Source organism: Diprion similis, chromosome 5, assembly GCF_021155765.1.
Source record: "Diprion similis isolate iyDipSimi1 chromosome 5, iyDipSimi1.1, whole genome shotgun sequence".
In the NCBI taxonomy this organism is placed as follows: Eukaryota; Metazoa; Arthropoda; class Insecta; order Hymenoptera; family Diprionidae; genus Diprion; species Diprion similis.
Genome location: NC_060109.1, coordinates 1,108,860 through 1,166,285, shown reverse-complemented (window position 1 = coordinate 1,166,285; position 57,426 = coordinate 1,108,860). Strand labels below are relative to the sequence as shown.

Sequence of the window (57,426 nt, the reverse complement as noted above, 5' to 3'; positions counted from 1 at the left end):
TCAAGTGATTTTAAGCGATTGCATTCGATTTAAAGTGATTCCAAGCGACTCTAAAGTGACTGCTTTCCAAAGTGGTTTGCAATTTCAATGAGCGAATAGATGCACTCGTGATTTTGTACGATTTCATTGAATTTTACAGGATTTCAAGCAATGACACGTAATTTTAAGCCATTGCACCTGATTTCACGTGATTCCAAGCAACTCTAAATCAATTCCACGTCAATTACACCCAATTTCAAGTGATTTTAAGCGATTGCATTCGATTTAAAGTGATTCCAAGTGACTCTAAACGGACTACTTCACAAAGTGGTTTTCGATTTTAACATGTGAATACCCTTTTAATTCCCGCATTAATACTGGAATTAAATCGAAAATACATTTTGTTTCGATTCCCGCACTAGTGCGATAATCTACAACTACACGCACTCGTTGTAAGTTGTGAAAAATAATATGCGTAAAACTTATTGTCTATTAGTTATGAAATTTTGTTATTACAACTACAAAAGAAATCATCATTTTGTGCCCAAAACAGTATCTCCATCACTTCTGATTAAAAAACGAAAACAGTTTAGAGATGGTTAGTAACCGCAACTAGAAATTTCGCTTATATTACCTTAGTACTCACGACTCAAGTAACGCCCTGTACATACGGATGAAAATCCGCTGCATGAATCTTGTTGCGGGTTGCAGGAGTTTGTGCTGCAGTCTTGACTAAGTTATCTCCGAGTAGTGCAGGGCTGCACCCTCCTCGCATTGTTCGAATATTACACAGTGTTAAAGTCGCTTCTGGAACGACGTTCACGTCACTCACGTGACTAAGCAAACGTCAGGCTTGTTCAGTTCCACAGGAATTTCTATCCTGGGTCACGTCGCTCCTTCTTCCTCTCTGCTTCCATAAAATCAACTTCAGTCTCGGTGTTTGATAAACAAAATCGTAATTTTTCTTCTACCATTACGCAGGGGGGTGAAAAAAATTTAATAACAACGGTGGAAATCGATCAAAAGAAAACAGGCTTGCGGTGAAGAAAATTTTTCACTATTTTTTCGTAAAAGAAAAATTTCACTGAAATGTTGATGACTAAATGATTAATTATCCTTCTGTTTTTGCTTAGTTTAATTAAATTAACGTAAAAATTATATTACTGATTAAGAATAAGTTCAGAAATAATTGGTTCATGTATCTGTTTTTTTTATTTTTGGTTAAATGATTAACAAAATTATAAAGTTTGTATCACTAATACATTCTCAACAAATGAATCTAATTTTTTTTTATCAATATTTCATACTTATAGACACCGCGATTCTCGCTATTATTATTATCATTATTAATTATCACTATCTGGAATCTGAAAATTTGATAAAAGTCAAAAAACTTATCAAATTACACTGAGGAAATAATTTTTGACACTTTTTTTTCCAATACCGTTTATTTTCACCGTCCGATGGATTCGCCAAAACGATATACACGGAAAACATATGCATCGTATAATATGCAGATCCAGATCTATGACTTTAAGTAGATTAAGTACCGTTGTTACGCCAGTGATTACGCCACAGGATAATCACTACTTTAATTACCTGACTTTATGACCGTGCAGGTACTCGAGTGTGATTCGTGATCTCGGTTAAAAGCAGAAACTCTTGCACGTACGCCTAGAGTAATTTATTCATTTAAACACCGCCAGTTTCGTTCGTCTGTTTTTTGTTCTGTTTTCGTTTTTTTTTTTTTTTCTCTTCTTTCATTTTTCATACAAAATTACCGCAAATTAAACTCTAATTGTATTCACCCCGCAGTAGTTAAGAGTCAAAGCGGGTATTCGTTGAAATCATAAAAATGCATTTTTTATGATTTCTTCTTATTTTACTTACAGAACGAGATATTAAACCGTTTTTTTTTTTTTTTTTTTTTTGATTAATTTCAGTGAAAATTTTTCATTAATGTTATTTAAGACCGTTGAAGTTATTTACACTGAACCGTCAAAATAAGGGGGTGGGGGGGGGGGATCTGCCTAATCGGAGGAAAGAATAATCGGATATCCAGTACAGTCGAGTCTTTTAAAGTTATTAAATATGTCGGCTGAAACGACAAGGCGCTTTTTTTTTCTTAGGGCAAGTCACGTCGCTGTGCCGAAAATAAAAGTATAAAGAAAGCGAGAAGAACCGAAAAGAGAGAAAGAGAGAGAGAGAGAGAGAGAGAGAGAGAGTTGCGTTGGATTTAAAAAGGGAGGAGGATGTTTTCAGCCAGCTTGAAATTCTCTTGCGTAAAAATACCTACCCCGTTTAAAATATTTTCGAAAGAATTTCGTGGCCAAGAATTCAGATCCTGTAGAAAAGAGAACTCGGTGAAACTGTGCAATTTTTATTTGAAAAATTTCGACTAAAGTTTTTGTTTTTAAAAGAAATAATTGTAGAAAAAATTATTCAAAATATTTCAGTCCGTTATATTAGTAGTAGTCAACATCAAGTCTGCAACTACAGCAATATGATGTTATAACGAAACTAGTAAAATTCAATCGTTGAAGAACAAGAACAAACACGATCTAAGTGTTTTGCTTATCGGTTTCTTGGGCAGGTTATTTCTGTCATAATCGTTATTGTGTGAATTACTTTTGTCATGCGTTATTGTTTTCTGGGCTATTTCTATCATAGTCATTATTGTGCGAATTACTTTTGTCATGGGTTATTTTTTTGCGTGAGTTATTTTTGCCATTGGTGATTTTTTTCTGGGTTATTTTTGTCATCGGTTACTTTTGTGCAGGTTTCTTGTGCAGGTTATTTCTATCATAGTAATTATTGTGTGGATTACTTTTGTCGAGGGTTTTTTTTTTTTTTTTTTTTGCGCGAGTTATTTTTGTCATCGGCGATTTTTTTCTGGGTTATTTTTGTCATCGGTTATTTTTGTGCGGGTTTCTTGCACGGGTTATTTCTATCATAATCACTATTGTGTGGATTACTTTTGTCATGGGTTATTGTTTTCTGGGTTATTTTTGTCATGAGTTATTTTTTTTTTTGTGTGAGTTATTTTTGTCATTTGTGATTTTTTCTTGGGTTATTTTTGTCATCGATTACTTTTGTGCAGGTTTCTAGTGCAGGTTATTTCTATCATAGTAATTATCGTGTGGATTACTTTTGTCGAGGTTTTTTTTTTTTTTTTTTTGTGCGCGAGTTATTTTTGTCATCGGTGATTTTTTTCTGGGTTATTTTTGTGCGGGTTTCTTGCACGGGTTATTTCTATCATAATCACTATTGTGTGGATTACTTTTGTCATGGGTTATTGTTTTCTTGGTTATTTTTGTCATGAGTTATTTTTTTTTTTTTTTTGTGTGAGTTATTTTTGTCATTTGTGATTTTTGTCATGAGTTATTTTTGTGCAAGTTATTTTCGTCGTTGGTAATTTTTTTGTTTGGGTTATTTTTGCGCGGGTTGAATTTCTTCTGGTTATTTTTGTTGCGGTTATTTTTTCTGGTCCATTCGATACTATTGCTATATAGGTACACGATATTCCCGCCGTTAATAATCCACCATATTGCCCGTGGCTCAAGTACCTATTGAAGTTAACCAAAACGGACCTTTCCGAGAACTTTTCCTCGTCGAACAAAATGGAAAGTGGAAACTTAATTTCTCCCTTCTGGGAGAAAGCTCGAGGAAAACCGGGAACGCCTCGTGCCTTACAGCACCTGACAGAATTACGACGAGGGGATTCCGCGGCTCGGAAACTTGTCTACGTACACCTTAGACCGTCGGTCAAACCCTTCTCCTTATCCTTATCCTTCTCTCCTTTAACGATGTCCGGATGATGTTGAGTAAATCGCCGACGGCGAACTTCCGAGACCTGCAAGTTCGGCTGATAAAACGCGACTTTGTCCTTATCCTAATCCTCGTTTCCTTATTTTTATCTCGCTCTCTTCAATCTCGTATTCGTCCAATCGTGCTGACGAGGAAAAAAATCAAACATTTTATTACTTCGATATCAAACCATTCGTCAATAACAATTTACTTGGCGTAAGCGAGAGAATTTTATTTATTTATTATTATTTATTTGTTTTATTTTTTTTATTCATTCTCGATCGGAATTTATTTCAAGCCTCGTTTAAATCCAATTCATTTTTCTTCAGAGATGAAAACTTTCTTATAGGATCGCGTTCAGATTGATTTTTTTTTTTTTTTTTTGTTTTGTTTTTCCTTTGCTCGCAGTTTTATTTTTCTCTTTTTAACAAACATTATCTAGTTATCCACAGATCAGTCGTTGAAATATTTTTACAGTACGTATTTTGGAGAAAAAAAAAAGTCTTCTCTGTAATTTACCAAAATTTTGCCTGTTATTATTATATCATCGCGAAATTGTGAAAAAGTTGGAAAAATCAACGGGCAACGAAATCAGACTCAGAGATCCAAAGTTGCAAGGTGAATTTTTTTTCATACCAATATATTATCTGTATCGAGTTTTAGCGACGGATATAAGCGACAAGTATTTGCAAAAAAGAGTTTAAGGGTCTGCCCTGAATTTTCGAAATTACTCACGTCAGTTACCAACCGGAGAATAATTCAAGTACCGGCTATAAGTCAAGTTGCTGACGACTCGAGGCGTAAAGATAGTTTAGTGCTTTTTCCTCATTTCATCGGCACTGTGACGAAAAACAGACGTTGCGTCTCGCTAATAAACGTTGTGTTTTAAGTGCTGCTGATACCGCACGTAACGTTCCGACTAGATTTATGCCGCCTATGCCTTAAGGGGTTTTATATACAGTCAGGAGGATAAAAAAAAAAACGATTTTTATTAAAGTAAAAATTTTTACACGTATTTGGGTAACTTTTAACTATATTTTAACATTATTCATTTGTAAAAATAATTATTTTAAAACCTGCTATAGCTGATCTTCGGTGGGTGAGCACGATATCTCTGGACTGAATAATGTAAAATGATGAAACGAAAAATTATTTCATAGAATAATTGCTTGCAAATATGAAGAATCAATCTTCTGTAAAAAATAAAAAAAAAATAATTCCACATAACGTGGTTGTAAAAATTGATTTTCACGATAGTGCTAAAAATTAAAAACTTTCTTTATTTCGGCGAGATGATAATTTTTTGTTTATTTCTTTTCTTTTTTTTTTTTTCTTTCTCGAAATACACAAGATAATTCTAAAATATCAGTCTCGATGTTGAACCTGACTTCAATAATACATGTGTCAGAAATTTTTGTTGACCAATAACTTTCGGGGGTGGAGAATTTCTTTAGCGAACTCATCTAAACTTATCCAATACAATTTTACGAGCATTCTGTATTTTTGCTCGCGATATTTTACGAACAAGCCCGAGTCAGCGGTAAACAATCAAACAAACAAGCAAACAAATCATCAAGAAAACTTGGAAAATCTTTCAGAATTCAAGGCGAGTGAACGGCACCCTTAAAAGCTCCGCTTTAAGTTCCTTCTTCCCCGAAAATACTTTCGCTGATTGCTAATTTTATCTGCAAAATACGTGCTAATTAATACAAATACCGGGAATACAGATTTGAAAAAGTAAAAAATTTATGCAATATATATCGCGTGTATTTTAAGTGTGAAATTGAAATCTGACGCTCTCTTTGAAAAGAGAGGATAAATTATTTTTTCTTTGTTTTTCTCTGTAAGTATTGAAAAAATGCAGTAAAAATTTTCCAACGTTATTAACTTCGATTTCAAATACTTTCACGGTTCAAATTGCTAAATGTTACAAAAACTTTTTCATTAAACTTCGATTCTCGCGAGGGTGGAGAAAAAAATTAATCTTTTTTGGTTTTTTTTTTTTTTTTAATTTCTCCCTAATGACTGTACGTGTTGCTATATAAATGTTTTTTGTTTTTATTGAATGATGAGTTACGTCTTTTGTTCGTTTTTTTTTTTTTTTTTTTTTTTTTTCCAAAAAGCACAAAAACGAAAGAAAACTACAAGCCTAAAGCACGATTAAATCGAAGGAACATCGATTACTGTTTACACAAGGCCGGAAGATGACTCGCGTTGTATATATAAAGCTTCTTGCATATATCTGGTACACTGTATACATACACTGGATAGGTGTGTGTGTATATATGGGGCATTCTACGTCAAATTCGCAGCCCATGGACCGTCTTCGATTTTCATCATTTTTAGTACGATATTCTTACCGATCCAAAAGGGTCTGGGATTTTTTTTTTTTTTTTTTTTTTTTTGAGATTTTTTTTGGCCGACCAATACACGAAATAGCATTTTTTTAAATCTGAAATAATTCACACAGATTCTATGATAAGAATCGCAACACAACACCATGATGGGATTTGAATGTTTACTATTTTTTTCGCGAGTTCTAATTTTTTTCTATGTCGGAATTGGAGTTTTTTTTTTATTTCTTGTTTTTATTTCTTGCAATTAAGCGTGCAAATAATGCGATTCTGCAATGTATTCAGATCGATCCGTACGGAAAAAAAAAAAAAAAATTATTCGGCTACAGGAAACTAAAAACTTGGAAAGTGGTTAAAAAAAAAAAAAAAGAAAGTAAAATGAAAAGAATAGTAAAAATTGAGGTCCCATTATCGTGCGGTGCTTAAAAATCACATTTCGAATCGTATAATCAGTGTGAATTTTTTTCAGACTTTGAAAAATAGCGTTTCCGGAATTAGTTTTGTGATTGTTTATGAATCTGATCAGTGGTTAAAAGAAAATGTGAAAGAATTTCTGAGACCCATTTGGTTCGGCACAAACATCGAATTACAAAATGATGAAAAACGAAGGCAGCGAGGTATACGGACTGCTAATTTGACGTGGAATTTCCCATATATATGCATGTGTGTACGCGTGTGTTTATGTGGGTTTAAGTAAATTTGCGATAAGTTGATAGAAAATTTATCGATAGCGTAGCGTGTATTTCAAGCTTCTGAAACTCGTTATCCTCAGTAAACAAGAGGCGGCTGCTGCCATCGCTTCCGGATCCTCCTCGAACTGCATCGGCATAGAATATATAGGAAAATACATAAGCCATTGTGAGGTATATACATGGTGTAGGTACCTGTTTTATGGAGAAACTTTAACGGCTTTTGGTGTACGTGGAGAGTATAACCTATAATGCAATATCGGTGTGTTGTAAGTGCTGCAAGTGTTTCATAAAAATTTCTGTGATCGTTATTAGTCCAGTTAATAAAATAGGTCTGAATTTAAAACATTCGGCTCGTGGTTGAATTTTGGAAGTCAGAAACTCAAATTTATAGTCAGTTTTGAGCTGCATATCCGGGGTTTCGAGAAACCGGTCAAATTTGAGGATTTTTACATTTTTCTCAAAAACTGTTGTCGAGAAACGAAAAATTATTTGACCATCGTGTAGAGGCGAAAATTCTACATCGAATTATGTCCTCATATGTCGGAAACTGAGTCTGATCGATTATTTAAGAAAAACGAAATTATTTCACCAAAATTTACGAGATACCTACCGTCGATAAGTAGAATTTCTTTTTTTTTTTCATTTGTTTATCCCACTCCGTTTCCGACGTATGAAGACACAATTCGATGCAGAATTTTCCGCTCTACACGATGGTAAACTCTTTTTTCATCTATCGATAGCAGTTTTTGCAGATCAAACCAATTTTGAAATCGAAAACAATCAAGGTTTCGCAAATTTTTTTTACCGCTTTCTCAGTTTATTATGCAAATTTAAGTGCTGGTCGTTAATTTCGAGAAATAATTTTGCGTGCGAAAATTCTCACCTAAGAGTGAGGAATTTAAAAATTTTTTGCGCCTCAAATCTCGTCTCGTGTTTAATATTTACCTTCTATAGAAGGAAATGCATTTTCAACGATCTGCAACTTGAAGCTTTGACGTCGAATTTAATCAGGGTACGATGTATTGATCTGTAAATATACATATTTGTATAAATTCATGTATTCCATGAATAGCATAAAATCCTTCCGCCACCTGTGGCGTCATGCAGCATCCGGCATGCTTGCAATCGTTTCGCTGCGTTATTACACGAATACATTTGAATCGAGAAAAATTTTATTTACCCCTTTTTTATCCTCGTGCATCCTCCTCCTCGTGTAGACAGAATGGAAAAATCTTGTCTTCACTTCGTCGAACATGTCGAGCGGAAAAGTATAATGTAAAAAGGAAACTGGAAAATAGTTCATCTGGAAGAATTTTATTTCTTTTTATTTTACTTTGAATCGATCGATTTATATATGAAACGTATGATATATAGGTATGAGAAAATTGCACAATTTTTAATATGGAGGGAAAAAAAAACAAAAAATAAAATTCCCTAATATGTAGCAAGAGATTATTATTATTATTAGTATTTATTGTATGACTTTTAAATTCTGGGTGGATATCTTAGATATTTTAAATTTTCTTTCATCTGAAAATTTATACAATTCAGAGAATTTTATTTCTTAATTTGTAGATGATAATTTGCAGAGAACTTTAGAGAAAGTTTTTGCAAGTTTTCGAGGGACGAAAAAACGGCTGCATAAATATTTGAGAATAGATATTCGGGTAATGGAAATGAGACGAACTGTTTATAAATAGTAAAATTTTTATTGTTTTATCCTGTTGATCGAATTATGCGATCGAAAAAAAAAACACATTTTTTATGCAGCGAGATGATCGGGGTCGAAAAAATTTAGAGGGTGGCGAAATGTATAACGATAAGCCAAGTTTGATGGATGGATACTAGGGTGTTTCGGAAAACAAATCGTGATTTTCCAGGGCGGGAACCCCTACAAGGTTTGTTTAGGCGACGAGAACGATTCGGGGTAAAGATTTGCGTTCTACGTCACGTGCAAGATTGCTCTCGTTTGATTTTTCACTTTTTTTTAAACATTTTCTTGGATTTATGGAGGGAACAAGTAAAGGAAAAACTTTTTTTCTCGATCACATCAATCAAAGTATCAATTTACATCGTCGTAAAAAAAGATTCGCTCTTGTAATATTTAGTCTCTAATCGATTGTCTGCAAGCTCTTTATTAAAATAAAGATAAGTAAATAAAAAGAGAGAAGTAAAATTACGAAATTCCGAAAGAACGAATAAATCATCATTTTATTTCTGAAATTCATATTCAATCCAAATATAAAAATATATTTAAAACGGAAATATTATTTTCCTATACTAAAAGACAATATTAAATTATGATTATTTTATGAGTTACTTAAATAAATACTTTCCGACGTAAAATGTTCTTTTGTTGATGTAATTAATTTTAAAAAAATCTTGTTTACCAGTGTGTTTCATGAATTCGGAAAAAACACGGACACAAACGAACTTTACAGTTGAAACCACGTTGGAAAATCGCGAATTTCTATTTCTGAAACACCTTAACCTGTACACGCATGCCAAAAATTTATATGCGCATGCGCTTCAATCCAAGAGCAGTTATTTGCCAGGATGACCAACCGTCGTGATCGTAACCTCAAAATTTTTGACAGCTGTCGCTGGCAGTTTTGTTCAACACTATCAGCTGTTAAAATTTTTGAGGTTACGATCACGACGGTTGGTCATCCTGACAAAAAAAAGTGCTCTCATATTAAAGTGCATGCGGTAATTAAAGACTACAAAAAAATACTCGACTTTCGTTAAAATCGATTAATTTTTCCCGATCAAACGAGTAAAATCGATTTTTCTCACGAAGGTTTTTTGTTGAAAAAAAAAAAAACATAAAAAATCAATATCATCTCACGTGATTAACGTTGTTTCGATTATTATTATTCAATACAACAAGTAAAAAGTAAATAAACATTATTGCCTAAGGGTTGAAAAAAAAAACTACTTATTCACTATTAAGATTAAGATTAATAAGTACATAAAAAAAATTTACAAAACAATCGATTAATCGATTAATTATCGCCGATGTAATCTCGATCTCGATCAATCGAGTGATCGATAATTATTTTTGTCACCCATTGGGCAGAACAAAATTTCATACATTCGTCGGAAACTCAAACTCACCCCGTACACATTCAACAGAGTTGTATTCACCCCCAGCTGTCTTGCTCGGGTATTCTTGGTTATACTGAAAAGCTGCAGTGCTCATTGTGTAGCAGCTCGTAAAGTTCACTGCCGTCGCGTCGTCCGGGTAACTTATTGTTCCTGTACAACGAGCTGTGGCCGCCTCCGAACCTCCGACCTACGCTTTTCCGTGTCTGTGTTATGTCAGTTATGTGTATGTAACTTCATCATAAAACTACCGGGGCTCCAGCCTTATGCACCGATGTCCCACTAAATCTGTGCTTTCGTTAGATTGCAAAACCCAAAAAACGTTCCCCCCCGCTCATTCTCAGCCGCGGGACAAATTTCACTCAAGCTTTTTTTTTCACTCGGTGGATTTTTTTTTTCTTTCGTTCTATCGACCCCCCCCCCCCCCCCCCCCGCGCCCCTCTTGTTTTCTTTCTTACCACGTGTAGATCGTTGCACGATATTCTAGAATACTGGCAAATCGTTCGGTGATTAGGAAGAGTAAAAAAAAAAATTTTCGATACAGTAACTATTCTGCATTATTAATCGATGAATGAGAATAAATGAATATAATGATAATAATCATTTTTGAATGAAAAAAAAAATTGCATTCCGCTATTTGATAAAAGTATAAAGATTATATTTATATGTATATTAGGGTGGCGCAAAAAAACCGTCTAATTGTTTTTTTTTTTTTTTTAGTTTCGCGTGACAAAATGTTAGTTTTTGATGTTTTGAGAGCCTGCTCCGAAGGACAGTTCAAAAAAAAATTTTAAGGGATCGCTCCACATTTTTTAAAACGTCAAAAATCGTCAAAAAATTAAATTAAAAAAATTATACTTTCAGTATTTTGTTTGATTTTTAATTCATGTCGTGGTGTATTGTTATCGATTCTTTCTTACTAAATTGAAGAGAAAAAATTTATGAAATTTTAATATAAATATTAAAAGGTCGCTCGAAAAGATCTAAAGAAATGCACCAAAAAATTGAAAAAAAATTATGAGCGACCTGTCAAAATTCAAGTTTTGAACTGAAACTTTCGGAAACATATTTTTTTTTTCTATAAAATTATACTGTAACGAGAAAATTAAAAAAAAAAAAAATTGATTTGTGACGATTTCTGACGTTTTAAAAAATCTGGAGCGACCTCTTAAATTTTTTTTCATGAGCAGTCCTTTGGAGTGAGCTCTTAAAACATCAAAAACTAACATTTTGTCACACGAGACTCAAAAAAAAAAAAAAACGGTCGGTTTTTTCGCGCCACCCTAATGCATATATTATACTTTTGATAGATTTTGACCTATTTTTTGATTGTTTGGTGGAGACAATTGTTTCTATTTTTATTTTGTTGATGATATAGTGTAAGTCGTGTATATTGCATATTTTGACATCTTTTTTTTTTGGTTTTTAATTTTTGAAAGATAATAGAGTCAGGAGTTGGCGATATTGTTTGTAAAATTTAAAACACAGAAAATGATATGATATTTGATGGAAAAGACGTTGGGAAACCGGAGGTGAAAAATTGTTGAGGCTGTTGAATTTTTTTACGCTGCAGTTTGGATCGATCGGTCGGAAGTTATGCTTTCTTTGCTAGAAACTGGTGCGTTTTTTTTTTTTTTTCTGCTCATTTTACCTTTGTTGGCACTGCGTATTAGCGCGAAATTTGATGTACGGAGAGCGTGTTTGCGGACGAACATACATGCGCTCAGTTTATTCAAGAATTTAACCCAACTAGTAGGCCATTAACATTCTTAAAAGGAAAATTGCCTCTGGTCATGTATGCTGTTGCTGCCATTCTTTGACCTAACGTAGCAAAATTGAAACTGCACAGTGGAGAAAAAATTCGCAATGCATGCATATTATAATTCTTCTCCCTTCGATATTTAAAATATTTTAAGCGGTTATATACAGTAAGGAGGGCAAAAAAATCGTTTATTTCAAGAATTTTTCTTTCGATAAGACCTTTTGATTTTAATAAAGTAAAAATTTGTACACATATTATGGTAATTTTTCACTGTATACCAACATTTTTTATTTGTTAGAATAATTATTTTAAAGGCTATGGACTGAATAATGTAAACTGAAACAAAAAAAACGTATAAAGTATCAGAAGCACTTTACATTTAGTAGAAAAATTAAAAAAAAAAACAATTTTTTCAATTTACATCAAGTTGTCAACATTTGACGGATCGACAAGAAATTTTCTGTGTGTGTCTACTTACGTATTACGTGTGTGAACGTTACGAAAATAAAATGAAAACGAAATCGATTTTTTTTCTTTAATTTCACTTTACATAACCCCGTAAATCACGATTTTCGGAATTACTTTCAAAATATTGATGAAAAAGTAAAAAACAAAAAACGACGAAGAACCGGGCAAAAAAAAAAAGAAGAAGAAGAGAACGAAAACTGAGAAAACTTCAGGCCGGAGTTAAATGAAATTCTGAGGAAATTGAAGCTTTTGAAAGTATACAGGGATTGAAAAGTTTTTATGAGACAAGTTGAATTGAGAATATAGAAATTATATTTCTGCGAAATATATTCGGAGATATTTTGAAAATGAACATTTTGACTTGATTTTTTCTTTTCTACTCCTGCACCCGAATGGAGAAGAATTTTTTTTTTTTTCCACTTTAATCCTTCGTGCGAATGAACTATAAATGTGGAATGTTGAAAAAAAAAGATTAAGCTTACGCTAGTGTCACTGATTATAGTTATTATATTTCTCTTTTACATATTTTCACCGTGTAACATAATTTTTCTACTCGTGTTTTGGCGCGACGCGTCGCGTCGTCAGAGTTTCTATTTCCCAGTTGTTTTTTTTTTTTCGTTTTTTTTTTTTCACCCAATTTTTTTTCTTTTTATTTTCAAGAGATTAGCCTTATCTCGGGTAAAGGGATTACTGAAAACAGCTTTTTTAGAGTAACCCCGAGTATCAAAGACGCTATTTTCGACTAAAAAGTGTCAGAGCGACACGCATGGAATAATCCATACCTCGAGCCCCGATAATCCCTGAATGGCTGCGCGCCCGCTTCTACAGCAGATATACCCGGTTAAATAATGTTTACCTCGTGTAATCACTAGCCAGCAGCAGTAGCATGCAGTGTGTCAGACGGAATCACGATATTTCACCGAAAGTCTCCAGGTGCACAAATAAACCTTTCATTTGCATCTGCGTTTTGTTTTTTTCTTCTTCCATTTTCTATTTCTCCTTGCTTTTTTAATTAGCGCGTTGGGAAAATTGCAAGATATCATGAAGAAAAATGAGATACAAAAGAAAAAAAAAAAAAAAAATCGCAGGGACAGAAGCCTTTCAACCTCGGGAAGAATGTGTTTTATTTTTTTTATTTTTCAGCAGGATATAAGTAGGAAGCGAGAAGCGTCAGAGTTTCAACAAAACTAAAAAAATTTAACCTGAAATTTGCGCTGAATTTGCAAGCTTTTTTTTTTTTTTTTTTTTCTAGTACTAATTCTTCAACACTTTTCTATCGTTCCGAAGTTACGAAGTTATCAAAGAATGCCGAAAACAATCACAAGAACATGACGAAAAACGTTTTGTGCTCGCATGACATGTTTCTCAGCGTTTTTTCTTCAGTTTTTATGAGCTTTTTTCTTAAGCACAAAATCTAGAGCACCTTTTTGTCTTTCCGAAGTTGTGGCTTATCAAAGAATGCCGAAAACCATCACAAAAACCATGACGAAAAACGTTTTGTGCTTGCATGACATGTTTCTCAGCGTTTTTTTTTCAGTTTTTATGAGCTTTTTTCTTAAGCACAAAATCTAAAGCACCTTTTTGTCTTTCCGAAGTTGTGGCTTATCAAAGAATGCCGAAAACGATCACAAAAACCATGACGAAAAACGTTTTGTGCTTGCATGACATGTTTCTCAGCGTTTTTTTTTTGGTTTTTTTTTTCCAGTTTTTATGAGCTTTTTTTTTTAAGCACAAATTCTGTAAAACCTTTCTATCGTTCCAAAGTTATGGATTATCAAGGAATGCCAAAAAACAATCACAAAAACATGACGAAAAATGTTTTGTGCTTTCATGAACATGTTTCTTAGGATTTTTATTTATTTTTTCTTGTATTCGTTATAACTCTGGAGCGGAGGGTGCTAGAGAGTTTGAAAAGAAATGAAAAATAAAGCTGAAAGTGATAGCTAAATTTTGACTTTCATTAAAAAAACTCCGTGACATCTGACTCTTGAATCACGGTCTGTTGAACAGCCGTTTTTGCAATTTTTTAAAACGATTAGCAGAACAAAAAATATCAAAATGACGAACTGGAGATTTTTTTTATTATTTTTTTTTTTTTCTTTTTTTCTTCTGGACAATTCTAACATCATGGCTGCTGCACATTGAATTTCGGTAGGAAATTCGGGTGTTTATAGCTTCCCCTGTATCGGATTCTGTTTCGAGTAGAAGCTGCCGGTGAATTCCTCCTCGCGGATGAAGTTTGTACGCTGGGCGTTTGAGATAAGTGGATTTGCGACATGGAGAGTTTAGTTTACTCCTGGTTTTGGGTGCAATAATATTAACGGGGACATATTACAGCCGGAAATTGGGGGGAGCGATTAAGCGCTGTCTAAGCATGTCACGTGACGCTGGAACCTTGGGTTTGAAAACCGTTCCTCAACCCGGCGCATCAAACCCTCTCCATTTTCCATTCAACACTTTCCATTCATGTGTCCGCACTTAGACGGCCGCAATTTGCGAAAATTGCTGTCAATGGCAGACCCCATCTTGTCTTTAATTTTCCATTTCCAACTCTCGCCACTCACTACTTTTCTTCACCCTCTTTCCTTCACTCCCATTTCTTTCTTCACTCACTTTCATGACCCCAAAACTGCGGGTCTCGTTCTTTTCTCGAAGGGAAAAAAGTCTATCGAAAGATGGGCAAATCAGTTTTCTTTTTCCTTTCGTTTTTTTTTTTTTTTTTTTTGTTTTTTTTTCTGTTTTTTGTTTTTCCGATTTCTACGTGGGTTGAGAAACACTTTTTTCCATGGCCTTGTAATTAGTTTGGTCTTGTGTAAAAGAAGAAAAAGAAATTTTACGAAAATTATAAATATTTCGTGAATACAAATTATTATCGGTTTACGGATTTTCCATCGTGTATTCGTATTATTTTTATAAAATTATCTTTGCTTAGCTGTATTATTAAGAGGGGAAATTAAAGTAAAGAGAAAAAAAAAAATTGTTACAATGCATCAGCGTTACTCTGATATTTCGTTGTTACGCAATTTATAAAACCTGAATAAATTTCCACCCCTGGCAAATACGTGTTAATAATAATAATAATAATAATAATAATAGTCATATGAATATCGATTATAACGAGACTCAAGAACTCGCAACCTCGTGTAACACGTATATGTAAAAAGAAAAAAAAGTTACACACTCGGGAGTGTAAGGAAAATGACTATAATTGGAAGTTGAAACCAGGTCTGAGTCTGTGATAAAATCCATTCAACTCGCCGCTTTGGATCGACTCTTTAATTTTAGTCTCCTGCTTATTATTATTCTGTACAAGAAATATTTCCATCTGTTAGGAAGTTCGTGATTCGTGAATTGTTATGCGAGGAAAAAGAATGGAAATGTTTTAAAAAGTAGGTTGACAAAAAAAAGAATTTAAAAATAAACAACACAAACAAAAAAAAAAACAAAAAAAACTAATAAAAAACACGTAGTAATAATGAGAAATTATAAACGAAGATCAAAAGTGCTCGCGTCAAAGAGAAATTGAAAATTGAAAATTGAAAATTCCTCGAAATGATAAAAATGTAATTTTACATTTCCGATAGAATATTGATAATCCGTTCTGTCAAATGTAGCGTTTGAAAATTTTCATGTTTTATTTTCATCCGGGGGATTATATTCATTTTGACCTACGTACGTTCCTTGACTGCTCGGATTTAGCCCGCAATTTTTTACATGTTTGTTCTCATTTTGAAAAGAAATGATTTTTTTTCTTTACATTTTTTTCGACACGGTTTGAATTTTCTACAATTTTTCATCTGAAAAAATTCTGATAAATGCGGATCTAGTTTGAAAATTTTCTTGGACTATCGGATTATTTTTTCGAATAAATTTTGAAAACCACATTTTTTACGGACCAGCTCAAAACCTTGAGCTCGAGGTTTTGGTTTACCTACTGACAATCGATAGCTCATAGAAAAATCCCGAAATCAATGATCAGCTTGCCTCAAATAATCAACATTTTTCGATAAACTTTAAATCGAAAACGTGTTTCGCTGGAAAGTTTATCGAATACTTAAAATGCGACGAGACGAGACTTTGCCTTTGAAAAAAACACTTTGCAATTATTTCGAAAGCTCTCAAACGTTACATATTCTTGCGTTTATGATTATAGTTAAGAAAAAAAGTCGAACAATAAAATCATGCTGACTAAATAACATAATTATTTCTATTACCCTGGATTTCCAACCGATATTCAATTTGACTAAAACAATTTCCAGAGTTTTCGTCTGAGATCGTTTTTAGTGAGCGGAAAAAAAAAAAAAGAAAATAAAAAATTGAAGAAAAAACAATTCCTGAAGCAACGGCTCTAGGCTGAAATATTAAATTCCACAATTTTTCGAAGGTTCATACACACGTTTCAACATGACTCTGTACACCATATTCGAATATTAAATAGATACGCTGTCGTATGTCTGAGCGTTCTTAGAATATAATAAACAAGGGATGAGGGGGGGCAGGGGGAGGGGAAGGGGGAGGGGGTCAAGGCACCTACATGAGTGGTTTTTCCATCCCTTGTATACCGCGCATTGAGTATTTGTTCACTCAGCTCATTCCTTCATTCATTCATTCATTCATTCATTCGTTCGCTCGTTCGCTCGTTCGTTCGTTCGTTCCCTTTTTGGATTTCAATTCGATATCAATTTATAACATATGATCCCGTATCTTTCCCGGAGTGCACCCTCCTTCCCTCTATCTATCTATTGTCATTCAAGCACTGCGGGGGTGACTCGGATTTCTAGTTTTCGAACCCTCGAACGAAACTCGCGTTTTCGAACTCTACCTGAATCGCTGTACCTTAAAAGTCCAGGGATTGATCTTGATTGGTGGGGGGGGGGGGGGGGGGGGGGGGGAGGCACGTCCTGGTTAGTGGCTAGAAAAGTAGGCAAATTTGGAGGATTTTTTTTTTATCTAAAACAATATTTATCACCGACACGGTTTTCGATGTATAGGATTTTGGACAGAAGGTTGATCTAGAATGAAGAAAAAAAAACCAGCGGGATCTTGAAATATAATATATTGAGCCGTTCGCTGCGTAGGGTTGATTTTTCTTCTTTTTTTTTTTTATTATTATTACCGAAACGGTGAGCGTTTCGACTTCAACGTTCGTTTTCGGGCATAAATTTAACACCTTTTTTTTTTTGGACCATAAGAAAATAAATAATTGAATGAAAAAAAAAAAAAAAATCCATACGCAGCGAACGAGACAAAGTGTAGTAAAAAAATTTGGTAAAAATTTGGACAGTCTAAGTACAGAGGAAAGAAAAAAATAGGAAAAGATAAGTCGTGTTTTTTTTTTTTTTTTTACCTTCATCCTATCGATTGAATTTTTGCTTCATCGAAAATTCAACGTTGCGCCTCATCTATTTTTCAATCTTTCTATACTTTTAGCCCCACTTCTTTTGAAATGACTAATAAAAATCACGGTCACGAATTATTCATTTAGTTTATCATTGATCCAGAGTTAGAATTTTTTTTTTTTTTCACTTCACCAATGTTGAAGAATTTTGTCATTTTTAGAATTTAGAATTTATTGTAATAAGATTTGTGATATTTTTTTTTATTATTCTTCACAGTTTTCGGATTAATTCAAAATTCTGAATAATTATATTCAAGTAATTAGAAAGTAAATTGTATAAAAGATAATAAATGTGAAATTTTAATCGCTTGTGCAATTTTTAGTCTCGCATCGTCAACCAGTCAATTTCACCTTCGCCGTTTGATTATTAGTTTACTTAAAATATTGGTCTTATTTTGAAAACTGTTTCCTTCTTTGTCATTGCAAAGAATTATAATTTTCACCAGCCTGTGACGACGGGATTCTCATCCGAAATTTACCTTTTAAAGTAGAAAAAATGAAACAAAAAAAAAAAAAAAAAAAAAAAAAAAAACGAAAAAACAAAAACCACTCAATGAATCTCAATTAACAAAGAGTTTTCATCGACTCTAAAGTTAATCAATTTCAGTTTTTTTTTTTTTTTTTTCATTCACAATGTTTTACGTGATATTGAATAGAAAATTTGCGTGTATGAAGTTTGAAAGCAGAAATGAAGTTAAATGGGGTAGCAAAAGTGCGAGGAAATTAAAAGCTTTTAGTGCTTCGCCGAAGTGAAAAAGCCAACCACCAGATGCTGAAAAAATCGATTTTCGCATCGCCAATTTCTCCCTGGTTCGAGGCTTCTGCGAGCTTCTGCGAGCTTTCGCGAGCTTCTGCCAGTGATAAATACATTTATAATGCTGGTTATTGATTGTCGAGATTCTTATCGCGCCTTGGCTACACGCCCGCGCTCGTCGCAACCATAAAGATAAGGGGTTGAGACTAATTTAACTCAATTCCAGGGAAAGCTCCATAACTCGTTCACCCCTCAACCTATTTTTACACACGTGTAATCTGCAGCAACGGAACCCGGCAAACCTGCGTCTATCGCTATGCGTCACTGTAGGTATGGGTCATTCCGTGTCAAATAGACAGATTTCACCTTTTCGATTCATTTATTTATTTATTTTTTTTAATTATTTTTCACCTCTATTAGTACGATATTCATAGTTCAGCCATTTTTAAGATTCCACAAATATTCGTCAATGTTTCATTTTTTCTTACAAACATTTTTCAAGTCTAGTTCCAGGATAGAATGATTTTGTTTTTTGTTTTACCGAGTATTCGAAATTTTTTTTTTTTTTTTGCTCTTATTCACAAAAACCGACGTTTCACGTGTTGAATATTTCGAAAAAAATCCAAAACTTTTCTCGCCCTATTTTTATATCACGTTTAAATTATGCAGAAAGTAAATTTTTTTTTCTTCTCTTTTTTTTTTTTTTTCACTGAATCTATTTAGGATTTTAAAGGGGTAAAAGCTGAACTGGATTTTCATCTTGAAAATGAAACAGAATAGACCAAAAAAAAAAAAAAAAACACGAGAACAAAGAATCTAGTCTATAACAAAGTTCGTTGGAAATTCACCAAAGTAAAGAATAACAATTTTTGTGAATACATTCCAAATTTTTGCAAGACGACAACGTAGTTTCTCAACATTCAAGTTTGGAAAGTTTATGAAAAATAGTAAAAACATTAATTAAATATTTTAAATGATTTCGAAAATCAGTTTATTTGGCACGGAATGCCCCATATCTATGCAATGCACGCTTTGCCTGAAGATCTTCTCTCTATTTCTCTCTCTCTCTCTACGTGTCGTGTAATAGATGTCTGACATGGTACCAAACGCGACGTATTAAAGGAAGAAAGGAAGGCGCACAAATTGTTACAATTTCAATACGCGCAGATCTGCTTCTCTGAATGAGAATATAGAATATATGAAAGCAAATCTTCTTTATCTGAGATGCAGGTTAATTCTAGAGAAAAATAATAAAAAAAGGTGCGTGCGGTTCTTCTTCTTTCTTTGGGATTCAATGAAAGTCTCTGTATGAATAGAAATATTTTATTTTCATTAACAATTGCTTAAGGAAGAGTTTTTAGTATTTCCTTTATTCTTCGGTAATCTGAATTTAGGGAAGATAAATGGCTGAATTTAAAAATCGTCTTCTTCTATGCAGAATTGCAATATCAAATTTGTTAACCATCCTCCGAATAACTATTTCAAAAATCTGGAATATCGCATCGAAATCTGAAAATATTTAGTAAAGACACGAGAAATATAATCTTGTGTTTTGTGCACCGTTGGAAAAACTGAAAGAAAAAAAATGTCCTCCAAACTGATGTACAAAAATTAATTAGGGGGAAAAAGAAAGTGACAGGATTATTCGAATTCAACGTTTATTTTCGATGCTAAAATTTATTTGGCAATTTATACCCTTAAGAACCGTTCGATTTTGTATAACATCTAATTATAAGAGACATTCGAACGAATAAGTTTTCATTTTTTGGGAATTTTTCTAAACATTTATTGCGCAGATGTTTGATAAAATTATTATTCGACTTGGAATGAAAACGGAATAAGTTAACGCTTCGTTTCGTTTCACTCGAGAAAACTCACTTGCTGTATTATTCTAATGAGGTTACCGCTGCTTTGGAGATCCGATACCAACCGCGTCGTCGTTTCATTCCCCAGACATACCGACGACTTTTAAAGAGGATAAAACCACGCAGTTTTTTTTCACTCAGCATCGTCAGCTTTTGTCTATAAATGAAAAAAAAAAAAAAAAAATCTTACACGCGTATTTAATCTTTGTGAGTTTTTAATTTCTAAAAAAAGAAAAAAAGAACAGAAATCGTGAAATCGTGAAATCATGAATATTAATTTTCCTGAGTTCATAAGAATAATAATAAACTCAGAAATACGGAAAAGAAATAAACGGTAAATTCAAAAATTGGGGGAAAAAATTAAGTTTTTAACAAGTTTTCTTCTTCTTCGTTCTTTTATGTTTTGAGAGGGGAATACTTGTAAAAGAAAAATTATGATTATAACACTAGATTATTTTAACACTATATTAATTTGACGTTTTACGACGGTTACGAAATGGAAGTACAGATTTTAAATCGCTTCAAAAATTGAATGCGAGTACATCCGGAAAGGGAAAAAAACATCTTAGCTAGAAAATTGGCAGTGTTTGAGAATTTACTCACCCAGAAAAAAACTGACGAAAATCAAAGAATACGAGGAAAATAAATCGCACGAATATTCCACGCACGATGAAATTTATCAGTACATAATAGCTGCTCGTGTATCGGTGAGAAAATCGTTCGTATAGTGGATATCAGTTGCGGCTTGACACGTGTGCTTCGTGCTTTCATTCTCGTCGATTTCGCCAAATGGAAGTTTGACAATAGAACCGGCGTGCGAATAATACATATCTAGACGAAAGTTTCTGCGACGTGAGGATTAATGACAATGAATAAAAGAATTCAGAAAACAGCTTCGATTCACGCAATTCTTACCTTCTTTCCCAATTTTATTTTATTTTTTTCTTTCGATTTCTTTCTATGAACAATCGATTTACATTGAAAATAATTTTTTTATTTAACCTGAATTCTTCAAGATATCTTCAAAATGTTGAATTTTCTAATACCTGGGTCAGCGATAAAAATTTTTAAAAGAAGATTAACAAGATATCTAAGAACCTTATTATTTATATCCTACAAATTACAGCAATCCTCGCAAGGTAAATATGGTACAAATATACAATCAAAAAAATAGTGTCGCGTAATAGATTTTCTGCTTACAATTACGTGACTAATTATCATTTTGCACCCAGACCTATAGTTTTCATATAGTTAAGGTCATGTATTATTTCTACCTTTACCGACCGAGAAAAAGTGTGAGCTCGCTCGATCGGTAAGACAGCGCAGAGTATGAATTTGCTCGATCGGTAAAGCTAAATGAATTACAAGACCTTAAGTACTGTAAAGTAACTTGCATAACTACAAATTTTCTCAGTAATTGACTCAATTTCTCGTTAGACCTTTCAATAACGTGCAGCCGGTCATGCAGTATTTCTACCCTTACCGACCGAGAAAACGTGTGAGTTTGCTCGATCGGTAAAACTGAGAGTGTTACATGACCTCGAGCACTACACAGTAACTTGCACAGTTACAAATTCTCTGAGTAATTGATTCGATTTCTCGTTAGACTTTTCAACAACGTGCAGCCAGGGGTAAACAGATAAGTAATCCAATAATGAAAAAAACAAATACAAGACGAGAAAATGAATCGTGAATAGAGTATTGCAGGCGGTGTATAAAGCTTGAAACTGTATCGAAGGATTTCTTCGCGATTTACCGAATTAAAGTTTGCGCACGTACGTCTGACTCGAGTTCCTCGCTTTCCTGGGAGTTTATCGTTCCTGTACCAGGTTCTTGTGTAACTACTCGACTTTAGCCGATGACCCAAGCTGCAGCGATCCTTATACTGTATATACCTATGTAGTATTTGTATAGAAAAAGAGAAGCAGTCGTTAGGATTGGTGGCCAATGTTATATATACAGTTCCCATCAGTGAATCAGCGGTTTTCCTCATTCCCGGATTAACCGAGTTTCACTACTGTAGGGTTTGTTTGCTGATACGTATAAATAAGTATATAGACAAGTTTCCGAAGGCAAATATCTTAGGGTAAACAGACAAACTCCAAGATTACAACACAAAAAAACACTTCACCGCTAAGTCGAAGATTTTTACAAACTTAAAGGGAATGAGCAATGAAAGAGAAAAAAACAATAAATTATAATCTTAAATATTTCTTCAAACATTCCTCTCAGAGTTATCAATGTTTTTCTAAATATGTATATATATATATATATTGTCATCGCAAAAATTATCTTGAATCTTATTTTGATTTTGAAATTTTGGAAAAAAAAAAAATACACAAAAGTGATACTCGGTGAGCCATTTTATTTTTTCTTTTTCTTTTTTTTAACAATTTTTCTCTTTTGTTTCAGATGTTTAATTTATGTTGTAAACAAAAAAATTTTATTGTCCTATCGTGGTAGCTTTGTGCACGTTCTGTGTTAGCCGCAACTTATTGTCAATCACATAAGTCAATACAATCTATGGGCTCTAGAGTGTGATGACGAACTAGTAACATGCAAAAAATGTAGCTTATATCGTTTCGAGTCGGCGAAAATTTTTAGCCATTTGGAATATTTTAAATTGCACGAATTAAGCTATCGAGACTAGAAAAGTTGTCCGATTTAGCTATGAATCGGAACTTTAATCGAACTGTTCATCGATGAACTTTATTTTGATAAATCAGTATTTGAAATTCTTTCAAAAAAACAATCAGAAGCAAAATCATAGCTTATATTGTGTCGAGTCTGTAAAAATTTCTAGCCATTTGGAATATTTTAAATTGCGTGAATTAAGGTATTGAGACTAGAAAAGTTGTCCGATTTATTGTTAGCTATGAATCGGAACTTTAGTCGACTGTTCATCAATGAATATTATTTCGACAAATCAGTATTTGAAATTGTGTGTCGAAAAAGCAATCAATCGAATAATAGCACAGCTCCGACTCATTTCAACACATTTTCACGCCGAACACACACCGATAGATTCCCACGTCGCTCTGCAATTTCTCGATCAATAAATTATCGTCGTTATTATTGTTTGAATAGATGATGGAATTTCCATTACGCTACAGTGCGAATTACATTCTCGATAAATTCTATCACGCGTATACGTACATTAATCGTGTAACGCGATGTGTAAACGCATTTTCGCGATTGACCTGCCACGTTTAATCCGGCGGAATATTTGCTGCAAGCATCCTACATCCAACCCTTGTAATCCTGCGGCCTCCGGGAAGTAATTATACGGACGAAATTCTGCACGTTTCAAGATCAAGATATATGTATTACATAGCTACTACGATATGATTTTTTTTTACATTTGAATTTTTTAGAACAGGGTTAACGCATGATAATTTATCTTGTTCTTAATTTTGTTTGATCCTGATGCTTTTGGGAAAATGTGCGATGATTTTTTACTCTTCATACTGAGAAATATATTTTCCTGCCGCGAAATCCCGTTCATTTTGCTCATGATGTCTCACAGATGACAGAAAAAAATATGGGAAATAGAAACGTCGTGTATTAAATTCGTGATTATTGAATTGGCATAGTATGCACCGTATGTACCGTATATATATGAGACATTTCATGCGGTTTCAAACGCAAATTATACCTATGGAGATTCGTGCAACTGTCGTAAAATGGAATTAGGAAAAACTTTCTTCTTCTTTTTTAGCCCTTGTTTTTCCTAGTTTTTTCTTTTTTTTTTTTATGCCTTTGCTTTTACCCCGCATCTCTGACGCGGAAAAACGTTCGCCTCATAGACCATAGCGCATACCGTATAATGATAAAAGTTTTCGTCCTAATTAGCAAAGTACGGTAAACTCTGTCCTGCGAGCTGAAGACCTGCGGAGTCCGCAAATGGCAAAATGCTTGGGCGGCTCTCTTCTCTTCGAATATTTCCCCAGAGATGTTCAACTTCTCGAATAAAGCTGAATCCGACTGTTTCTGTTTAACCGCTCTCCGTTAAACATTATGTAACCTGTTACGTACGTACGTGAGGTATATTGTACATACATGTATACATCATGCATTTAACGATTTCGAATTCGGGGAGTCAATTTTTAGGTTATTGCTTACTTGCGTGCCGGGAAGAAACAAAGACGAGAAAGCTGGGAAAAAAAGAAAAGAACGAAAAAGTGAAGGCCCTACTTTAAAAATGGTGGTAAAACCTCTGGTAAAAGGAAGAAAAGAGTCGAAACAATCTCCTTGATATGTTTTTAATGATCTCCGTGTAACTGGTTTACCATTTTTCACAACTTGGAGCAATTTCGAAGTGCTAATCGCACCAATGTGAGGAAATAATGTTTTTCGGAAGCGAAATGTTTCAATTATTTTCTACGATACGATCTCAAGTTTTCCACTTTCACCGGAATGAGTAGCTGGTTAAAAATAAATAATTTGTTTTTCACCGTGTTGTGGACAGGTATCGGTTCTTGACTGCCGGTAATTTAGTAAACTTAGTTTTTACCTACTGGAGGCACATAAAAAAAGATGCCCGACTGCTTTCCCGATTAAAAAGGCAACTGACGTACTGATTGTCGATTTAACGAAGTTACGATATTCAGACAGTCTTAAATCAAGCCCCAGAATTACCTTCAGAGTGGAACACCCATTCCTCAATCACCCCGTTTATGTATGAGTGCATTTTAGATAGTCTAAACGCGTTCATCATAGCTAAAAGACGCAGAATGTTTGCTTGTCGTTGGGATACCGAGGTTTGAGATTCGTATTTACGCCTGAGAGTGCGTGAAACGGCAACCAGAGGCACACAGTTCACGCATGCGCACCCCAAGCGGGAGGGGAACTGAAGCGAGCATCGACGTCATTCGCACATGGCGAGCGTCCAGCGAACGACGCGCTCGGACATCACGCGCAGTTTGATTGCGTTGTCGTACGTGTTGCGAGGCTCAAACAGTTAGAGAGTAGATCTAAAATTATCCAGTGAAACTTGTGCAGTGGTGTTTGTGCTATGAGATCGCGAAGTGGCGATATTGATGGAATTAAGGAAGTTTTTTTTATTTATTTTCTTTCTTTCTGGACAATATGGAAATACTATAAATACCCGGTATCGGTTAGTTAGCAAAAACTGTCTACGTTATAATATTATAACTTTCATTTAACACAAAACGTTATTTCTTAGATATACATAATAGGAAACAAAAGTAATCGACCGATCAGTGATATTCAAAGAATCATTTCACGTCTTGAGGGGTTTGATACACATTTTTCTAGTTCTGGTTTTTTTGTTTACAAATATTTAAAAGGTTTTGTATATCCAGCTCCTTCTGCTTTATAATGTCATTGTAACTGTTCTCCAGGTCTGCACGTTTTTTCTCCTCCAGCGTCGTTAGTTCGGTTAGTTCGTTGTCGCAACGTTCTTCCTCTGCCTTCAGGTTCGTATTGGAATTAGTGGTTAACCGATTCAGTTCTGCCGTTAATTTCGATGAGAATTGGTCTGCCGCCGTCAAGCTTGCCTTCAATGATTCTATTTCAGCGTCATGTTTTTCCTGCAGCGTCTTACGTTCCTGCTTTTCTCTTTCTTCGTTGTCCTTCAATGTCTTCTCGCACTTGTTGTCTGTTTCCACTACTATCGTAGTGAAATTCTTGGACTGTTCGTCTGACTTTTTTCTCAAATCACCTAATTCTTCCGTCAAGGCCTTGACCTTTGCATCATGTTTCTCCTGAAGCGTCTTACATTCTTCTTTTTTCCCTTCGTTCTCCTTCAATACCTTCTGCCAGTCATCTTTCAGTTTCTCTTTCTCCTTGTTGGATTCTTGGATTGCAAGTTCCTTGAGCGCAAGATTTTTTTCCGCCTCCTCCAACTTTTTCGTCAACGCTTCAACCTCTTTTTGAAGCTTTCCTACTGCTTCGCTATTCGCGTTACCGGCTCCAGCGTTATTGAAGAACGAACCATCCAGTATATTGGTATCGTTGGCATTTCCGAATATTACTCCTACCGCAGAGCTTCCATTCAAAATACCATCTGTTATTTTAATCCCCTGGAGGTCAGGAATATTCTCAATTTTTATTTGACCATCTAGAAGATCTTGTAAACCGAGCTTCGAAAGATCTGGTATCTGAATCCCGGATAAATCCGGTATCTGAATCCCGGATAAATTCGGTATCTGAATCTGATACGAATTTGGGATCTCAAAACCTTTCACATCACCCATCACAAGCTTTTCGAAATCGATATTACTAAGATCGGGTATGTTAATTCCCTGGAAATTCGGCAGATCGTCCATTGTTATAACTTTCACGTTGTCCATCGGAAAGTTTGTTATCTGATTCCAAGATAACTTTTCGGTATTTCTCTTCTGACGTGACGTAGCTTCATCAAGGGAATCGCAGGGTGCCTCATCCTCGGCGCATAACGTTTTTGCCTCTTCATTCTCCTGTTTGAAAAAAAAATTGGCAACTTTATTAAAATCTCTTCATTTTCTTGCGACGTTTTTTTCAACGATAATAATAACGCGCTTGCACATCAGAAGCTGACACTGAACGACGGTTTGAACTGAGATAAAAAAACATCTGTACCGAAACTTTTATCATTCGACAACGAAATAATGAATTAGTCTATCAATTGCGTTGGACTCTACTCAACAAGGCGTATCGAAAATTCATTCATCATATTCTTATTATGAGCTTACATATTTCGTTGGAAACTTCCGAAAAGAAATCGTATCAGCAATTTGAGACGAGCGATTGTTATGCAAATGCTTCACACACCGTGATAAGAAAAATTTGAATCTGAATTTCAATAATTATTGATGAAATTGCACCATTTTTTCAGGGCATAATGAATCACGTTTGAGGAACAACATTTCTCATCCAATTTGTATTTTCTCAACTGAATGTCTACGTATAGTAAACCAGAAAAATATTTCTCTCACCGAACAATATCGCGTTTTGAATTTCATATTTCATTTTTCGTAGAGTAATAGAATTAAAAAAAACTTTTACCTTTTAAATGCGTTACTTCCGTTAATTTATTGAAAATTTTTAAAGCTTTTGCGTCACGCGAACCAAATCATTACATTTCTGCAATTACCTAAACTATAGTGTACTTCTTGTTCAGTTCACGCGGATAAAAATTGGCATTGATTCGAATTTCGAAAATAGTCGATTTCGAGAACGGTCGAAATACTGAAAATTTTCATTTCTGAAAGTGTTCCCGAATTTTTCCATAATCGGTTAGGATCGTTCGATATTTAGATTATTATCGGCAATTTAAACTGCATATTCGAAACCTTGATGATTTGCGATCATTTTGACCATTCTCGAATTCAAACTATCGAAAATTCCGATTATTCAAAAGCACGGTAAATCAGAATTTCGCGTCGAAAATCGTCTGCAAATTTGGATACTGCACGCTACCAGCTCTGATTCGAAATTCGGTCTCACCTCGGTGCTTCGATCTGATGATGCTGGCGACGGCGTCTTGGTTCGCGAAATCGCGATGGTCGGGGTCAGGTCGTCGTCAGACTCCCGGGTGGCATCTTCCTTTTGAATTTCGACCTCCGATCCTTGCCACGGGACTTCCGGAGCCTTTTTATCGACGATATCCTCGGCTACCGATTCCCCCCAGATATTGTTGGGTGGAAACGCACACGCCGTTCCAGCCAGCAGCACGAGAATCACCGCAAATTTGTACATCGTACCACGACAAAATCCCTCGGATACTGAGACGCTCGCTCATTCCGCGGTTCAGATATAGAACCGAGTTATCAGGTCAGTGCCTGTGTGTTGATGATTATGCTTGGAATTCCCTATGTATGGGGAAAAAATTCTTCGGACAAGAAGACAGGGGTCATCATTTAATGATAACGAGCAATCTTTGTGAACCGCATGTCTACAGCTCGTTGGTAATTGATGTGTTATTTTTACATCCAATTTACGCAGAAAATATTTTCTGTAGCTTACGTAACTTGAAAAGAAGTATTGCTACGACATCAGTAATCCCCACTTGATATTTAATCTTTAATCTAATAAACACTGTTTGTGTAGAACTTTGACCATTTCAGTGTGAACGTATCATTTGTCTCGAATTTTTTTTTACAGATGAACAATTTGGGATTTTCTTTTACAAACCGAACACCGTTCTGACCGAGACATCTTTGATTTATATGATTTTTTTTACGGCTTTTGGATCGAAAATGCGGCACGTATTTAAGGATTTTTTTTCTGTATTTAAAAAAAAAACAGAGAGGATCAAAAATTTAGGAAACTGGTGATTTTCGGCTTGTAGACTCATTTTCAAAAATTCATAACTCCGGTTCTATTTGAACTGGAAGGTTTTTCTTCAGTATTTTTAATTCAGTATTTTTTAGAGGGGTGTAAACATAAAGCATGATTTGTTGCCATTTTTCCGTACCTTTTAGTACAATAAAAAATTCTATAAACAAACATATTACCAAGGATACGTGTTTTATAAATAAATTTTTGTCGTTTCTTTCTTGAAGATTATCGAGCATTGTTCCCACTTCGTTCGGAGAGATTGATTGTCGGAATATTTCGGATTGTAGAGTAACGTTCATTGCTGAATCCCCCTCCCGGATAACTTGTTTGCGATCCGAAACAAAATGAGACTTCGCTTCTGTACAGATTATGTGACAATGCGTCGCAGTAGATCTAAAGTTGCCGAGTGAAACTTGTGCAGTGCCGTTTGTACTCCGGGATCGTGAACTGGCGATGTTGGTGGAATTTGGGAAATTTTGTTCATAGAAATCCTATAAATACCGGGTATCGTTGAGTGAGAAAAAACTGTCTACTTTGCAATTTTTATATTACACAATACATTATCATTTATACATGTAATAAGAAACAAAAGTAGCCGATTGATCAGTGATATTCAAAGGATCATTTCACGTCTTGAGGGGTTTGACACACATATTTTTAGCTCCTATTTCTTTGTTTACAACTATTTAAAAGGTTTTGTATATCTATCTCCTTCTGCTTTATAATGTCATTGTAACTGTTTTCTAGTTGTGCGAGTCTTTTCTCCGCCTGCGTCGTTCGTCCAGTGTGTTGGTTCTTGCAGCGTTCCTTCTCTGCCTTCAGGTTCTTATCGCAATTAGTGGTTTGCTGATTCAGTTTTGCCGCTAAGTTCACTGAGAATTGGTTTGCCGTCGTCAAGCTTGCCTTCAATGATTCTATTTCAGCGTCATGTTTCTCCTGCAGCGTCTTACGTTCTTGATCTTCTTTCTCTCTGGTCTCCTCTAATACCTTCTTCCAGTTCTCCTCTACTCGATTTTTCTCCTCGTTGTACTTCTTTGTTTGCTGTGCCAGGTCTTCTTCCGCCTTCTCCAATTTCTTCTTCATCACTTCATTCTCTTCTTGAAGTTTTTTCACTTCATTGGCGCTCGTCTCACTGCCGGAATTATCCCCTGGCATGTCAATGGGAACCTTCACTTCTCCAAGCGATATTGCTATCCAGTCATCACTTCTTATCTCAACCGGTGAATCATTCGTTATTTTAATTTCTCCAATATGTGAGCCGTCGTTAACTATTATCCCATTCTCCAGAAGTTTGTTCATATCCAATTGCGAAAAATCTTGTAAGTTAATCTGTACATGATTTGATGCTTCCGCGTTATCGATCGAAAAATTTGGTATCTCAATGTTGGAGAAATCTATTATTCCCAAGCTTTCGATCGGAATATTCAGAGGCTGATCCAACGGAAGCGTTTCGATGGTTCTCTTTCGACGCGATGCAAGTTCACCGAGCAAATCACAGCCCGCCGCATCCTCCTCACACAACTTTTTTGGCTCTTCGCTCTCCTGTCGGGCATAATAAAACGATGTTAATAATGCAATGTTATCAATTACATATTACAAATGCGTAATGAACAAAGGCCAAATTTTGACCGTGAAACGTCTATTGCGAAACTCTCATCCTTCAATAATGAGAAAGCAAATGTTTTCGATTGGGGGTGAAAACTTTACGAATCGCCGATATATCGAAATTTCAAAAATGCGAAAATAAAATAACGAAAGATGAATTTTTCGAAATCTTGATTCTTGAAAGTGTCGCTGATCAGAATGACTACCAGCTGATGACTTAAGATTTCGAACAATTTACCTTTTATTATTTTATTTTCACATATGTGAAATTCCGATATATCGGCCATTCGCAATGATGACTCTTCCAAATTTTGATCTCCAACCAAGTTTTTGACAAATCGATTGCCGCTATTTGTTTTGGAGAATTATTTTTACAATGCCAGAAAAACGGAAATCTTGAAAAAAAATGTTTAGTTCCGAAATATGTCCAAAACATTCTAAGATCGTCCAAAAAGTGTTTCTTTACTCAAATAAAGGTATCTTGAGACGACATATTCATTTCATAAACAACGGATCAACAGAATAATCTTTAGTTTTGAAATTTCATTGTGTTTTTGGTAACTTGAAAAACGGGAAAAAAAATTTCACTTCCAATTACGGGGCCTTCGTTAATTGTTTGAAAATTGTTGCAGCTTTCGCCTCGTGCGGACAAAATAATTACATCTCTCCAATCAACGGGACTGTAATCCAAATCTTATTAAGTGCATGCGGATCAAAATTGGTATTGGTCAGCTTTCCCACTGAATCAAAATTCGAAAATGGTCAATTTCGAGAGCGGTTGAAATGCTGGCGATTTTTAATTTTCGAAAGTGTTCTCCAATCTTTCTATAATCGGTGAGGATCCTTCGACATTTAGGTTATTATCGCCGATTTGAACTGCATATTTGAAACCTTGATGATTCGCGATCATTTTGACCCTTTTCGAATTCAGACTATCGGGACTCCGACTATTCAAACGCACGGCGATTCAGAATTTCGCGTCGAAAATCGTCTGCAAATTTGGATACTGCACGCTACCAGCTCTGATTCGCAATTCGGTCTTACCTCGGTGCTTCGATCGGATGATGTTGGCGACTGCGTTTTGGTTCGTAAAAGCGCGATAATCGGGGTCAGTTCGTCGTCAGACTTCCGGGTGGCACCTTCCTTTTGACTTTCGACCTCCGATCCTTGCGGCGAGACTTCCGGAGCCTTTTCATCGACGGCATCCTCGGCTACCGATTCCTCCCAGATATTGTTGGGTGGAAACGCACACGCCGTTCCAGCCAGCAGCACGAGAATCACCGCAAATTTGTACATCGTACCACGACAAAATCCCTCGGATACTGAGACGATCGCTCATTCCGCGGTTCAGATATAGATACGAGTTATCAGCCCCGTGCCTGTGTGTTAATGATTTCCTTTGGAATTTCCTGTGTATGGGAAAAAAAATTCTTTGGACAAGAGGACAAAGGTCATCACTTAATATTTAACGGGCTATATTTGTAAAACGCATGTCTGCAGCTCGTTGGTAATTGATGTGTTATTTTTACATCCAATTTACGTGGAAAATATTTTCTGTAGTTCACATAACTTGGAAAGAAGTATTGCTGCGACATCGGTAATCATCCCCACTTGATATTCCATCTCCAGAAACACTGTTTGTGTAGAACTTTAACAATTTTAGAGTAAACGTAAAGTTTGTCAAGTTTTTTTTTTACAGATAAACAATTTGGGATTTTCTTTTGCAGGCCGAACACCTTTCTGAGCGAGACATCTTTGATTTGAATGTTTTTTTTTTTTTTACGACTTTTGTATCGAAAAAAAGAGGCACGTATGTGAGGATTTTTTTTTTCTTTATTTTTCGGAAAGCAGAGAGGATCGAAAATTTGAGAATTTGGTGATTTTCGGTTTGTGGATTCATTTTCAAAAATTCATAACTTCGGTTCTATTTGAACTAGAAGGTTTTTATTTTTTTTTATTCTAAAGCTACAAAAATGAATTTTAATAAAGAAAAATAGTTTCATTGAAAATTATTGACAAATTCATATGGATATATAGTTAAAACTCGATCTAAAAATTTAAATTGCTTGTGATAATGTGAATTTGTTTATGATTTTGAATAAAACTGTTTTTTTTTTTTTTTTCTATTAAGATTCATTCCTATAGCTATAAAATGAAAAAAAAACTTTGTAGCTCAAATAGAACCGGATTTATGAATTTTTGAAAATGAGTTTACATGCCGAAAATAACCAGATTGTCAATATTTCGATCCCCTCTGTTTCCCAAAATAAGTGCAGAAAAAATCCTCAAATACGTATCTCTTTTTTTGGTTATAGAACCCGTGAAAAATTCAGTCAAATTAAAAATGTGTCGGTCAATTTTTATCCAAATCAATCCGGCTTGGAAAAAAAAGTTCCATTTATATAATTAATTGATATCATGAGGACATTTTATACATATATTTGAGAATAACTTCTTGAAACTTTCGAAGATTTTCATCAAAAGTAACGGAAATACCAGCTGCAGCGCGTTGGAGGTCCCCATTCGACCGAACAGATTGCGTGACATCTTGGAGGCCGCAGTTTTTATCCGAAATAGAATGCACGAAGAATTATTTTTTTGTACGTGTCTCTTCTGTGTGAACCCTAATTCCCTCAAAAAAAAATTAAAAATTGGTATTTTTTAACGGGGTGTGAACATGAAGCATGATTTTTTGCCATTTTTTCGTACCTTTTATTAAAGTAAAAAAATGCTTCAAACAAAGATATTACCAAGAACCCAGGTTTAAACAGAGCGTATTTATTTAAAGAAATTATAAACCAAATTTCAATATGATCGGTTGAAAACCTTTCGTGCTAGAGTCTACGCAAATTCGAAAAAAGCCCTTTCGAAAAAAACGCGTTTGAAACTAAAGTAGCAGAAAAGGTAAATTAAAGGCAGTAATGAATCAATTCAACTAACTTACTGTTTACACAGCGATTCCAGCACCATATTACATAGTAATCCGTCTTCAGCTTCATATGCTTCGTTCTCAGCTTGCAACATATCTTTTTGAGCTACTCGAGCTTCCTTGTTGTCTAAGGAACCGCGTCGATTTTATCGGCTTACGTCTAATCGCTGGTAACTTTTTTGAACGAATCGGAATTTTGACTTGAAATTTGAAGACTACATTTTTGAATGGTTTAACAAGTGATTGATGAAAAAAAAATTGAATTCTTTGAAGCGTCTATACTTATTTGCCCCCATAAAGTCGGTTACCCTGATGGAGTATTTTGTGCCTTACGGGATTGCACGTTGAACGGCTCCCGCCGATAAAGAAAACACTGTATCGCGACACGGGTCATCACGGGTTCTCCAGACCCGAAGCCCATTTACCAGCCGAGTACTGGTCACGAAAATCCGTTCAGGGGTAACCGTCTTCAGATTCTCTCGTCAACGTGAAAGCTATGATGATTTTGGTAATGCGAGTAAAAATATAACGAATGAAAGAACATCAGTGAATAAAAGTACAGTTGTCGTATGAATTGCGGCAGCCGTAGTCTGCAAGTCGCTACGATTTACATGCGATCGTTGATGAATATAATCTGAAACAGTGATACCACTTTGGGCCAAGCCGCGCGGTTCAACAAGAGCAAAAGATAAATATAATTGGTGGACAATTGCCACGTTGCAAGTGACTTCCAAAGAGCAAGGACCTAACTACGGTTGTGACGTTCTACCGATAACGTCGGACTTGTGAATTACGAATATGCGAATCGACTTCAAGTTTTTCACAAAATTCAAACAGTTTGTGAAATTGTCACGAAGGTCCCGGAAGAAAATAAAAGCACAGTAGAATAAGTAGTTTTTTACGGCATGGGCATTGAAAATTACACTTTTTGTGGCAGTTTTCGTTCCGTAAAAGGTCGCTTTATACGGCAGCGAACAAAGTTGCGGAATAAAGTCTTTATTCCGCAGTTTTGATGCGCAGTTCGAAGTGCGCATCCCAAACTGCCGAATAAAGTAGCTTCGTCGAACAGATCGCGACATAACCTCACTCTTCGTTATGCTTTTCAATGCCCATACCGTAAAAAATATTATATCTGGCATGCCTGTAATTCGTTTTTTGGCTCGGATAATTTCGCAGTACTCGCTTTCGGCTCGCTTTCAGCTGGTCCTAAAACCTTTATCTTTGCCAAAAAAACAGGCGGTTGACGGGCATGCAACATAAATAGCTATTACGGTGCATCTATGCTGAAATGAAGACGCAAGTCTCATTTTCGATGTCGGTGGCACATGAATTTTTTTACGTTTACATTGAATTATAATAATACAATTTTTATTCACCGCATGTCATTCACGCTCTAAATATGCGGATATATAATTTACATAACTTTTTTCAGTTTTTCCATAGTATAAACATGCGAGAATCTCGATTAATACAGGGTGTCGTAAAGTTGACCAGCCTGTGTAATTATTTTTGTTATTGCGTTCGTGTTTGTACGTGGTGGTCAAATTCCAAATTCGAAGTCTCCTTGTCGTTATTATTTACGTCAATTTGATGACTTCTTTATTAATAAAATGCATGTATGCATAGATCCTACACAATCACACGGAGATGTACTTCCGGATTGTTGAGCTAGTGGCGTTCATTCAAGGATTCGATCAGGTGATACGGTTCTGTAAAAAATGATTTATGTGAATACTTTGCCATATCGCGGAATGATTCGCACGACTGTACGTGAAATTTCATCCCGTAAAACGAAACGGAGTTGAATGTGTAGCTGAACCATTTTACATAATTTGCATCGACTTTCAAGTTCCTTATCGTATACGTGTTTTATAAATAAATTTTTGTCGTTTCTTTCTTGAAGACTGCCGAGCATTGTTCCCACTTCGTTCGGAGAGATTGATTGTCGGAATATTTCGGATTGTAGAGTAACGTTCATTGCTGAATCCCCCTCCCGGATAACTTGTTTGCGATCCGAAACAAAATGAGACTTCGCTTCTGTACAGATTATGTGACAATGCGTCGCAGTAGATCTAAAGTTGCCGAGTGAAACTTGTGCAGTGCCGTTTGTACTCCGGGATCGTGAACTGGCGATGTTGGTGGAATTTGGGAAATTTTGTTCATAGAAATCCTATAAATACCGGGTATCGTTGAGTGAGAAAAAACTGTCTACTTTGCAATTTTTATATTACACAATACATTATCTTTTATACATGTAACAAGAAACAAAAGTAGCCGACTGATCAGTGATATTCAAAGAATCATTCCACGTCTTGAGGGGTTTGTTACACATGTTTCTACCTCGGGTCAATTCGTTTACAAACGATTATAAGTTCTTGTATTTCCATCTCCTTCTGCTTTATAATGTCATTGTAACTGTTTTCTAGTTGTGTGCGTCTTATCTCCGCCTGCGTCGTTCGTTCGGTTAGTTGGTTGATGCAGCGTTCCTTCTCTGCCTCCAGGTTGGTATTGCAATTAATGGTTTGCTGATTCAGTTTTGCCGCTAAGTTCACTGAGAATTGGTTTGCCGTCGTCAAGCTTGCCTTCAATGATTCTATTTCAGCGTCATGTTTTTCCTGCAGCGTTTTACGTTCTTGATCTTCTTTCTCTTTGGTCTCCTCTAATACCTTTTTCCAGTTCTCTTCTACTCGATTTTTCTCCTCGTTGTACTTCTTTGTTTGCTGTGCCAGGTCTTCTTCCGCCTTCTCCAATTTCTTCTTCATCACTTCATTCTCTTCTTGAAGTTTTTTCACTTCATTGGCGCTCGTCTCACTGCCGGAATTATCCCCTGGCATGTCAATGGGAATCTTCACTTCTCCAAACGATATTGCTATCCAGTCATCACTTCTTATCTCAACCGGTGAATCATTCGTTATTTTAATTTCTCCAATATGTGAGCCGTCGTTAACTATTATCCCATTCTCCAGAAGTTTGTTCATATCGAATTGCGAAAAATCTTGTAAGTTAATCTGTACATGATTTGATACTTCCGCGTTATCGATCGAAAAATTTGGTATCTCAATGTTGGAGAAATCTATTATTCCCAAGCTTTCGATCGGAATATTCAGAGGCTGATCCAACGGAAGCGTTTCGATGGTTCTCTTTCGACGCGATGCAAGTTCACCGAGCAAATCACAGCCCGCCGCATCCTCCTCACACAACTTTTTTGGCTCTTCGCTCTCCTGTCGGGCATAATAAAACGATGTTAATAATGCAATGTTATCAATTACATATTACAAATGCGTAATGAAGAAAGTCTAAATTTTGAGCAAGAAACGTCTATTGCGAAACTCTTATCCTTCAATAACGAAAGAACAAATTTTTCCGGGTGGGGGGTCAAAACTTGGATGGGCCAATATTGCAAATGGCCGATATATCGAAATTTCAAATATGTGAAAAGAAAATAACGAAAGATGAATTTTTCGAAATCTTGATTTTTGAAAGTTTCGCTGATTAGAATGACTACCAACCGGTGACTATAGATTCCGAACAATTTATCTTCCGTTATTTTATTTCCACGTGTTTGAAATTTCGATATATCGGCCATTCGCAATGATGACTCTTCCGAATTTTGACCTTCAAGTTTTTGACGAGTCGATTGCCGCTTTTCGTTTTGGAGAATTATTCTTACATTGCCAGAATAACGGAAATCTTGAAAAAATATGTTTATTTCCGAAATATGTCCAAAACATCTTAAAATCGTCCAAAAAGTGTTTATTTACTCAAATAAAGGTATCTTGAGACGACATATTCATTTTATAGTCAACGGATTGACAGAATAATCTTTGGTCTCGAAATTTATTCTCTTTTTGGTAACTTGAAAAATGGGAAAAATTTTTTCACTTTCAATTAGTCCAATTCTTGATCAGTGCATGCGGATCAAAATTGGCATTGATCAACTTCCCACTGAATCGAAATTCGAAAATGGTCGATTTCGAGAGCGGTCGAAACGCTGACGATTTTTTATTTCCCAAAGTATTCTCCAATTTTTCCATAATCGGTGAGGAACCTTCGATATTTAGGTTATTATCGCTGATTTGAACTGATGTTCGAAACCTTGATGATTCGCAATCATTTTGACCCTTTTGGAATTCAGACCATCGAAATTCCGACTATTCAAAAGCACGGCGATTCAGAATTTCGCGTCGAAAATCGTCTGCAAATTTGGATACTGCACGTTACCAGCTCTGATTCGCAATTCGGTCTCACCTCGGTGCTTCGATCGAATGATGCTGGCGACGGCGTTTTGGTTCGCGAAATCGCGATGGTCGGGGTCAGTTCGTCGTCAGACTTCCGGGTGGCACCTTCCTTCTGATTTTCGACCTCCGATCCTTGCGGCGAGACTTCCGGAGCCTTTTCATCGACGGCATCCTCGGCTACCGATTCCTCCCAGATATTGTTGGGTGGAAACGCACACGCCGTTCCAGCCAGCAGCACGAGAATCACCGCAAATTTGTACATCGTACCACGACAATATCCCTCGGATACTAAGACGCTCGCTCATTCCGCGGTTCAGATATAGATACGAGTTATCAGCCCCGTGCCTGTGTGTTAATGATTTCCCTTGGAATTTCCTATGTATGGTAAAAAAGTTCTTTGGACAATAGGACAGGGGTCACCGCTTAATGTTTAACGGGCTATATTTGTAAAACGCATGTCTGCAGCTCGTTGGTAATTGATGTGTTATTTTTACATCCAATTTACGTGTAAAATATTTTCTGGAGTTTAGGCCAAGAGCCAGAGCAAGAAAACAAGGTTCGTAATGCAATCTTCTACATTCCAAATTTTATTGTTGGAACATGTTCAGGGGTGTCCACTGAATATAAATGCAAGGTTTGCGTCACGGGGGGTGCCCGCGTTAGCCGCCATCTTGGAAAAGACGTTTTATCAAATATCTCGTGAACCGTGCATCACACGACAAAAATAGTAGAAATCATTTTCGTAGATAATAACATTCTCTACAACTTTTGATTATAAATTTTTTCTGTACAATGCATAGATTTTTATTTAAACCCCCCCCCCCCCCCTAACCTTTCTTAATTTGTTTATTGCTAAATATATAGTTAACAATTGATGATACATGAAAAATGGCAATAACCAAATTTGTAGAACATAAAATTTCCTATAAATCTTATCTGACACTTTTTTCCGTGAAATGTATACTTTAAGAGCTATAGCTTGATAAAACTTGCACCTCGTAAATTATCAGTGGAAATGTTGCTCGTTACTACGAGCGGAAAACATTTCGTATCGGATAAAACGGCATAAGATGTTCAGAAATTATTAATACTACTATTATAAATAATAATGAATGTTATTATTATATTATATTTTTATTACATTATTTTATTTTATAGTATATTATTTATAATATGAATTTATTTAGTTATTTCTTTTTTTTCATGGCAGAGGAAATGCCTTATGCACGGAGTGACGGACTCCCGGATCCGTAATTAGATTAATTTAGTTGAATAGTAATAAAAATAATAATAATGATAATAATAATGAGAAGGAAAAGGTGAAGAAGGGGATAACAGAGTTTAATTGATGCAAATTAATTTTCTCATACATGAGACTCACTGCATAAAATAACGTGCCACTTTTTGTATGAAAATGAATGTTTCAGTCCGTTTTCGTCAAAAAATTAATTTGCATCAATTAAATTGGTGTGTAGAAGATTGCAGAAAAAAAAATACGCGGCTCTTGGCCTAGTTCACATAACTTGGAAAGAAGTATTGCTGCGACATCGGTAATCTTCACTTGATACTAATCTCCATGAACAGAGTTTGTGTGGAACTTTGATAATTTTAGAGTAAACGTAAAATTTGTCAAGAATTCAAAAAAAAAATTTACATTAGTATTTTTTAGAGGGGTGCGAACATAAAGCATGATTTTTTGCCATTTTTTCGTACGTTTTAGTACAATAAAAAATACTTTAAACAAACAATATTACCAAGGATTTAAGTTCAGACAAAGTGTATTTATATAAACATATTAAATACCAAATTTCAATATGACTAGTTGAAAACCTTTCGTGCTAGAGTCTACGCAAATTCGAAAAAAGCCCTTTCGAAAAAAACGCGTTTGAAACTAAAGTAGCAGAAAAGGTAAATTGAAGGGAGAAATGAATCAATTCAACCAACTTGCTGGTTAAACAGCGATTCCAGCACCATATTACATAGCAATCCGTCTTCAGCTTCATATGCTTCGTTCTCAGCTTGCAACATATCTTTTTGAGCTACTCGAGCTTCCTTGTTGTCTAAGGAATCGCGTCGATTTTATCGGCTTACGTCTAATCGCTGATAACTTTTTTGGAACGAATTGGAATTTTTACTTGAAATTTGAAGACTACATTTTTGAATGGTTTGACAAGTGATTGATGAAAGAAAAATTGAATTCTTTGAAGCGTCTATACTTATTTGCCCCCATAAAGTCGGTTACCCTGATGGAGTATTTTGTGCCTTACGGGATTGCACGTTGAACGGCTCCCGCCGATAAAGAAGACACAATGAAAGACAAAGAGGCTTCTCGAGACTCGAGGCCCAGACAGGCCAATTTACCGGCCGAGTACTGGTCACGAAAATTTTTTTAGGGACTGTCTTTAGATTCTTCCGTCAACGTAAAAGCTTTGATGATTTTGGTGATGCGAGTAAAAATATGACGAATTGATGAACATCAGTGAATAAAGTACGATTCACATGCGATCGTTGATGAATATAACCTGAAACAGTGATACCACATTGGGCCAAGCCGTGCGGTTCAACGAGGGCAAAAGTTAAATAAAATTGGTGGACAATTGCCACGTTGCAAGTGACTTTCAAAGAGCAAGTACAGAATGACTACTATTATTCACGTAAATTCGATGACTTCTTTATAAATAAAATGCGTGTGTGCATAGATCTTACACAATCACACAGAGATGTACGTCCGGATTGTTGACCTGGTGGCGTTCACTTAAGGGTTCAATCGGGTGAAACGGTTCTGTGAAAGATGATTTATGTGAATACTTTGACCTACCGCAGAATAATTTGCATTGTACGTGAAATTTTATCCCGTAAAACAAACAAAGTTAAATGTGTAGCTAAGACATTTTACATAATTTGCATTAACTTTCAAGTTCCTTATTGTATACGTGTTCTTTCTTTATTTGTTTTTTCCCTTCTGCGCAGAATCGAAATACCGTCAACACTGGGTATCGTTGAGTCAGCAAAAACCTGTCTACATTATAATATTGTAATATTTATATTACACAATACATTATTTTTTAGAGAGCTATAAGATAAGACACAAACGTAATCGACCGATCAGTGATATTCAGGAAATCATTCCCCGTCTTGAAAGGTTTCACAAAAAGATTTCGAATTTCGCAAAAGTCTGCGACATGGTTCCAAAAGTTCTTCTAGTGTTGTTATACGGGAGTCCTGCTCCTTTATCCTGTCCTCCCGTTCCGCGAGTTCCTCCTTCGCCCGCTTCGTTTGTTCAGTTAGTTGGTTGTTGCAGATTTCCTTCTCTGCCTCCAGGTTCATATCGCGATTCGTGGATACCAGACTCATTTTTGTCGCTAAGTCGTTTGAGAGTTGCTCTGCCTTCGTCAAGCTTGCCTTCAATGATTTTATTTCATCGTCACGTTTTTCCTGTAGCTTCTTACGTTCCTGGTTTTCTTCTTCTTCGTTGCCCTTCAACATCTCCTCGCAAGCTTGCTTTTCTCCCTGCACCGTTGTTGTGAAATTTCTGGACTGCTGATCATACTTCACTTCCAAATCAGCTAATTCTTCTACCAACGCCTTGACCTCTACGTCATTTTTCTGCTGAAGAGTTTTAAGTCCCTTTTCTGCTGTCGCTTTATAACCCTTCAATGACTTCTCGCACTCTTTCTTTCCTTCTTGTATCATTGTCGTGAAGATGTTGAATTGCTTTTGTGACTCTTTCTTCAAATCATGTAATACTTCCTTCAATTCCTTCATCGCTTCATCATACTTCTCCGGCAGCTTCTCACGTTCCTGGTTTTCTCCTTTTTCGTTGTCCTTCAACGCCTCCTCCCAGGCTTTCTTTTCTTCCTGCACCGTTCTTGTGAAATTTCTGGACTGCTGATCAAACTTCACTTCCAAATCAGCTAATTCTTCTACCAACGCCTTGACCTCTGCGTCATTTTTCTGCTGAAGAGTTTTAAGTCCCTTTTCTGTCGTCGATTTATAATCCTCCAATGCCTTCTTGCACTCTTTCCTTTCTTTTTGTATCACCGCCGTGACGGTGTCGGATTGCTGTTGTGACCCTTTCTCCAAATCATGTATTTCTTCCTTTAATCCCTTCACCACTGCATCATGCTTTTCCTGCAGCGTCTTACATTTCTGTTTCTCTCCTTTTTCGTTGTCCTTCAACGCCTCCTCCCAGGCTTTCTTTTCTTCCTGCACCGTTCTTGTGAAATTTCTAGACTGCTGATCAAACTTCACTTCCAAATCAGCTAATTCTTCTACCAACGCCTTGACCTCTGCGTCATTTTTCTGCTGAAGAGTTTTAAGTCCCTTTTCTGCTGTCGCTTTATAATCCTTCAATGACTTCTCGCACTCTTTCTTTCCTTCTTGTATCATTGTCGTGAAGATGTTGAATTGCTTTTGTGACTCTTTCTTCAAATCATGTAATACTTCCTTCAATTCCTTCATCGCTTCATCATACTTCTCCGGCAGCTTCTCACGTTCCTGGTTTTCTCCTTTTTCGTTGTCCTTCAACGCCTCCTCCCAGGCTTTTTTTTCTTCCTGCACCGTTCTTGTGAAATTTCTGGACTGCTGATCAAACTTCACTTCCAAATCAGCTAATTCTTCTACCAACGCCTTGACCTCTGCGTCATTTTTCTGCTGAAGAGTTTTAAGTCCCTTTTCTGTCGTCGATTTATAATCCTCCAATGCCTTCTTGCACTCTTTCCTTTCTTTTCGTATCACCGCCGTGAAGGTGTTGGGTTGCTGTTGTGACCCTTCCTTCAGATCATGTAATTCTTGCTTCAATTCCTTCATCGCTTCCTCATACTTCTCCTGCAGCGTCTTACGTTCTTGATCTTCTTTCTGTTTGGTCTCCTCTAATACCTTCTTCCAGTTCTCTTCTACTCGATTTTTCTCCTCGTTGTACTTCTTTGTTTGCTGTGCCAGCTCTTCTTCCGCCTTCTCCAATTTCTTCTTCATCACTTGATTCTCTTCTTTAAGTTTTTTCACTTCATTGGCGCTCGTCTCACTGCCGGAATTATCCCCTGAAATGTCAATGGGAACCTTCACTTCTCCAAGCGATATTGATATCGAACCATCACTTTTTATATCAACTGGTGAAACATCCGATATGTAAATTCGTTTAACATCTGAGTCGTCGTAAACTATCATCGTACCCTCCAGAGGTTCGTTCATGTCGGACCCCGGAAAATATGGTACTTCCGTGTTATGGCTCAGAAGATTGGCTTTCCTCATTTTCGAGATATCTATTAATCTCAGCTTGTCAAGCGGAATATTTAAAGTCTCATCCAACCGGAGCGTTCGAGTGTTTCTTTTCTGACGTGGTGCAAGTTCATCGAGCAAATTACAACCCGTCGCAGTCTTGTCACACAACTTTTTTGGCTCTTCGATTTCCTGTCAGACATAATAAAACGATTTTAATAATGCAACGCCATCAATTACACAATACAAATGCGTAATGAACAAAAGTCCAAATTGTGAGCAAGAAACGTCCATTGCAGAACTCTTGTCCTTCGATCATGACATTTCTTTAATCCAATCATCTATTTTTCGAAATGGACATCTTTATACTAGGTCAAAAAAACAATGATTAAATAATCTCTAGTTCCGAATTCACGTTTTCTTTTTGGTAACTTGAAAAATGGGAGAAATTCTTTCACTTTCAAGCACAAGGCCTTTGCCGATTGTTTGAAAATTGTAGCAACTTTGCTTCGTGCGGACGAAATAATGACATTTCTCCAATCAACGGGACTGTAATCCAAATCTTATTAAGTGCATGCGGATCAAAATTGGCATTGATAAGCTTTCCCACTGAATCGCAATTCGAAAATGGTAAATTTCGAGAGCGGTTGAAATGCTGGCGATTTTTTATTTCCGAAAGTGTTCTCCAATTCTACCATAATCGGTGAGGATCGTTCGATATTTAGAGTATTATCGCCGATTTGAACTACATATTCGAAACCTTGATGATTCGCGATCATTTCGACCCTTTTGGAATTCAGACTATCGAAATTCCGACTAATCAAAAGCACGACGATTCAGAATTTCACGTCGAAAATCGTTTGCAAATTTGGGTACTGCACGCTACCAGCTCTGATTCGAAATTCGGTTTCACCTCGGTGCTTCGATCGGATGATGCTGGCGACGGCGTCTCGGTTCGCGAAAGCGCGATGGTCGGGGTCAGTTCGTCGTCAGACTCCCGGGTGGCATCTTCCTTCTGACTTTCGACCTCCGATCCTTGCGGCGGCACTTCCGGAGCCTTTTTATCGGTGGCATCCTCGGCTACCGATTTCCCCAAGATATTTTTGGGTGGAAACGCACACGCCGTTCCAACCAACAGCACGAGAATCGCCGCGGATTTGTACATCGTACCGCAACAAAATCCATCGGATACTGAGACGCTCGCTCATTCCGCGGTTCAGATATAGATACGAGTTATCAGCTCCGTCTTTGTTTGTTTATCATTATTTCTGGAAATTCCCCGAAATGGGAGAAACCGCATCAGACAAGAGGTGGGGTCGTCCTCAAAGTCTCCTTTGGGTGCACTGGGAGATTCCTTGAGCCAGACGCGGTGTGCCTGAGGGACTCATTTTTGTAAATCGTCCATGAAACCTATTTTAAATAATCTTACGCTAGAGATTAAGATTAGTTACCTTTGTGAGGATTTATTCAAAGGACATACGCAGAGAAATACCGAAAAAAAAAATACTTACGCTTGGGAGGCAAAATTTAAGAACCATCCCCTGCTCCCACAAAAAAAAAATTAAAATTGAATTGAAAAAAAGTGATCACAAAAAAAGTTCGTCCTTCAAAAATCAAACAAGGTCAGGTGCGGTGTGCCTAATAGGCACCACCAACGGTCGTTACGTTACGTTTATCACCGAAAGTTAGGAAGCTAACCAGAGACTATTCAATTCCGAGTACACTCGATTCTTACTGCCTCGATTAAGGATGTATTGGCTATACATTCCGTACCAAAAGTGAGTATCATCGACATTATTGAATACTTCGTGATGTGATAAAAATCTGAAAAAAGTCAATCACAACAAAGACGATGAGAAATTTAAATCTGAATAATAATAATGCTGCACAGTTATGAATGAATTGTTGGAAAAAATTCTGATGACAGGTTTTTTTTTTTTTTTCATTTGAAATAAAGTCGTTGCTCATTCTGAACACACGTGAATTCTTAAAGAATTTTCTTATAGTTTTGAAAATTTCTTTTTCGAAAATTCAAGATTATCAAAATGGAGAAAAAATCGTCAATTTTTTATACGTTTTCGCAGGAACGTTATACATTACAATCAAAAAGTTTCCAAGACATTGAACGAATAGTATTGTAAATACAGCCTTTACAAATTTTCGAGGACGGTAATTTTTTAAAAAATTTCATAGTTCTTGAAAAACTAATTTGTACTTAGAAAACTCGAAGAATTCATCTCAATTGACAAAAGAAAAAAAAAACATTCCCTGAAAATTTGTTGAACAATGTTTTGCTTAAGCAATTTATTGATAACTTTTGGGCACGATTCTTATTCAAAGATAATTTTTGTAAGGTCTTCACTGCGGTTTATTTGTTTCAGACTTTTATGTTATCACAAAGCATTCAATATCGTCGACGAGACTCACTTTTGGTTCCGAATGTATCGTCAATTTATAGAGTGGCAATCTTTGCAGAGTGCATATCTGGAGATAGTTGGTGATTGATGTGTTATTTTTACATCCAACTTACGTCAAAGGAATGTTCGGTGGATGATGCAACTTGCGAAATGCGTTTTAAAGTTTTTTTTCCTTGTGTATAAAAACAACATTAAAGTCATGTGCTGAGATAATTCAACTATGATTTGAATAACAAGCATGATATCAAATTCGTTTCATCATCTGCGTGCTCTCCACGTGATAGCAGCCAAAATATTTGTCTCTCATTTTGATTTACTCATTTTTTACTTGACCTGTGATTGTTTTATCTGTGGTAATTCCCGCGCTCTGTAAGAATATGGCGATAATACACGGGTGTCTGTACGTATATGCGTGATCGATCATTATCATTTCATTACAACGTTGTTTTTTTCTAGCTCTCCTAAGCCTTTCGGGAAATTTGATTATGTATACAAATTCTCAAACTCTCCGTAGAGTCCCCCGAGTCCCTTAGTCGTGGAAATGGGCCTCTTGGCGCCATTCTTCATGAGAAACAAATGCCTTTACCCACATGCTTGGCACGGTCTTTGACATTGGCGATGTTTTACAATATTTGAACAATCAATTTTGGTTAGGAGGACTGAGAGAGATTTTTCTGTGATCCGTAAAGAATACTTGAATATTTTTTTTAGAGTTTTAGAACTCATTCTGAAAGTAAAATATCACGAATTTCACCCCGTGTGACCGTTATGCGATTCTGAGATCGATCAGGAGGTGTGTTCTATCAGGAGTAACGCCGGTTACCATCATGGAGTTTCTTGTGCCTTCGGGATTGCGCGTTGAACGGCTCCCGCCGATAAAGAAGACACTGGATCGCGACACAGCTACTCAAGACTCGAGGCCCAGACAGGCCAATTTACCGGCCGAGTACTGGCCACGAAAATTTTTTCAGGGTTGACCGTCTGTAGATTCTTCCGTCAACGTGAAAGCCATGATGATTTTGGTAATGCGAGTAAAAATATAACGAATGAAAGAACATCAGTGAATAAAAGTACAGTTGTCGTATGAATTGCGGCAGCCGTAGTCTGCAAGTCGGTATGATTTACATGCGATCGTTGATAAATATAATCTGAAACAGTGATACCACATTGGGCCACGCCGTGCGGTTCAACAAGAGCAGAAGATAAATATAATTGGTGAACTATTGCCACGTTGAAAGTGACATTCAAAGAGCAAGTAAGTAACGTCGGACTTGTGAATTATAAATTAGATAGCATCGGAGATGTGAATGAGAAAAAGCAAATCAACTTCAATTTTTTCACGAAATCCAAACAGTTTGTGAAATTGTCACGAAGGTCCCGGAAGAAAATAAAAGCACACAAGAATGAGTAGTTTTACTGTGCATTTATGCTGAAAGTGAAGACGCAGCGCTCATTTTCTAACTACGTTACTAAGTTAAAAACTAAGTTAAATGCAGTAACTTTCAAGTTCCTTATTGTATACGTGTTCTCTCTTTATTTGTTTTTTCCCTTCTGCGCAGTATCGAAATACCGTCAACACTGGGTATCGTTCAGTCAGTAAAACCTGTCTACATTATAATATTGTAATTTTTATATTACACAATACTAGAGAGCTATAAGATAAGACACAAACGTAATCGACCGATCAGTGATATTCAGGGAATCATTTCACGTTTTAAAGGGTTTGATGCACATATTACTAGATTCACCCAATTTTGCGACACAATGCCAAAAGATCTTGTAGTTTTTTCATATTCGTTTCTTTCTCCTTTATCCTGGCATCGCAACTGTCCTTCCGTTCCGCGAGTTCTTTCTTCGCTCGCTCCGTTCGTTCGGTTAGTTGGTTGTTGCAGCGTTCCTTCTCTGCCTCCAGGTTCTTATTGCAATTAGCGGATACCCGACTCATTTGTGTCGCTAAGTCGTTTGAGAGTTGCTCTGCCTTCGTCAAGCTTGCCTCCAATGATTTTATTTCATCGTCACGTTTTTCCTGTAGCTTCTTACGTTCCTGGTTTTCTTCTTCTTCGTTGCCCTTCAACATCTCCTCGCAAGCTTGCTTTTCTCCCTGCACCGTTGTTGTGAAATTTCTAGACTGCTGATCATACTGCACTTCCAAATCAGCTAATTCTTCCACCAACGCCTTGACCTCGGCATCATTTTTCTGCTGAAGAGTTTTAAGTCCCTTTTCTGCTGTCGCTTTATAATCCTTCAATGACTTCTCGCACTCTTTCTTTCCTTCTTGTATCATTGTCGTGAAGATGTTGGATTGCTTTTGTGACTCTTTCTTCAAATCATGTAATACTTCCTCCAATTCCTTCACCGCTCTATCATACTTCTCCTGCAGCTTCTTACGTTCCTGGTTTTCTCCTTTTTCGTTGTCCTTCAACGCCTCCTCCCAGGCTCTCTTTTCTTCCTGCACCGTTGTTGTGAAATTTCTGGACTGCTCATCATACTTCACTTCCAAATCAGCTAATTCTTCCACCAACGCCTTGACCTCTGCGTCATTTTTCTGCTGAAGAGTTTTAAGTCCCTTTTCTGTCGTCGATTTATAATCCTCCAATGCCTTCTTGCACTCTTTCCTTTCTTTTTGTATCACCGCCGTGACGGTGTCGGATTGCTGTTGTGACCCTTTCTCCAAATCATGTATTTCTTCCTTCAATCCCTTCACCACTGCATCATGCTTTTCCTGCAGCGTCTTACATTTCTGTTTCTCTCCTTCTTCGTTGTCCTTCAATGTCCTCTCGCAGGCTTTCTTTTCTTCCTGCACCGTTCTTGTGAAATTTCTGGACTGCTGATCAAACTTCACTTCCAAATCAGCTAGTTCTTCCACCAACGCCTTGACCTCTGCATCACATTTTTGCTGAAGAGTTTTAAATTCCTTTTCTGCTGTCGATTTATAATCCTCCAATTCCTTCACCGCTGCATCATACTTCTCCTGCAGCGTCTTACGTTCTTGATCTTCTTTCCCTTTCTCTTTCTCCTCTATTCGATTTTTCTCATCGTTGGACTCCTGTTTTTGCTTTGCCAGGTCTTCCTCCGCCTTCTTCAATTTCTTCTTCACCACTTCATTCTCTTCTTGAAGCTTTTTCAATTCGTTGGTGCTCGTCTCACTGCCGCAAATATCCCTCGATATGAAAATTGGAATCTTCACTTTTCCAACCGATATTACTATCGTATCACCACTTTTCATATCACTTGGTGAAACATTCGTCATGTGAAGTCGTTCGAGATCCGAGTTGTCGTCAAGTATTATCACACTCTCGAAAGGTTTGTTCATGTCGGACCCCGAATAATTTGGTACTTCCGTGTTATGGCTCAGAAGATTGGCTTTCTTCATTTTCGAAATATCTATTACTCCCAGCTTGTCAAGCGGAATAATTAATGTCTGATTCAACGGGAGCGTTTCGGTGTTTCTTTTTCGACGTGGTGCAAGTTCACCGAGCAAATTACAACCCGTCGCAGTATTGTCACACAACTTTTTTGGCTCTTCGATTTCCTGTCGGACATAATAAAACGATGTTAATAATGCAACGTTATCAATTACATATCACAAATGCGTGATGAACAAAAGTTCAAATTGCGAGCAACCAACGTCCATTGCAAATAATTGTATGCGAAATAATTACATCTCTCCAATCAACGGGACTGTAATCCAATTCTTGATCAGTGCATGCAGATAAAAATTGGCATTGATCATCTTTCCCACTGAATCGAAATTCGAAAATGGTCAATTTCGAGAGCGGTCGAAATGCTGGCGATTTTTTATATTCGAAAGTATTCTCAAATTTTTCCATAATCGGTAAGGATCCTTCGATATTTTAATTATTATCGACGATTTGAACTGCATATTCGAAACCTTGATGATTCGCGATCTTTTTGACCCTTTTGGAATTCAGACTATCGAAATTCCGACTATTCTAAAGCACGACGATTCAGAATTTCACGTCGAAAATCGTTTGCAAATTTGGGTACTGCACGCTACCAGCTCTGATTCGAAATTCGGTCTCACCTCGGTGCTTCGATCGGATGATGTTGGCGACGGCGTCTCGGTTCGCGAAAGCGCGATGGTCGGGGTCAGTTCGTCGTCAGACTCCCGGGTGGCATCTTCCTTCTGACTTTCGACCTCCGATCCTTGCGGCGGCACTTCCGGAGCCTTTTTATCGGTGGCATCCTCGGCTACCGATTTCCCCAAGATATTTTTGGGTGGAAACGCACACGCCGTTCCAACCAACAGCACGAGAATCACCGCGGATTTGTACATCGTACCGCAACAAAATCCATCGGATACTGAGACGCTCGCTCATTCCGCGGTTCAGATACAGATACGAGTTATCAGCTCCGTCTTTGTTTGTTTATCATTATTTCTGGAAATTCCCCGAAATGGGAGAAACCGCATCAGACAAGAGGTGGGGTCGTCCTCAAAGTCTCCTTTGGGTGCACTGGGAGATTCCTTGAGCCAGACGCGGTGTGCCTGAGGGACTCATTTTTGTAAATCGTCCATGAAACCTATTTTAAATAATCTTACGCTAGAGATTAAGATTAGTTACCTTTGTGAGGATTTATTCAAAGGACATACGCAAAGAAATACCGAAAAAAAAAATACTTACGCTTGGGAGGCAAAATTTAAGAACCATCCCCTGCTCCCACAAAAAAAAAATTAAAATTGAATTGAAAAAAAGTGATCACAAAAAAAGTTCGTCCTTCAAAAATCAAACAAGGTCAGGTGCGGTGTGCCTAATAGGCACCACCAACGGTCGTTACGTTACGTTTATCACCGAAAGTTAGGAAGCTAACCAGAGACTATTCAATTCCGAGTACACTCTAAAAATGAGAAAAAATCTACAATTTTTGATACATTTTCGCAAAAACGTTGTACATTACAATCAAAAAAGACATCGAACGAATAGTATTGTAAATACAGTCTTTACAAATTTTCGAAAACGAGAATTTTAAAATAATTTGATAATTCTTGAAAAATAATTTGTACTTAGCAAACTCAAAGAATTCATCTCAATTAACAAAAAAAAACATTCCCTGAAAATTTGTTAAACAATGTTTTGCTTAAGCAATTTATTGATAACTTTTGGGCACGATTCGTATTCAAGGATAATTTTTCTAAGGTCTTCACTGCGGTTTATTTGTTTCAGATTTTTATTTTATCACAAAGCATTCAATATCGTCGACAAGATTCACTTTCGGTTCCGAATGAATCGCCAATTTATAGAGTGGCAATCTTTGCAGAGTGCATATCTGGAGATAGTTGGTGATTGATGTGTTATTTTTACATCCAACTTACGTCAAAGAAATGTTCTGCGGATGACGCAACTTAGAGGAAAAAAAAATTCTTTAGATATGGGCGATTCCCACTTATGATTTAATCTAAGAGTTTAACGGAATTTCCACAATTTTTTCAAGCTTTCGATCATTGTTATCGAGTTTTGAAGACTTTTGTCAAAGAAATTCGTAGAACTTGGACCATTTTGAAGCAAACGTGAAACTTTTACAAAAAGAATTCCTTTTAGAATTTCACAGGATTATACAGAAACGTTCGAAATGGGGTTTGAAGTTTTTTCCTCGTGTATAAAAACAACATGAAAGTCATGTGCTGAGATAATTCAACTATAATTTGAATAACAAGCATGATATCAAATATAAAATGTTTTTCTCTCATTTTGATTTACTCATTTTTTACTTGACCTGTGATTGTTTTATCTGTGGTAATTCCCGCGCTCTGTAAGAATATGGCGATAATACACGGGTGTCTGTACGTATATGCGTGATCGATCATTATCATTTCATTACAACGTTGTTTTTTTCTAGCTCTCCTAAGCCTTTCGGGAAATTTGATTATGTATACAAATTCTCAAACTCTCCGTAGAGTCCCCCGAGTCCCTTAGTCGTGGAAATGGGCCTCTTGGCGCCATTCTTCATGAGAAACAAATGCCTTTACCCACATGCTTGGCACGGTCTTTGACATTGGCGATGTTTTACAATATTTGAACAATCAATTTTGGTTAGGAGGACTGAGAGAGATTTTTCTGTGATCCGTAAAGAATACTTGAATATTTTTTTTAGAGTTTTAGAACTCATTCTGAAAGTAAAATATCACGAATTTCACCCCGTGTGACCGTTATGCGATTCTGAGATCGATCAGGAGGTGTGTTCTATCAGGAGTAACGCCGGTTACCATCATGGAGTTTCTTGTGCCTTCGGGATTGCGCGTTGAACGGCTCCCGCCGATAAAGAAGACACTGGATCGCGACACAGCTACTCAAGACTCGAGGCCCAGACAGGCCAATTTACCGGCCGAGTACTGGCCACGAAAATTTTTTCAGGGTTGACCGTCTGTAGATTCTTCCGTCAACGTGAAAGCCATGATGATTTTGGTAATGCGAGTAAAAATATAACGAATGAAAGAACATCAGTGAATAAAAGTACAGTTGTCGTATGAATTGCGGCAGCCGTAGTCTGCAAGTCGGTATGATTTACATGCGATCGTTGATAAATATAATCTGAAACAGTGATACCACATTGGGCCACGCCGTGCGGTTCAACAAGAGCAGAAGATAAATATAATTGGTGAACTATTGCCACGTTGAAAGTGACATTCAAAGAGCAAGTAAGTAACGTCGGACTTGTGAATTATAAATTAGATAGCATCGGAGATGTGAATGAGAAAAAGCAAATCAACTTCAATTTTTTCACGAAATCCAAACAGTTTGTGAAATTGTCACGAAGGTCCCGGAAGAAAATAAAAGCACACAAGAATGAGTAGTTTTACTGTGCATTTATGCTGAAAGTGAAGACGCAGCGCTCATTTTCTAACTACGTTACTAAGTTAAAAACTAAGTTAAATGCAGTAACTTTCAAGTTCCTTATTGTATACGTGTTCTCTCTTTATTTGTTTTTTCCCTTCTGCGCAGTATCGAAATACCGTCAACACTGGGTATCGTTCAGTCAGTAAAACCTGTCTACATTATAATATTGTAATTTTTATATTACACAATACTAGAGAGCTATAAGATAAGACACAAACGTAATCGACCGATCAGTGATATTCAGGGAATCATTTCACGTTTTAAAGGGTTTGATGCACATATTACTAGATTCACCCAATTTTGCGACACAATGCCAAAAGATCTTGTAGTTTTTTCATATTCGTTTCTTTCTCCTTTATCCTGGCATCGCAACTGTCCTTCCGTTCCGCGAGTTCTTTCTTCGCTCGCTCCGTTCGTTCGGTTAGTTGGTTGTTGCAGCGTTCCTTCTCTGCCTCCAGGTTCTTATTGCAATTAGCGGATACCCGACTCATTTGTGTCGCTAAGTCGTTTGAGAGTTGCTCTGCCTTCGTCAAGCTTGCCTCCAATGATTTTATTTCATCGTCACGTTTTTCCTGTAGCTTCTTACGTTCCTGGTTTTCTTCTTCTTCGTTGCCCTTCAACATCTCCTCGCAAGCTTGCTTTTCTCCCTGCACCGTTGTTGTGAAATTTCTAGACTGCTGATCATACTGCACTTCCAAATCAGCTAATTCTTCCACCAACGCCTTGACCTCGGCATCATTTTTCTGCTGAAGAGTTTTAAGTCCCTTTTCTGCTGTCGCTTTATAATCCTTCAATGACTTCTCGCACTCTTTCTTTCCTTCTTGTATCATTGTCGTGAAGATGTTGGATTGCTTTTGTGACTCTTTCTTCAAATCATGTAATACTTCCTCCAATTCCTTCACCGCTCTATCATACTTCTCCTGCAGCTTCTTACGTTCCTGGTTTTCTCCTTTTTCGTTGTCCTTCAACGCCTCCTCCCAGGCTCTCTTTTCTTCCTGCACCGTTGTTGTGAAATTTCTGGACTGCTCATCATACTTCACTTCCAAATCAGCTAATTCTTCCACCAACGCCTTGACCTCTGCGTCATTTTTCTGCTGAAGAGTTTTAAGTCCCTTTTCTGTCGTCGATTTATAATCCTCCAATGCCTTCTTGCACTCTTTCCTTTCTTTTTGTATCACCGCCGTGACGGTGTCGGATTGCTGTTGTGACCCTTTCTCCAAATCATGTATTTCTTCCTTCAATCCCTTCACCACTGCATCATGCTTTTCCTGCAGCGTCTTACATTTCTGTTTCTCTCCTTCTTCGTTGTCCTTCAATGTCCTCTCGCAGGCTTTCTTTTCTTCCTGCACCGTTCTTGTGAAATTTCTGGACTGCTGATCAAACTTCACTTCCAAATCAGCTAGTTCTTCCACCAACGCCTTGACCTCTGCATCACATTTTTGCTGAAGAGTTTTAAATTCCTTTTCTGCTGTCGATTTATAATCCTCCAATTCCTTCACCGCTGCATCATACTTCTCCTGCAGCGTCTTACGTTCTTGATCTTCTTTCCCTTTCTCTTTCTCCTCTATTCGATTTTTCTCATCGTTGGACTCCTGTTTTTGCTTTGCCAGGTCTTCCTCCGCCTTCTTCAATTTCTTCTTCACCACTTCATTCTCTTCTTGAAGCTTTTTCAATTCGTTGGTGCTCGTCTCACTGCCGCAAATATCCCTCGATATGAAAATTGGAATCTTCACTTTTCCAACCGATATTACTATCGTATCACCACTTTTCATATCACTTGGTGAAACATTCGTCATGTGAAGTCGTTCGAGATCCGAGTTGTCGTCAAGTATTATCACACTCTCGAAAGGTTTGTTCATGTCGGACCCCGAATAATTTGGTACTTCCGTGTTATGGCTCAGAAGATTGGCTTTCTTCATTTTCGAAATATCTATTACTCCCAGCTTGTCAAGCGGAATAATTAATGTCTGATTCAACGGGAGCGTTTCGGTGTTTCTTTTTCGACGTGGTGCAAGTTCACCGAGCAAATTACAACCCGTCGCAGTATTGTCACACAACTTTTTTGGCTCTTCGATTTCCTGTCGGACATAATAAAACGATGTTAATAATGCAACGTTATCAATTACATATCACAAATGCGTGATGAACAAAAGTTCAAATTGCGAGCAACCAACGTCCATTGCAAATAATTGTATGCGAAATAATTACATCTCTCCAATCAACGGGACTGTAATCCAATTCTTGATCAGTGCATGCAGATAAAAATTGGCATTGATCATCTTTCCCACTGAATCGAAATTCGAAAATGGTCAATTTCGAGAGCGGTCGAAATGCTGGCGATTTTTTATATTCGAAAGTATTCTCAAATTTTTCCATAATCGGTAAGGATCCTTCGATATTTTAATTATTATCGACGATTTGAACTGCATATTCGAAACCTTGATGATTCGCGATCTTTTTGACCCTTTTGGAATTCAGACTATCGAAATTCCGACTATTCTAAAGCACGACGATTCAGAATTTCACGTCGAAAATCGTTTGCAAATTTGGGTACTGCACGCTACCAGCTCTGATTCGAAATTCGGTCTCACCTCGGTGCTTCGATCGGATGATGTTGGCGACGGCGTCTCGGTTCGCGAAAGCGCGATGGTCGGGGTCAGTTCGTCGTCAGACTCCCGGGTGGCATCTTCCTTCTGACTTTCGACCTCCGATCCTTGCGGCGGCACTTCCGGAGCCTTTTTATCGGTGGCATCCTCGGCTACCGATTTCCCCAAGATATTTTTGGGTGGAAACGCACACGCCGTTCCAACCAACAGCACGAGAATCACCGCGGATTTGTACATCGTACCGCAACAAAATCCATCGGATACTGAGACGCTCGCTCATTCCGCGGTTCAGATACAGATACGAGTTATCAGCTCCGTCTTTGTTTGTTTATCATTATTTCTGGAAATTCCCCGAAATGGGAGAAACCGCATCAGACAAGAGGTGGGGTCGTCCTCAAAGTCTCCTTTGGGTGCACTGGGAGATTCCTTGAGCCAGACGCGGTGTGCCTGAGGGACTCATTTTTGTAAATCGTCCATGAAACCTATTTTAAATAATCTTACGCTAGAGATTAAGATTAGTTACCTTTGTGAGGATTTATTCAAAGGACATACGCAAAGAAATACCGAAAAAAAAAATACTTACGCTTGGGAGGCAAAATTTAAGAACCATCCCCTGCTCCCACAAAAAAAAAATTAAAATTGAATTGAAAAAAAGTGATCACAAAAAAAGTTCGTCCTTCAAAAATCAAACAAGGTCAGGTGCGGTGTGCCTAATAGGCACCACCAACGGTCGTTACGTTACGTTTATCACCGAAAGTTAGGAAGCTAACCAGAGACTATTCAATTCCGAGTACACTCTAAAAATGAGAAAAAATCTACAATTTTTGATACATTTTCGCAAAAACGTTGTACATTACAATCAAAAAAGACATCGAACGAATAGTATTGTAAATACAGTCTTTACAAATTTTCGAAAACGAGAATTTTAAAATAATTTGATAATTCTTGAAAAATAATTTGTACTTAGCAAACTCAAAGAATTCATCTCAATTAACAAAAAAAAACATTCCCTGAAAATTTGTTAAACAATGTTTTGCTTAAGCAATTTATTGATAACTTTTGGGCACGATTCGTATTCAAGGATAATTTTTCTAAGGTCTTCACTGCGGTTTATTTGTTTCAGATTTTTATTTTATCACAAAGCATTCAATATCGTCGACAAGATTCACTTTCGGTTCCGAATGAATCGCCAATTTATAGAGTGGCAATCTTTGCAGAGTGCATATCTGGAGATAGTTGGTGATTGATGTGTTATTTTTACATCCAACTTACGTCAAAGAAATGTTCTGCGGATGACGCAACTTAGAGGAAAAAAAAATTCTTTAGATATGGGCGATTCCCACTTATGATTTAATCTAAGAGTTTAACGGAATTTCCACAATTTTTTCAAGCTTTCGATCATTGTTATCGAGTTTTGAAGACTTTTGTCAAAGAAATTCGTAGAACTTGGACCATTTTGAAGCAAACGTGAAACTTTTACAAAAAGAATTCCTTTTAGAATTTCACAGGATTATACAGAAACGTTCGAAATGGGGTTTGAAGTTTTTTCCTCGTGTATAAAAACAACATGAAAGTCATGTGCTGAGATAATTCAACTATAATTTGAATAACAAGCATGATATCAAATATAAAATGTTTTTCTCTCATTTTGATTTACTTATTTTTTACTTGACCTGTGATTGTTTTATCTGTGGCAATTCCCGCGCTCTGTAAGAATATGGCGATAATACACGGGTGTCTGTACGTATATGCGTGATCGATCATTATCATTTCATTACAACGTTGTTTTTTTCTAGCTCTCCTAAGCCTTTCGGGAAATTTGATTATGTATACAAATTCTCAAACTCTCCGTAGAGTCCCCCGCGTCCCTTAGTCGTGGAAATGGGCCTCTTGGCGCCATTCTTCGTGAGAAACAAATGCCTTTACCCACATGCTTGGCACGGTCTTTGACATTGGCGATGTTTTACAATATTTGAACAATCAATTTTGGTTGGGAAAACTGAGAGAGATTTTTCTGTGATCCGTAAAGAATACTTGAATATTTTTTTTAGAGTTTTAGAACTCATTCTGAAAGTAAAATATCACGAATTTCACCCCGTGTGACCGTTAAGCGATTCTGAGATCGATCAGGAGGTGTGTTCTATCAGGAGTAACGCCGGTTACCATCATGGAGTTTCTTGTGCCTTCGGGATTGCGCGTTGAACGGCTCCCGCCGATAAAGAAGACACTGGATCGCGACACAGCTACTCAAGACTCGAGGCCCAGACAGGCCAATTTACCGGCCGAGTACTGGCCACGAAAATTTTTTCAAGGTTGACCGTCTGTTGATTCTTCCGTCAACGTGAAAGCCATGATGATTTTGGTAATGCGAGTAAAAATATAAAGAATGAAAGAACATCAGTGAATAAAAGTACAGTTGTCGTATGAATTGCGGCAGCCGTAGTCTGCAAGTCGGTATGATTTACATGCGATCGTTGATAAATATAATCTGAAACAGTGATACCACATTGGGCCAAACCGTGCGGTTCAACGAGAGCAAAAGTAAAATAAAATTGGTGGTCAATTGTCACGTTGCCAGTGACTTCCAACGAGCAAGTACCGAATTACGGTTGTGACGTTCTACCGATAACGTCGGACTTGTGAATTATGAATTAGATAGCATCGAAGATGTGAATTAGAAAATGCAAATCAACTTCAAATTTTTCACGAAATCCAAACAGTTTGTGAAATTTTCACGAAGGTCCCGGAAAAAAATCAAAGCACAGAAGAATGACTAGTTTTACTGTGCATTTATGTTGAAAGTGAAGACGCAGGTCTCATTTTCGATGTCGGTGGCAAATGAATTTTTTTACGTTTACATTGAATTATAATAATACAATTTTTATTCACCGAATGTCGTTCACGCTCTGATTATGCATACATATTATTTACATAACTTTTTTCAGGTTTTCCGTAGTATAAACATGCGAGAATCTCGATTAATCCAGAATGTCGTAAAATTGACCAGTCTGTGTAATTTTTTTTATTATTGCGTTCGCGTTTGCACGTGGTGGTCAAATTCCAATTTTGGAATCTCCTTGTCGTTATTATTTA

The 57,426-nt window shown here is 36.7% G+C and overlaps 3 protein-coding genes across 3 annotated transcripts; all 3 read right to left on the bottom strand.

Annotated features, from left to right (window-relative positions):
• Positions 1–25,229: 25,229 nt before the first annotated feature.
• On the bottom strand, positions 25,230–27,932 carry LOC124406309. Its single transcript, XM_046881687.1, has 3 exons — positions 27,634–27,932; positions 26,007–26,624; positions 25,230–25,952 (listed from the first exon to the last, which is right to left on the bottom strand). Exons 1-3 carry the CDS (start codon positions 27,883–27,885, stop codon positions 25,458–25,460), a joined length of 1,365 nt encoding a protein of 454 aa, XP_046737643.1. The 5' UTR covers positions 27,886–27,932; the 3' UTR covers positions 25,230–25,457.
• Positions 27,933–29,124: 1,192 nt separating this feature from the next.
• LOC124406326 lies at positions 29,125–31,368 on the bottom strand. The gene is made up of 2 exons (XM_046881713.1): positions 31,117–31,368; positions 29,125–30,009 (listed from the first exon to the last, which is right to left on the bottom strand). Exons 1-2 carry the CDS (start codon positions 31,366–31,368, stop codon positions 29,125–29,127), a joined length of 1,137 nt encoding a protein of 378 aa, XP_046737669.1.
• Positions 31,369–51,759: 20,391 nt separating this feature from the next.
• On the bottom strand, positions 51,760–54,570 carry LOC124406325 (myosin-11-like). The gene is made up of 7 exons (XM_046881712.1): positions 54,319–54,570; positions 54,166–54,191; positions 53,936–54,014; positions 53,227–53,805; positions 52,978–53,151; positions 52,022–52,455; positions 51,760–51,880 (listed from the first exon to the last, which is right to left on the bottom strand). Exons 1-7 carry the CDS (start codon positions 54,568–54,570, stop codon positions 51,760–51,762), a joined length of 1,665 nt encoding a protein of 554 aa, XP_046737668.1.
• Between the last annotated feature and the right edge of the window lie 2,856 nt (positions 54,571–57,426).

Coding starts and splice junctions, on each gene's coding strand:
- LOC124406326 (XM_046881713.1), bottom strand. CDS start 31,368: ATGTACAAATTTGCGGTGATTCTCGTGCTGCTGGCTGGAACGGCGTGT. Junction 30,010..31,116: donor CATCCGATCGAAGCACCGAG/GTAAGACCGAAT, acceptor TATGCCCGACAG/GAGAGCGAAGAGCCAAAAAA.
- LOC124406325 (XM_046881712.1), bottom strand. CDS start 54,570: ATGTACAAATCCGCGGTGATTCTCGTGCTGTTGGTTGGAACGGCGTGT. Junction 53,152..53,226: donor AGGAGAAGTATGATGCAGCG/GTGAAGGAATTG, acceptor TGTGATGCAGAG/GTCAAGGCGTTGGTGGAAGA. Junction 51,881..52,021: donor GCATTGTGTCGCAAAATTGG/GTGAATCTAGTA, acceptor ATTATAATGTAG/ACAGGTTTTACTGACTGAAC.
- LOC124406309 (XM_046881687.1), bottom strand. CDS start 27,885: ATGTACAAATTTGCGGTGATTCTCGTGCTGCTGGCTGGAACGGCGTGT. Junction 26,625..27,633: donor CATCAGATCGAAGCACCGAG/GTGAGACCGAAT, acceptor TTTTTCAAACAG/GAGAATGAAGAGGCAAAAAC. Junction 25,953..26,006: donor CGCTCAAGGAACTTGCAATC/CAAGAATCCAAC, acceptor CAGAAGGTATTG/AAGGAGAACGAAGGGAAAAA.